This window comes from Lampetra fluviatilis, chromosome 48 (assembly GCF_964198595.1).
Source record: "Lampetra fluviatilis chromosome 48, kcLamFluv1.1, whole genome shotgun sequence".
In the NCBI taxonomy this organism is placed as follows: Eukaryota; Metazoa; Chordata; class Hyperoartia; order Petromyzontiformes; family Petromyzontidae; genus Lampetra; species Lampetra fluviatilis.
In genome coordinates, this window is record NC_136322.1 from 6,813,914 (window position 1) to 6,886,002 (window position 72,089).

At 49.9% G+C, this 72,089-nt stretch overlaps 1 protein-coding gene and 1 long non-coding RNA gene across 2 annotated transcripts; both read left to right on the plus strand.

Annotated features, from left to right (window-relative positions):
- Positions 1–26,969: 26,969 nt before the first annotated feature.
- LOC144948142 (BMP-binding endothelial regulator protein-like) lies at positions 26,970–29,620 on the plus strand. The gene is made up of 5 exons (XM_078877570.1): positions 26,970–26,993; positions 27,167–27,440; positions 28,362–28,603; positions 29,301–29,468; positions 29,609–29,620. The coding sequence occupies exons 1-5, from the start codon at positions 26,970–26,972 to the stop codon at positions 29,618–29,620; spliced, it is 720 nt and encodes a 239-aa protein (XP_078733696.1).
- A 1,524-nt stretch (positions 29,621–31,144) lies between these two features.
- Positions 31,145–32,783, plus strand: LOC144948291 (uncharacterized). Its single transcript, XR_013640131.1, has 3 exons — positions 31,145–31,228; positions 31,831–32,036; positions 32,688–32,783. It is a non-coding gene; the product is annotated as an uncharacterized LOC144948291 (long non-coding RNA).
- The last annotated feature ends 39,306 nt before the right edge of the window (positions 32,784–72,089 follow it).

Sequence of the window (72,089 nt, forward strand, 5' to 3'; positions counted from 1 at the left end):
GCTGGGTGGGGAGGGAGGGGCTGGGTGGGGAGGGGAGGGTGGGGAGGGGCTGGGTGGGGAGGGAAGGGTGGGAAGGGGAGGGAGAGGCTTGGTGGGGAGGGTGGGGCTGGGTGGGGGGTGGGAGGGGTGGGGCTGGGTGGGGAGGGGCTGGTCACCCCGTGATGCCCTTATAAAACTCAACGTTTAACGTACTCACGCCGGCTTGTGCCCGTCCTCACAGTCGGGCATATTTGCGGAATACAACACGCCGCCGTTGACCCTGGCCATTGACCGAGCAACCCAACGTTCCTACCATCTCCCTCCGCCGGAATGTGTTATTGTTACCAGTTGTAATGCCCCCACCACTGAGCTACTGCGTAGCTCTTTTTTCAGAAGCGACCCTGGCTATCACAAATGATAGCAGCTGCAACGAAGTGGCAGCTGATCATCATCATCATCACGTGGAAGTTTACAGCAACAGCCACATAATCTAAACGCGTGGTAATGTTGATTCTAAATGTGGGGAAAACCGGAGGACCCGGAGAAAAATCCACGGTGACCACCACGCGGAGAGAGAGAAACGCAAATACCAGATAGACAGCAACAGGTGTGAGGGTCAGGATTGCACTCACGACCTCCTGTATACCAGGCGAGGTAGTTGATATCTCCTAGCCACCGTGATGGTGATGAGAGAGAGAGAGATGCAAACTCAAAATAGACAGCAGCAGACATCGTCATGGTCGGGAATGAAACCACGACCTCCTGTATACCAGGCAAGGTGGTTAACTTAACACGCAGCAGGCTTTCGCGACCAATATTATCCATAACAGAGTTTTTTTGGGTTAGATCGCGTAATATGAATTTGCGTCGTTGAACCCGCCACCACCCGACACAGCCAATCAGTAAATGGGTTTGTCACCTTAACAAGATGTGCCACTTCGTTACTTGCTCAGCACAAAACGTACTCGAATTTTAAATGTTGCAGTGGGTTTCCTCTCCAACACACAACCGGTGAGTGCTGAACTTGCAACGAATTGGCCACGTTTTCTTTACGTGACAAACCTTGACCGATTGGCTGTGTGTCGGGTGGTGGTGGCGTCGGGTTTAACGACGACACACATTCACATTTACGCAATATAACCCAACAAAAACGTTAATACGCTTAACGATACATACGGAAAAAACACCCTCTATCATTGGGTCAGTTAACATCTTCCTAGCCACCACGGCAACCACACTAATCGGAGGTGCGGGGTGGGAACAAGAGACTGAACACAACAACAAAACGCATCAGTTCTTAAGAAATTAATTTGTCAGTCTACATGATTTTAAAGCATCTTCCTATATCGTTGCGTGTTTATGTAATTGAAGTGTTTCGCAAGCGATGTTATTCCCCTTTGTGAACTGCTCGTGCACGTGTGCCTAATCAGCATTCAAATTAACGGGCAAATCATGCACTCCATACCAAACATATTTTTACACCCTTCGCTCATTCGCCACCACTTCCTTCTCCCCTTAACCCCGAAAAGTAAACTAATAAAAAAAACTAGTTTTTTTACCAGGTGTAAAGCACAAATATGCATAGAGACCCATAGAGACACAATGAAACAGAGAAATACATACTCACCCACAGAATCCCATAGAGGCACATAGAGACACATAGAGATACATATAATCCCATCGGGACATATAGAGACACAATGAAACACATATAAATACATAGACACACATAGAATCCCATAGAGGCACATAGAGACACATAGAGACACATAGAGATACATAGAGATACATAGACATACATAGACACCCATAAAGACCAATAGAGACAGAATGAAACTCATAGAAATACATAGACACCCATAGCATCCCATAGAGGCACGTAGAGACACATAGAGACACATAGAAATACATAGAGATACATAGACACCCATAAAAACCCATAGAGACAAATAGACTAGTCTAAACTAATGTTATACTGGTAGGAATCTCCTAGTTCACCAGCCCACAGGGGATTATTGTGTCCGTCCGTCGTGCAGGGAGGGGCTGGGTGGGGAGGGAGGGAGGGGCTGGGTGGGGAGGGGAGGGTGGGGAGGGGCTGGGTGGGGAGGGGAGGGTGGGGAGGGGAGGGATGGGCTGGGTGAGGAGGGTGGGGCTGGGTGGGGAGGGGCTGGTCACCCCGTGGTACCCTTATAAAACTCAACGTTTAACCTACTCACGCCGGCTTGTGCCCACCCTCACAGTCGGGCATATTTGCGGAATACACCACGCCGCCGTTGACCCTGGCCATTGACCGAGCAACCCAACGTTCCTACCATCTCCCTCCGCCGGAATGTGTTATTGTTACCAGGTGTAATGCCCCCACCACTGAGCTACTGCGTAGCTCTTTTTTCAGAAGCGACCCTGGCTATCACAAATGAAAGCAGCTGCAACGAAGTGGCAGCTGATCATCATCATCATCACGTGGAAGTTTACAGCAGCAGCCACATAATCTAAACGCGTGGTGATGTTGATTCTAAATGTGGGGAAAACCGGAGAACCCGGAGAAAAATCCACGGTGATCACCACGCGGAGAGAGAGAGAGAGACACAAACACCAGATAGACAGCAACAGGTGTGAGTGTCAGGATCGAACTCACGACTTCCTGTATACCAGGCGAGGTAGTTAACATCTCCTAGCCACCGTGATGGTGATGAGAGAGAGAGAGATGCAAACTCCAAATAGACAGCAGCAGACATCGTCATGGTCGGTAACGAAACCACAACCTCCTGTATACCAGGCAAGGTGGTTAACTTAACACGCAGCAGGCTTTCGCGACCAATATTATCCATAACAGAGGTTATTTGGGTTAGATCGCGTAAATATACATTTGTGTCGTTAAACCCGCCACAACCCGACACGGCCAATCAGTAAATGGGTTTGTCACCTTAACAAGGACGTGCCACTTCGTTACTTGCTCAGCACAATACGTCACAGTACTCGAATTTTAAATGTTGCAGTGGGTTTCCTCTCCAACACACAACCGGTGAGTGCTGAACTTGCAACGAATTGGCCACGTTTTCTTTACGTGACAAACCTTGACCGATTGGCTGTGTGTCGGGTGGTGGTGGCGTCGGGTTTAACGACGACACACATTCACATTTACGCGATATAACCCAACAAAAACGTTATTACGATTATCGATACATACGGAAAAAAACACCCTCTATTATTAGGTCAGTTAACATCTTCCTAGCCACCACGGCAACCCGTACCACCTCGACACACCGATACCATCCTCCCCCCACCCCTCATACCTATGCAAATCTCACAAATGACTTGGTTCCCCATTTATCAGGACCGCCGCGGGCAATCTTCGCGAGGAAGTTCGCAGAGTTATTTTTTAATTCAGTACCGTCACGGAAGGGTGATTCCCCCCCCTATCCCCCCCCCACCAACAATGATGATGATGTTGACGGATTATGTTGATGAGGATGGTGGTGAGTCTGTTGGTATAAATATGGGGCAGAAGATCGAGTGGAGGAGCAGCGAGGTAGGCGAGAGGGTTCGCTGTGCCCTCTGTTCTGCGTCTGTCTGAAGGCAAGAGAGCTCCCGGCTCAGCTATCAGCCTGCGATCATCACAAGGCTCGGTGTTGCACGCATCACAACACGCACACGCACACGTGCCCACATATATAGTTATATATACACACATACAGTTCTACACATCTATATACACACATTTATTCTCACGCACATATATGTATTATCCTATGTATACAGAGTCTTATACAGGGTGCTTCAAAAAATGTTTAACACTTCTGAGACTTTGCAACAATGCCACGAGAAATGCGCTGCCTCCGGGCTCTGGAGACCACCTGGAGAAGATTCCAGGCCACGCGTTGACAATCATAGCGGACAAGTGGAGACTCTTTGACTTTTTGAAGCTATTAACATAAATGTGTTATCATGTTACAGTGTATTATCCGTTATTTTTCCATTAAAAACGATAATGCCATATAAGTGTTAAAACATGTTTGAAGCCTCCTGTATAGTATCCATAATGAAGGTTGTTTTGGGCTAGATCGGGTAAATATAGACGTGTCGTTAAACCCACCCCACACAGACAATTAGTAAGGTTTTGATTTAAAGCTTTCGTGACTGCAGGAATTCATATTCTTGATTCTTTCGGTGAAGTCACGTAGAAGGGAAATAATAAAATAATAAATATATATAACAATAAAAATTCTCACGACGTTTCGACTGCAACACAAGCAATCATCATTGCTGTGGATGTCACACCTGATGATGATTGCTTGTGTTGCAGTCGAAACGTCGTGAGAATTTTTATAGTTTTATATTTTTATTATTTTATTATTTCCCTTCTACGTGACTTTACCGAAATAACCAAGAATATAGTAAGGTTTTGTCACGTAAACAGAACATGCCAATTCGTTACTTATACAGCACACCGGTGTGTTGGAGAGCAAATCCACAACATTTACAATCTGAGAATTGGTCGCGAAAGCCTACGTGTTAAACTCATATATCGTCATATGCACACGTCTCCATATATATAGTTATATATACACACACAGTTATAAATAGCTATATACACACATTAATTCTCACAAACATATGTATTATGCTATACATCCGGAGTCAAAGTAATATGCACACGCCCATATATATATAGTTATACATACACACAGTTATAAGTATCTATATACAAACATTCATTTTTTTGCATAAATGTACATTCATATACATACTCATATATGTATCCTTCTTCATAATAACCTTTTTTTAGGTTAGATCACGTAAATATAAATGTGTGTCGTTAAACCCGCTACCACCCGACACAGACAATCAGAAGAGAGTTTGTCAAGCAAACACGATATTGCCAATTAGTTAACTAGTTCAGCACTCATCGGCTGCACCACTATACTAAATTGAAAACGTATTTCTTTAGAACTGCCTGTTGTCCTTTTGTTTAGTTTGTTACCCTTCCCCCCGCACCTCCGATTCGCACGATAGGCTACGTACGGTGCGAAAGAAGTTCAACATACAAGCTGTACTCTACACTATTAAACACTAAACTGCGATACACTCCACTACAATATACTATGCACTACACTATACGCTCTACACACTACACTGCTATATTCTACACTATACACTGCACTATATGCACTACTATACACTACACTATACACTACTACCCACTACACTACTATACACTGCAATAATATACTAAATCGAAAACTCATTCTATAGAAGTGCTGCTTGTTGTTGTTCTTTAGTTTGTTGTCCTTCCCTCCGCACCTCCCATACCCATCAAACTATACGGTTTACCCCTCATTCTTATACAGGGAAATGACTTTTCTGGTCCATACGGCATCCAGCCGTTTAGTGAGTGAGGGTGAGTGGGTGGGTGAGTGAGGGTGAGTGAGTGGGTGGATGGGTGAGGGTGAGTGAGAGTGAGTGGATGGGTGAGTGAGTGAGGGTGAGTGAGTGGGTGGGTGAGTGACTGAGGGTGAGTGAGTGGGTGAGTGAGTGCGTGAGGGTGAGTGAGTGTGGGTGGGTGGGTGAGTGGGTGAGTGAGTGAGTGAGTGAACGAGGGTGAGTGAGTGGGTGGGTGGGTGGGTGAGTGGGTGAGTGAGTGGTTGGGTGGGTGAGTCGGTGAGTTTGTGAGGGTGAGTGAGTGGGTGAATGGGTGAGGGTGAGTGAGAGTGAGTGGATGGGTGAGTGAGTGAGGGTGAGTGAGTGGGTGGGTGAGTGACTGAGGGTGAGTGAGTGGGTGAGTGAGTGCGTGAGGGTGAGTGAGTGTGGGTGGGTGGGTGAGTGGGTGAGTGAGTGAGTGAACGAGGGTGAGTGAGTGGGTGGGTGAGTGGGTGAGTGAGTGGTTGGGTGGGTGAGTGGGTGAGTGAGGGTGAGTGAGTGGGTGAATGGGTGAGGGTGAGTGAGAGTGAGTGGATGGGTGAGTGAGTGAGGGTGAGTGAGTGGGTGGGTGAGTGACTGAGGGTGAGGTGAGTGGGTGAGTGAGTGCGTGAGGGTGAGTGAGTGTGGGTGGGTGGGTGAGTGGGTGAGTGAGTGAGTGAACGAGGGTGAGTGAGTGGGTGGGTGAGTGGGTGAGTGAGTGGTTGGGTGGGTGAGTGGGTGAGTGAGTGAGGGTGGGTGAGTGAGTGAGTCTGTTAAAGGCTACACTGGGGATGATTGTCTTGGAGGGCTCCATAACTGCCACAGCATTTGAAATGTTCAAGCGAGCACCCGTGGACCGGTGCTGTCGATGAGACGCCGAGAGCGTCGACCGTGAGTGTTGCTGACGGGATGTGTAAACAAAAATATGATGTTGGTTTATGTTGTTGTTGGTGTTGTGTGCCGAGGGATAGATGTGGGGATGGAAACGCGATGTCTCATTGCAAATTTGATGTCCACAAGAAGTGACCCGCGAGGCATTATGGATTTATGAATCGGGATTAGTCAGACGTTGTCCACCCCGTGTTGATTGTCCACCCCGCCCCCTGCAGGAGTCCACCATGAGGCTGTGTCTGGCTCTGGCTGTACTTGTCCTGGCCCTGGGCACGACGAGTGGCTCCCATTTCCGCGGGGGAACCATCTCCTGGATTCCTCAAGACGGCAACCAGGTGCGTGTGCGTGTGCCTGTGGGTGTGCGTGTGTGGGTGTCCGTGTGTGCGTGTGGGTGTGCGTGTGTGAGTGTCCGTGTGTGTGTATGGGGAGCGGTGGCATAGCGGTTAGCAGGTTGCGCTACGAAACCGGCCAAATGAGTTCGATTCCCACTCACGGCCAACACCAGTGACGATTATTTGAAACGGTCCTGGGCGTCCCCGAGGTGGACTCAGCCTCAATAAGGTTTGAACTGTGTGGTGTCTAAACATCGCCACTAGGGAGACAAAGGCGGTCTGGCGTGATGCTGGCCACATACCCCCTCGTGTATCCTTCCGGCATTAATAGGCGCTCGCTAACAGCACTTGCCCTAAAAGTCTGTTAAAGGCTATACGGGGGGATCTTTGTCTGTGTCTGTGTGAGGTGCTAGCTAACAGCACTTGCCCCAACAGTCTGTTACAGGCTATACGGGGGAACTTTGTCGTTGTGTGTGCCGTGCCTCACCCATCAGATGTAATATTTTACCCATTTTTTGGCTTAAGTTTCAAAAAAGTGGGGGAAATATGCAAAATCACCAAATGCTTTTTGCGAACTATGCAAACACACACGCACACACACGTCTATTTAATAAGTACTTCTTGTGCGTTGCGGTCCTGTTGCTCTATCTATGCTCGCAATCAAAATAAATTCACTGACTGTAAGCGGCTGACAGATTATGAACGTCTCAGCAAGGGGACCGGTTCTACTGTTAACCTCTTGGTCGTTACAATCTGCGTCACGGCTGTTTGCTGCTGCTGACAAGTCAGTGAATTCATTTTGATGGCGAGCATAGATAAGCAAATGCCACCACAATGCGCTTCCCCAGGAACTGACTGATCATACACACGCATATCTTGCATAATTCACGAAGGCTGTGGTGCTATTGACGGCGATCAATCAGAATCAGAATATATATTTTGACTGCAGGAGTGCAGAGTACAGGAAAGGTGAATGCATTACCCAAACAAATACAACACTAAACCATCCCCATCTCATCAGGCAAAGCCCGCCGAGCAGTGCCGGATTAAGCTGTTGCAGGGGCCTGCAGCTTATGTTATAAATGGGCCCTAAATATAAAAAAACACATAAATATGAAACACATTATTTTTTTTACTTGCATAGTAAAGTAATTTGATATTTTCAGTTGCTATACCGCCAGATAATACGACAAATCGCTAACCTTAAACACCCAGCCGTTCGTAAAAGTTGAAGGCAGTATAGTACTATAGTAATAGAGCAAGTGCAGAATCACTGAACCGGAATTGATAGACGGAGTTGATAAACGCACTCGCAGCGCTCCCGTCCCCCTCCCCCACACCCCCCCCCCCCTCTTTATCTCTCCCCCCCCCCCTTAGTCCTCTCCCCTCTCTTACCTTTATAGCCTCTTGTCACGGCAGCCCCCCATTTTGCCCACTTCAGCAATTGTTTCTTGCTGTGGTTGTCCCACCTGATGACGGACGCTTGTGTTGCGCCCGAAACGTCGTGATTTAATTTATTTTATTTTATACCTACGTGACTTTTACCGAACGAACCAAAGAGTATGGATCCCTGCAGTCACGAAAACTTGAAATCAAATCTAGACAGAATTGATAGCTTGAAAGCATTTAGCGCGGGGCCCTTGAACGTGCGGGGCCCCTAGCATGTGTAGCTACTTTTGTTACTTAGGATAATCCTGGACTGCCGCTGAGGTATGGGGCCGTCCATAAATGACGTCACGCACCTGGGGGGGGGGGGGATCAGACATTTATGACGATGTGTGACGAGAGGGAGGGGCGAGGGTTTGAGAAATGTGACGTCACATCAAAATGCGCAACTTTAAATAAATATAGTCAACACCTTCTGCTTAATTAAATAGACATTTTAATAAATGCGTTCTCCTACAACATCAGAGTGCAGCGCCACATTAAATACACGGTACAATGACAATAGTTTAAGGCGATTTGAAGCGTGTTTTATTTTTTTGGGGGGGCGGGGTGGGCAGAGCTTTGTGACGTCATATTTGAGGGGGGGTCTGACTTTTTGTGACGCTGTGTGACGAAGGGGAGGGGGGGTCAAAAATCGTCCAAAATCGCGTGACGTCATTTATGGACGCCCCCTATGAGCTTATTTTGCAGAAGCAACCTGGCAATCACAAATGAGTCCTTGCCCCCGTTCGCAGGCAATATTGTTAAATAAAACATATATTCACTCGCAGAAGACCATGGGGCCGATAGGTTTGTGTAAAGAACTACAGCGCAACCCCAATGTACGTCTTCCCCCTGTTACGTAGTTTCGCAAATCCGTCGTCACGTCGTTGTTAACACCGCCGCGTGATTAGCGGTTACCTAAAACCCACGCTCACTCAAATCGCCGACATCGTTGTCCATCCTGTCTCGTTATCCGTCGCCAACTCTCAGCCTCCTACTCCACCTCCTACTACTACTATGACTACCCCTGCACGTCACTTCGATTGACGTTGTTTCGATATCCGTCGTTACACGTTATTACTAACACCGCCACCTGAATAGCGGTCGCCTCAACCCCACGCTCACTCACATCGTCCACAGCAGCGTCGTTCGTCCATCCTATCTCGTTATCCGTCACCTAATCTCAGCCTCCTCCACCACCACCACTGACTACGACTACCCCTCGTCGTCGTTTCAATATACGTCGTCGTCGCACATTGCAGGAACGCAACCCCTCACCTCGACGTAAACCGGGGTGGTATCGTTCTACTATCATTTGTTACGCGCAAGGCCAGATGACGTGACGGATGCCCGTAGTCCGAGTTGTGCATTGTGTGAATTATTTTCATCGAACTAGGTACAATATCTTTAAAAGAGAGGGCCCTTGCCTGTGTAGTGGTGTTATTTAACACGGACAACTTATTTTTCTCCTGTGTCACTTTATTCGAGCAGAACTCCTCGCGTTCAACACCACGTATCTCCGCAGCAACTCTTCCGCTTGCGCTGCTCGCCTGCTACGCTCCGCTTGCATGCTCTCTCTCTGCTAGCCTCTCCGTTGCTAGCCTATTACTATACGCTCTGCTAGCTTCTCCACTTCTAGCCTATTACTATACACTCTGTGAGCTTCCCTACTGTTAGCCATATCACACTCACACTTAGGATTCCGCTAGCCTCTCTCTTGTCTTCACTCCAACCAACTCAACTCGCGTTTGCCCGCACATCTTCTTATATCCTCATAATAAACGTTTTTGGGTTAGATGTTTTATAAATGTGTCGCAACCCTCTACCACCCGATACGGTCAATCAGTAAAAAAGTGTCACGTTGACAAACGACAAATGGTTCACTACGTTAGCCCACCGGTGTGTTGAAGAGTGAATCCACAACATTTGCAATTTTTGAGTACGACGTTTCGCTGGTAATTACATCCAGCATCATCAGGCAATTTGTCAGAATGGTTAAGCCCTCACTTGTTCCCGGGTCTTAAATAGAGCAGCAGGGTGACGTAATCATTTAACTCATTCAGGTGCAGTGATTTGAGGCAGAGGGGGGGGTATTGTAATTATATAATAGATTAGTAATCAGTCAATTGTTATAATTAATAATGAGTTGTAGATTCGTAATTAGTTTAAATGTGTATTATTTTTAACTGAACCCAATTACTATAACCACTCAAGTGCAGAAATTGAAGGTGAGGGGGAGGTGATATAATGGATTAGTAATCAATTCATTATTATGATTAGTAATAAGTTGTAGATTAGTAATTAGTTATAATGTGTGTTATTGCATTCTTGGTTCTTTCGGTAAAGTCACGTAGAAGGGAAATAATAAAATAATAATAAAACATAATAAAATTCTCACGTTTCGGCCACAACGCAAGCAGCCGTCCTCAGGTGAAGAAACAGAGCTGTCGGAAAGACAGCATCCTAATGATGCTGCTATGTTTTATTTTAATTATTTTATTATTTCCCTTCTATGTGACTTTACCGAAAGAACCAATAATATTGTAATAAAAGACTCGGACGCTTCTCTCTGTCCTGTGTCCTTTATTTGGGTTCGGTCTCTTTTCCCTCACGGCACTCCCCTATATACTCTCTGCTCTGCAGCCCCAGGCTGCTGTCGCTCACATAGCCCAACTCCCTCCTAGCAGACCCGCTGCTGTCTCGTCGTGCAGACCCCTGCTGCCCGACTCCTCCCTTGCAGACCCGCTGCTGTCTGCAGCCTCCTCGCTGCTCCTGCTGCCCGGGGGTCGGTCACCGTTGGCCGACGGTGCCGATCCTCGTGGCCCGGGTGTGTGGCGATCTCGCCACTCTCTCTCTCACCCTTCGCCCTGCGTGGCCTCACACTTTCCCAGTCTCCGATCACTCCCGACTGCTTCCGGTTACCCCCCTTATAGACCTCTACCCTCTCCCTCACGTGACGTAACTCCTCCCCCCATTACGTCACTTCCGGGAGGTCGTTTACGCCCGCATTACAATATGAATCCCTGCAGTCACGAAAACTTTAAATTTAAATGTGTTTTTGTAATTATATATTTCGTTAGTAATCAGTTAATTAGTATGTGTTTCCCCTATAAGGAATTGTAATATGTATTATTTAATAATACGCTTCCAAGCCGCGTATATCCTCTCACTCATTAATTGCCCTCAGATGTGTCTCATTAAAGTGCGTCATCTCGACGCCTCCCGCACGTGGTCTCCCCACTTATCGCCTACTTCCCGTCTGCATTTGCAGCCAGGCAATCACTGGCGTCTCTCTGTCTGCTGTCACCCAGGCCACCCGCCTGCACATGCTTATCCTCAGCTGACCTCACCGTCTGCACCCCCGCACATAATGCAACTGCCGTTTGCAAACCCCGCGCGCGTTACGCCACTACACCTGGGTAGTTTCACCAGCATTCGTTCAAGCAGAGCGTGACTCGTGTTGCTGATGCGACACTGAGAGTCGAAACCGGTCCTTGCCTACATGTAAATATCTGGGCACTTCACCAGTCTTGGTTCAAGCAGAGCGTGACTCTTGCTGCTGATAAGGAGACACTGAGTCTTCGCTCGTGAAAGAAGACTCTGGCCTTTTCTTTGTCCACAAGGTTTAAGGTCTAAATTTCATGACAACGGTCCACACCTCCGTTCTCGCTCCCTCTCTCTCTCTCTCTAGTTTTTCGGTTTGCCATGTTTGTTTGTTGTAGTACAGAGTTAGACTGATGGCCTTAATCTAAGTTGTCTTGTGGTTATTGTTGTTTGACTTGCATCCCACTGGGATATTTGCACAGGGTTGGTGTACGGTGATTTTTTCTGCAATATTTTGCTGTCTTTTCTTGGATTTTCTGTTTGCACATAGTCACTTTAAGATGTTTTCTTGTTCATGTTTTATTTTTTTTGTTTGTTGCGGTTGCACCCGATTCAAGAGCCGAATGGCTCACAGGGCGACACCTAATACATGAAACTTGAAACTCTACGACCTCCGCCTCCCGCTCCCTCTTTTAACCCCTTCCTGGCCACGTACCTCGTCGCAAGTCCGTCTCCACCAATCATCGCCTGTCTTTCACCCTCGCCTGACGCTCAGCCAACCCCTCCAGCTTTTCTCCTTTTGAACGTCTCCGGGGACAACCCTCTTGGCTCCCCCGTACCCTTAACCAATCGGAGGGTGGAGTGTTTGCTCTCCAGCCTTATTGGCGACTCTAGTTCCCAGGGATCGTGTGGGACAATCACTGCACTTGTACTGAACCAACGCTGCTGCAAACTTCCTCACTCACAAGCGGGTCGTGGGGGGGGCGATGGGTCGTGTAAATGAATACTCACATTCGTTACGTGGAGAGGCGGATGTATTGAAGGAGGCATTGCGTTCCTATGTGTCGACTGTGATATGAATTGAAAGGTAGCAGGGGAAGCCCCCTTCCCCCATCACAACAGAAAAAAGTACCGTGCCGGAAAAAAGCACGAACTTGAGGATATGACAAAATATTTTTTTGTAAAAATCATCGCATTATTTGTGCACTATGCAACAAAAATAATCAAATTAGCAGTTCCTGGAGAAGCGCATTGTGCGTCCGCTTGTATAGAAATGAAAGAAGTACATTTAAACTGACAGCACACACGGTCGAAAAGTTAAGAGCTATTTTAAGCGAGATGTGTTAGTATTTTTTACACGAAGTAGGTAGGCTTTCGGAACCAATATTATTAATAATAAACGTTTTTTGTTGGGTTAAATTGGGTGAATATAAATGCCGTGTCGATAAACCCCCCATCACCACCTGTTTCGTCCAATCACTAAAGGAGGTTGCCACGTAAACAAAACGTGGCCAATTCGCTACTAGCTCAGCACTAACCGGTTGTGTGCTGGAGAGTAAAACCCACAACTACAACATTAAACGAGACATTTATATTTACGCGATCTAACCCAACAAAAACGTCACGTGTGATTATTCTGCATGTCTACTCCCACCTCTTTGGTGTTGCTATATATTACTATAATTATTAAACGTCTTCCCCAAACTTCCCCACGCCTGTTCAAATCAATGCAATCTTTAATACTGGTAGGAACCCACTGGTTTCACCAGCCCACAGGGGATTATTGTGTGCGTCCGTCCGTCCGTCGTGAAGGGAGGGGCTGGGTGGGGAGGGAGGGGCTGGGTGGGGAGGGGAGGGGAGGGGCTGAGTGGGGAGGGGAGGAGCTGGATGGAGAGGGTGGGGCTGGGTGGGGAGGGTGGGGCTGGGTGGGGAGGGGCTGGTCACCCCGTGGTGCCCTTATAAAACTCAACGTTTAACCTACTCACACCGGCTTGTGCCCACTCTCACAGTCGCCCATATTTGCGGAATACACCACGCCGCCATTGACCCTGGCCATTGACCGAGCAACCCAACGTTCCTACCAGCTCCCTCCGCAGGAATGTGTGTTACCTGGAAAATCCCGTGTAGCCAGTTACCCAGCTATTTTCGGTGGCAATGGCCCCGCAGCAGCCACTACCACCAGCAACAGAGTTTGTGTTTGGGGAGGAGAGGAGGCCAACCAGCAGCAAGCCAGGAAACTCTCGTCGTCATCTTTATTATGAATTATATTTGATAGCCGTATGATTAGAGGTGCACTTCTGCATTCAAACGTAGAGAAAATCCGCAAAGTTCTCTCCATAATAATAATGGTAATTTCTGTAATCTAGTTTGTATTTTACCAGGTAAAGCCTCACCGAACAACGTTGCTCTTTGTCAGAAGCCATCACAAATGGTATCAGCTCAACCAAGTGGCGGCTGATCATCCTCATCACGTGGTCATTTGCAGCAGCAGCTGAATACTGCGTGATGTCGATTCTAAATGTGGAGGGGAAAACCAGAGGACCCGGATAAAAAAAATCCACGCAACCACCACGGGGGGGTGGGGGGTGGGGGGTGGAGAGACACCGCAAACTCCAAAAATACAGCAGCAGGCATCGTCAGGGGTCGGCGATCGAACCCCATGCGCCCTCGTTGCCCGTCACCAGACGACAACCGCACTCGTGCCGCCCGCGTTGACTCGCTTCCGCCAGGTGAAGTTCAGCTACATGCTGGCCTGGCGCCGCTCCTCCATGACCCCCTGCACGGACAATGACATCGCGGCCGGAGCGTACTTCTCCACGGGCGACTGGTGGCAATGCACACAGGGCTGCAGTGAAAGCCGCACTATGAGCATCGCGTGTATCGAGCAGAACAGCAACTCTGACTGGATGGTGGGCACGGGGAGCTTCAACTTCACGGTCCCCACCACGCAGCAGAGCATTGTCAGGTGAGAGACACGTGGCCGATGATGATGATGATAATGACGACGTCAACGTATGTACGAAAGGCGCTACGGTGGCTAGGGTATGTTAACTACCTCGCCTCGTATACAAGAGGTCGTGGGTTTGATCCCGACCCTAACACCTGCTTGGAGGGTATGCCTTCTCCCCACGTGGTTGCGTGGATTTTTCTCCGGACCCTCCGGGTTTTCCCCCCACATTTATAAACACGCGTTTATAGTATTTGGATGCTATAAATTTCCGTATGATAAGCCACTTCTTTGAGCTATCATTGGTGATGGCCAGGTCGCTTCTGAAAAAGAGCTATATAGCTCAGTAGGCCCTGACCCAGTTAAAATAAAATAAAAATATAAATAGATGACCACCGTGACATGGATGGCGCCAGAGATGGTGATGTTGCCAATGATGATGATTGCGGTGGTGGCACGCCGCGCATGTTGGTCCGACTATAGCTTCGCGAGCTGCTGCTGGGTGAGCGCGAACGTGGTCACCGCTTACGGGACCCAGAGCATGGCAAGCTCGTGGTCCGTGATCGCCATACTCAACCCGGGGACCCGGAGCGACACCGGCAGCCCCAACATCTCCCCCATGACCACCTCCAAGCCGCTCATCAAGTACGTAGCTGCACCAAGCCTGGGGGGAGCCTGTGGCCCACGGGGCCAAGTACGACCCGTGACTTCACTTCACACGACCCATAACTTTGTTTCACATGACCCGTGATTCACGTAACCTGTTGCTTCACTTCACACGACCTGTGACTTAACTTCACATGACCCGTAACTTCACTTCACACGACTCACGACTTCGTTTTACATGACCCGTGACTTCACTGCACACGACCCATGACTTCGTTTTACATGACCCGTGATTCACATGACCTGTGACTTCACTTTACACGATTCGTGACTTCACATCACACAACCCGCGACTTCCCTTTACACCACCCGTGACTTCACTTCACACGACCCGTGACTTCGTTTCATATGACACATTTGATATGACACGTAGTCCTTCCCCTGCACCTCCGATTAGCGTGGATGGCTACGTGCGGTGCGAAAAAAGTTCAACATACATTTGTACAGGGTTGCCGCACCGCACTGGCCCAAAGTATATAACTGGCGGTGGCGTGATGTTAACTACCTCACTTGGTATACAGGAGGTCGTGGGTTCGATTCCGACCCTGACGCCTACTGTATATTTGAAGTTTGCGTGTCTCTCTCTGGTTGCGTGGATTTTTGTCCAGGTCTTCTGGTTTTTCTCTCCACATTTATAACAAACATCACGTGTTTAGAGTATTTGGCTGCTATAAATTTCCACTTGATGATAAGCCACTTTGTTGAGCTATCATTTATGATGGTCCCTGGTGCGATGTGTAAACATTGACCCTCGGGGGACAAAGGCGGCAGGGCACGGTGCTGGCCACCCACCCCCTCGTGTGCCGTGCTGGCCTTCATAGGGTCTCACTAATAGCACTTGCCCCGAAAGTCTGTTAAGGCTATACGGGGGATCTTTATCCTTTGACGAGTCTATAAAACTGTCACCATTGCTGCTATACATTCCACGTCATCAGCCAACATCTTTGGCTGAAAAATAGCTACACAGCACAGTGGGGCCTTACCTGCTAAAATACTTATTCATTTTTAGTTTAGTTTTCGTTCAACTCGCATCACCGGGGTCGTCACGTGTGCCCTCAGGCTCAAAGTGGGCTGCACCAAGGTGTGGGCCATCCCCGTGTTGGATGCTGATGGCGATGTGGTGAAGTGTCGATATGCCAACAACAGCGTGCACAACGAGTGTGGGGACATCTGCGGAGTCGCTCCTTTTGGGACGCTGAATCAGGTGAGTCCCTGTCACTTCCATCACGAGAGGAAGAGGAGGGAGGAGGAGGTGGAGGAGGTGGTGGTGGGTGGCCTGGCTGGCTTGGGAAATTTGATACACTGAGGCTGCACCACTGAACGTTCTAGCGCGCTAACCGTGGTGCCATTGCTCACAATTATTTTTTCTTGGCATCGTGCGGCCGTCTGAAAGGCTCTTCCTTCTGATATAAGGAAGTCATTGGGAGCTGTGCACTTATAAAATCCTCTAGATTGAAAAACTCATTTCTTTAGAGCTGTTCTTTGTATTTAGCTTGTTGTCCTTCCCCCATACCCCCAATTAGCATGGTTGGCTACATACGGCGTGAAAGAAGTTCAACATACATACATGGAACAAGATAAAGATCCCCCGTATAGCCTCCACAGACTGTAGCAGCGAGTGCTGTTAGCGAGCACTTATGAAGTTCGGCACGGCACACGAGGGGGTGCGTTGCCAGCACCATGCTTGGCCTGCTTTGTCTAACCATGTGGCGATGTTTACACACCGCACCAGGTATTCATTTGAGGCTGAGTCGACATAGGGTAGGTCCAGGACCGGTTCAGATAATCATCACTGGTACTAGCCGTGAGCAGGAATCAAACTCAGGTTCGAGCGCAGCATGCTTACTGCTACACTACCACTCCCCACGTACATACATTCAGAGACACAGAAACACTCGCTCACGCACATACTTATTCAACGCCCCAAAGGGCCGACGTCACTCGGACGCCATTTTGTTTAGCTTCTTCTTCAAGCGTGATAACGTCACAACTCAATGTACGTGTCATTAGCTCCGCCCCCAGGCCCTGCCTGTCCTCAAGCTAGATTTAGACGTCTTCTTGCGAGACCAGCAGCGCATCACAGGTTGGTTCAGGCTCGGCACTATACTTAGCCAGTGGGAAAAAATAAAACACCCGCACAGTGGTGGCCCCGCATTTGGCTCGGCTTCGACGTACCATTGTATGATAGCTAACAGAGCCCGACCTCGAAAGTCTATGCGGCAAACGGATAACTACGTGGACAGATGAATGAATGTGCCCCATGTTGTGTGGCTGTTGCTGCTGTGTGTGTGGCAGGACACGTGCACCATCACGTTCACGGTGCCCGTGACCGCCTCCGGCCTCTGGGCCCTGGCGCTGATGATCGAGGACTTTCCGCGCAATAGCATAACCATGGACTCTGCTTCGTACTCCCCCAGCAGCCCACTCTCCAGCATCCCACTGCAGGTCCTCTTCGAGAGTGAGTCGCAGCACGCCTGTTAGGCGCGCGCGTCGCAAAGCCACTCTCTATGATAATAAAAGAGGTGTTAAGATGTTCAAACGCCAAATAGATAATTTACGCTTTTCAACGCAACTAAAGATCCTTTCATGCAAAGACAAAAAGACAGAGAATAATAACTGCTGATAGTCGTCACATTCGGGGTGGTGGGAGAGGGGTGCATTGACATCGGATCGTTTTGTGAAAAACTATTTCGTGGCAACTCCACGCAGTTTGTCCCCCGTCCCCCGAGCAGAGTGCAACTCGATATAAATACACCAATTCACAGCAACGTTGATTTGGGGAAAACAAATTAAACAACGCAGTGGTTTGGGCAAAGCACGTGATGATGTACGACGTCACGGTGCCCCCACCAAGCCAATGCTACACCCCGGTGGCTAGTAAATGTTAACTACCTCGCCTGGTATGCAGGAGGTCGGAGGTTCGATCCCGAACCTGACGTCTGCTGTATAATTGGAGTCTGCGGGTCTCTCTCTCTCCCCGTGGTGGTCGCGTACATTTTTTTCTCTGGGTCCTCCGGGTTTTCCCTCCGTATTTAGAAACATGCATCTATATTATTTAGATGATTTTTCTGCTATGAATTTCCACGTGAAATGCCACTTTGTTGAGCTATTATTTGTGGCCAGGTCGCTTCTGAAAAATGATCTACATAGCTCAGTGGGCTTTACCTGGTAAGATAAAAATAGCTCAGTTTAACTTGTATTTCTTTATGTATTTGCTCACCTTTTTATACTTTGTACTCCTATCGTTGTTGCGCATTGTTTATTGTCGTAACTTACTGACCCCCGTGCCCCTAACTGGACATCTGTTAGAAAAAAGCTTCACAGCTCATCGGATTCCTCCTGCAGTCGAAATAAAGATTCTAACATTCTGATCTGAATCGCTCGAGTAAAACGTCTACCCGCACCCCCCGCCGTCTTTTTGCTTTGGCAGTCGAGACAGGAAGCTCGTGCTCGGGTCCCCTGTTCACGGGAGCAACCCCCCTTGCCGGACAAACGTTCCAGGCCACGCAGGGGCTCCCCTTCAATCTGCAGGTGGACATCACCCTGCCCAGCGACGCGGCACCAGGGTGAGTGAGTGAACGAGCGGCAGTGACATCGTCAACCGGGAGAGACGCTCATTGAACTTGCTGCTCACTAAAGATGTCTCACTGCCCCCTAGAAATGTCTCACTTCCCCCTAGAGATGTTTCACCACCCCCTAGAGATGACTAACTACCCCCTAGATATGTCTCACTACCCCGTAAAGATGTCTCACTACCCCCAAAAGATGTCTCGCTACCCTCTAGAGATTTCTCTCTACCCCCTAGAGATGTCAATCTACCCCCTAAAAATGTCGCACTACCCCCTAGAGATTTCTCTCTACCCTCGAGAGATGTCTCACCACCTCCTAGAGATGACGATCAGTAAGTGTGGTGACCTCAGTGGTACCCGCCTTGGTGACCGCTTGATACATTCAGATACATGTGTCCGTATGTATCGGGAAAAAACAACCCCCTACCTCCTCATGGTGCCGGACGGCAATGCTGTGGTGGGCAGTGCCGTGGGGGGCGGGCCCAATTTAGATTGGTTATTCCCCTAATGGCGTTTGTAACCACCACAGTGGCCAAATGGGGGCTCTGGACAGGTGCGAGGGGCTGGTAACCCCTCCATCTTCAATTAATTACCACAAACCCACATTTAAATATCTAATGAATAAGCTTGTGCCGGAGGCCACAGGGGGAGAGGTATCTATGCCGTCTCCTGGCCAAACCCCATTTGGCGGAGCCAGTAGATTGAATCTTTACCCTCGGAGCTCCTCCAGAAACAACAAAAAACCACTGAGGGTGGCCACGTGGAATGTTCGAATGCTCACTGCGGAGGAGAGGCTGCCGCTCCTCTGTCGGGAGCTGGACCAGTACAGCCTGGATCTCAGTGGCATTCAGGAGGTTCGGTGAACCGGCTCTGGCTCCTGCCACCATGAAGGGTGAACTGTCCTCTACTCGGGGCAGGAGACCACCAAACAACAGGGAGTGGCTCTTCTTCTGAACAAAAAAATTAAGGGGGTGTGGGAGCGTGGCAATGAGGTGTGGGAAGCAGTAAGCCCACGACTACATTGGGCTCGCCTTCCCGTCAACCGGAGGCGAGGAATAGTGGTCGTGGTTACTTATGCCCCCACCAAAGATGAACATCCGTGGAGGGATGCAGGCAAGGCCGATGAGTCAGATGGCTTCTATGACCTGCTGTCACAGGTGCTAGCTAAAGTGGCCCCTCGGGATAGAGTCATCCTGTTGAGCGACTTCAATGCCCGAGTTGGTCGTGATGCTGGCACCTGGTCTGGAGTGATTGGAAGACATGGGCCAGATCAGCTCAATAACAACGGTAGGAGGCTGCTAGATATTTGTGCAGCCCATGGGCTTGTAATTACCAACACGCTGTTCCGGGCATCGGCGCATCCACACAATATTATGGATGCATGCCAGGTCCAAGGAAGAACATCTGCTGGACTACGTATAGACGGAACAGTGGATGCTGGCCCATGTCCTTGACACGAGGACCTACCGTGAAGCTGATCTGCCCACTGACCATCGATTTGCCATCTGTAAGATGTGCCTGCCATTCTTCCACTCTGGTGGTGGGTGTACACCCAGGACCCCATTCAAACACAAGGTGGCCTGGTATCAGCTAGCTGATGAAAGTTGCAAGCGAGAATGTTATCATCGCTTGGGGCTGGGGTTGGCATCGTCCCCCCCTCCTCCTGATGTTGGGGGGAAGTGCGCGAGGTTTAGTACTGTGGCTCATTCAGCTGCAATGGCTGATTTTGGTACACGGTCAAGACCTCCTCAGAGACCCTGGCTGACAGAGGAGGTGTTCAGGCTAGCTGGGAAAAAGCGACAGGCCCACTCTAATCGTCTACAGCATTCCACGTCAGAGAATGAGGAGGCTTACCGCAGCCTTCGCTCGGAGGTTTGGAGAGCCATGAGGCACTGCAAGGACGGGTGGTGGTCACGGGTTGCTGAGGAGATGGAGTCTGCCTCAATGCCCCTCGATCACAAATTGCTATTTAACTCCATCAAAAAAGTAACCTGCAGCACCACACCTATTACCATCATTAGGAGAAAAAACGGTGATCCAATCTCCGACCCCCAGGAACAGGTTTGCAGATTTGCTGAGCATTTCTTTGAAGTCATGGGGGTGGGGAAATCCCTCGGCAGAAAACATTGTGGGACAAAGTGGGGATGACCCTGCTGAGGCTACGGTGTCTCAAATATTGGAAGAAGAAGTCACCCCCTGTGAGTGGCTGGCTGAGGTGAAATCTGTTGAGGAAGTACTAAAGGCGATCCAGAGTCTGAGGCCAGGAAAGGCACCTGGCAGATGATCTCCCAAGCAAAATGCTGAGGTAGGGTGGCGTTTGTGCAGAGACTGCCCTACAAGACATCATAACAACAGTCTGGATCACTGAACAGGTTCCGCAGGATTGGAAGGATGCCCTGGTAGTCCCCCTCTTTAAGAAGGGGGACCGCACAGACTGTAACAACTACAGGGGCATCTCACTCCTCAATGTGCCTTAAAAGGTCCTGGCAAGGATTATTCAACATCACCTTGCCAGGCACACTAAGGAGAGGCTGGCAGAGCCCCAATGCAGTTTCAGGAAAGGGCGGTCCTGAACAGATGCCATATTTTCTGTCCGTCTGCTACAGCAGAGGTGTAGGGATTTCAACAATACCTACATCTCTGCGTTTTTGACCTGGTCAAGGCCTATGATACAATCAGTTGACCTGGGCTCTGGGTTATTCTTCATGCTTTCGGAGTCCCTGACCCTCTGCTCACGATCATTAAGGACCTTCATGATGGTGAGCGGGCCCAGGTAAAACTCCATGGCTAAAAGTCAGAGCCTTTCCCTATTCACCTTGGGATGCGACAGGGATGTCTTCTGGCTCCCACATTGTTTAACATATTTTTTGACCACGTAGTTCATGAAGCCTTCTATGGCTCTAGCGGAGGAATTTCTATCTGGTACAGATACAATGGGAGGCTGATTGATGCCCGGGTACGGTCAAAGGATGGCTCCCTATTGGTCAACCACGTTATGTATGCTGGTGATCTGGTAATTGCCGCTCACTTAGAGGAAAAGTTGGAGGTGCTGCTGCTGAATTTGGAGCGTGTCACTAAGAGGTGGGGCCTCACCATCAGCCCCACCGAAACTAAGCACCTGCCTGGGTATTGTGTACCATCGGACACTCCACCCCCACAACTCCCAATTGGTGATTGCGCAGTTGTGAAGAGAGTGGAGAGTTTCCCTTACCTGGGCAGTATGCTCATGACCGGCTCCGATTTGATAGCAGAGGTCTCGCTCCGAATCAGTCCAGTGGCATTATCTTTTCATCGGTTGCATAACGCTGTGTGGAAGCTACCTGGTCTGTCGCTCCGCTTGAAGGTTTAGGTCTTCTCGGCTATGGTCATTCTCTCCCTTCGCTACGCTTGCGATAGGTGGACCCCCTTAATTGAACATCTACTCCAGTTAGAAACATTTAGACTGGCTTGCCTACGATCCATCCTGCGTATAACCAGGCTGGATTGTGTGAGGAGCTCACATATTCTTGAAATATCTGGACAAAGTCCCATCGGTGAGCTCCTCCAGCAGGCAAGGCTGCGTTGGCTGGGTCATGTAGCCCGCATGCCCAGTCACCGCATTCCTAAACAGCTTTAGTTCAGCCGGAAAGAGGGGGCTTAATGGGCGCGGCACGGTCTATTGAAGAGATGGAATGATGTGGTACGGAAGGATGTGGAGCTGAGTGGACTTACCGATGACTGGTACCAGCAGTGTCAGGATCGGCCTCTGTGGAGGAGGCTCGTGAAGGACGCTACTCGGCAGCTGGAGGCAATCGCCCTCCAACAATAACAGAGGGCGGAGGAGCGATGCTCACAACAACGAGTGGAGCGCCGGGTGGCTAAAGCACAGCAAGTTGGCACAGTAGGGGGCACAGGTGGTACATCAGCCAGTCATCACAGTCAGTCGATCCGTGGCACCTGGGTCTGCCCCGTGACCTCCTGCCAACGGGCGTACGACACATCACGTGGCTTCTACGTGCACATAGCCTGGCACAAGCGTCGTGGTGACGTCACTGCCAGTTGTTGTTGTGCCGCGCGTATCCGTGTGTGTCTTTCACGTGTGTCCCTGTGTTTGTGTGTCCATGCATGTCTGTGCGTGTCTGTCCGCACAGTGTGACGATCGTGCGGCTCGGAACCATCGCGCCTGTCGGGGTGCAGAAGGGTGCCCTGGAGGCCGACGCCGGAAACTCGAAGCTCTTCCACACGACGCTGAGCTGGACACCGGGACGGAAAGACGTGCAGAGCCACCAGATCTGCTTCTACGCCTCCGACAGCAACGCGTCAGTAGAGCCGGCAGACAAGGAGTGGGGGGGGCATTTGAATGACTTTCTTGGCACACGTGTTTTCTTCAACTGCCGAGTTGTATCTGGGACTATTTCGTATGCCTATGGTGTTCTTTTACTCTCATGCTGAACATTCGTCCCGTCTGACCAACGTAGCATTTTCCACAGGAGCAATTAATCCGGTACACACCTTCTGTTGATAGCTTTGGTAATACATCTTTAGTACCAGATATTTTTATTTTATGTACCATGCCAAATCTCACTCGGACGTTTTGTTTTTTCAAAAATTCTGGCTAGTTTTCCAGTTACTCCCGAAATTTACGGTATTTTAATAGTTTTAATTGCTTAGTCAATTTCAACACTTGTGCTATTTGATTTGGTGCTGGCATTCAGTGCCCTGTTGATTTGTGCATCATTGTAACCATTCAATTGCAGCGCTTCTTTAACATCTTTAATCTCACTCCTCAGACTTTTACCATCTGACACATTCCCAGCCCGATGTATGAGCGACTTGATGAGAGATAATTTCTGTGTGGGGTGATGGTGTGACTCCACATTCAGATAGGCGTCAGGGTGCATTTTTTTTCGACAAATGCTGTGTTATTTTACTGTTTCGGCCGCGCCTGAGCAGAATATCCAGAAATGGAAGATTGTTATCCACCTCCACTTCCATGGTGGACTGGATGGATTTTGCGAGTTGAGATGATTTAAAAATGCATTGTGTATCTTTACCATGTGACCAGACCACCAATGTGTCATCCACATTTCCAGGGTGTTTGAAAAATATGAACCCAATTTCAAAGCAGTATATTTCACGATGGCAACATGTTACAATTACACTAAAAGTTACAAACGGTTTATTGAGTTATAAAGATTTACTAACCATTTTATAAATGCTCTGTGTGCCCTCTACCTGCTATACGGACAACATCGAGACGATAGTTAAATTTGTCCCAAACGCCTCTCAAAGTGTCTTCTTCTACTGAAGTCACCGTTGTCGTGATTCTGTTTTTGAGATCATCCAGATTAGTCGCTAATGGTGGCACAAAAACACGGTCTTTTGTGCCACCATACTCTTTGACATTGGCGGATCAATGCCAAAACGCCGTTGAACGCACGCTGCACCTGAACTATGGATTCAGTCTTGCTGAACTGCAAAACGCAAAACGCCTTATGTTGCATGGTCACCATCTTGCAAATGACTGAGGCTAGGGGCTATTTGTGCGGTAATCATTTGAAACTCTATGCCCCGCCCTTTCACGTGGTAAGAGTTTCATTTATGGGTAGTTCTAGCGATTTCAAATCGGGTCCAAGCTATTCCTTTTGCGTCAAAGTCTTCCATGTACAGATTCGCAATGGCATTAGACAAAGGAGAGCCCATTGCTGCTCCTTTCTTTCGTTATGAGAAATCACCTTTCCACAAAAAATAGATGTTCTTTAGACAGTTCTGAGCTAGTCGTGGAATACCGTTGGGTAAACCTGTGCTTGTTACCAGAGGATCGAGTAACTTAATTTACTCGTTCAGCGGAACCCTCATGAACAGAGAAGTCACATTGAAACTTACCAGAATATCATTAGGGTTAAGCTAAATATATTTAATTCTATTTTCAAGATATTCTGAGTTTTTAATGAGCGAAGAGGCCCTGTTGATGTAGGTCTGTATTTGTTTGTTACATATTGTGCTCATTTGAATGTGGCAGGGCCTATTGTACTATGGGACTTTATGGGACATCAGGTTTGTGAATTATTGGCAATCCATGAGGTCTTGATGGTTTTGACGCCCTTAATTTGATCAGGTATTGCTCTTCCTTGGGAATTGACGACGTGGCAATGATTGCAGTAGTCTTACAATCAAAGGCATTGGTTGGGTCTCATTTAATTTTAAGGTAGTTACCTTCATTGAATAAATATCTGATTTTATTATCATAATCCTCATGAGACATCGGCCCTTATCATTATCAAGAGTTTGGACATGTTTATTTGCTCTCAATTCTCTTTCAATATTAGGAAGCCACTGAAGCTATGCAATTTTAAATCATCTATCTTGATAAATGTATTTCTTTAGAACTGCTTGTTGTTAAGTTTAGTTTGTTGTACTTCCCCCGCACCTCCGATTAGCGCGGTTGGCTACATACAGTGACAAATAAATTTAACATAGGTACATGAAGCAGGTCAAGAGGTGTGTTGCTTTAGGTCGGTGTTTTTTTGTTTGTTTATGAGATTGCAAGTCCTGGGACGAGGAAAAAGGAAGGTTGAGATGGTAGTGTGGGCCGCATTACTCACCCGTGCGCGTTACTTACTCGGGCATCACTCGCCTGCACGCGTCACTCACCCGTGCGTTATTCGCCCATGTGTGCCGTGCGCGAGCAGCCAGGAGACCGAGCTGCGCTGCGTCAATGTCGTCGTTGAAGGTGAGCCAATCACATTGCTCAGCCCTGCACGCACGTTCATTCACATTCATATTACATCATGAATATGCGTAAATAGGGAGGCCTCGTTTAACGCGAGAGATGCTCTCCTTGAAAGTGCCTGGAAAGTTTGACGAGATACGAGGTACTATCAATACGCAATGCCACGTAGTAAGATGGCGGGTCAAATAACAGAGGGTATGCAACGGTGTTACTGTGGAATGATACAGTAACTATCTCGGCTGGTATACAGGAGATCGTGGGTTCAATACCAACCTGTGACGCCTGCTGTATATTTGGAGATTGCATGTTCTCCACGTGGTCACGTGGATTTTTCTCCCGGTCCTCTGGTTTTTTCTTCCACATTTAGAATCATGCGTTTAAGAGTATTTGGCTGCTACTTTACTGAGCTATGATTTGTGATGGTACCTGGTGGGGTGTGTGAACATCGCGACTCCAGCACGGTGGCACACGAGTCTATGGGTCTCTGAGTAATGAGTCTATGGGCCTCTGTGTGACGAGTCTGTGGGTCTCTATGTGATGTGTACTGTATATAGGTCTCTGTGTGATGAGTCTATGGGTCTCTGTGTGACGATTCTGTGGGTCTCTGTGTGATCAGTCACTGCGTCTCTGTGTGACGAGTCTATGGGGACCACTAATGTCGTGGTGTGTCGCGTGTCGCGTGTACCATGTCCACTCTAGGCACCGGCGGACCCATCGCATTCTCCTACGACAGCATCACCACCAGCGACTTCCCCATCGAGTGGACGATCACCTTCAGCGACGAGGTGGCCAATTTCTTCTTCTTTATCACACGCGTTTGTCCCACTCAGTTCAAGGTCCACTCTGCATAAACCATAGCATACTTGAAGATGCACAAATGGAAAATGTTTAACTCTCCGGTAGTCGTGGTGCGACCGTGATCATCCAGAACAGAGACCATACAACGTGTGATGGCCCAATGCCCTGATCCACGAATTCAAAGAAGGAGACATCACAGTGGTGATGATGATGATACAACTGTAATAAAAGACGTTGACGACACACAGCTTGGTCTCCGTCTCTGTCTTTAGTCTTGTTATGCCGCTCACACTCCGCCGGTCCCGACTGTGGACCGGCTGTTCCACTGGCACGCCCTGCGTGCTCTTTCCATCAGTTGCACTTCCGCACACCATTGGCTGACAGTGTGCTTGGAGCCGTCTCCAGCCACGTGGCCGATGGCTCGACGTGGTCCCACTTCGAGTCTATGCCAACTGCCCCGAGCCTCTTCCAGATCCCCCTTTTATTCCCCTCACTCGTCATCCCGTCTCCACCTTCCACCACGCCCTTTCCGAACCTTCCAGATCACGCCCTTCACTTAGCGCCTCCCCCGGCTCCGCCCCTAGGCTCCGCCCCTAATCATCCGGGCATCCGATTGGACCAGAGGTGGGCGGCGGACCTTCCCATATGCCCACCTTACTGGGCCCCGCCCCCAATACTCCGGGCCGTCCGATTGGCCCAGAACTGAGCGGCGAACCCTCGCTTACGCTCGCATTAGACAACTATTCCGCTACTGCTCCTGATGTGGTTGTCTGTCGCTTGACCACCTGGATGTGACATTGTAGTTGTAGCTTTACATCTAAATCAGCAGCTCGTATGGAAGAAGAAAACTATCACTATCCCTATCACGACCCCATCACTCCTCCTATCACTACCCCAGAACAGACCGTACAACATATAACGACGCAATGCCCCGATCCACAAATACGAAGGTAGACATCACAGCAATGCCACTCCAATGCTCCAGACGTGGTTGTTATCCATCGCTTGTCCACCCGAATGTGAAATTTAAGTCTCTGTGTTTACATTAGCAGCCATATGACAAGAAGACGATGACGCCCTGCTCACTCAGCTCCACCCTCTCCCTTGGCCACACCCCCACCAGATCGTCCTGCCTACCATCTCAAGGTACTTCCGCTTCTGGGAGCTGCGCAGTGGGCGGGAGGTGTACCGCGTGGACGGCACCACGGTCACACTGCTGCCCAACGGCACGGCGGTCCGCTTCACCACGCCGCCCTACATATTCGCCGGCGGTGTTCCGCTCTACGTCACCGTGGATGAGGGCGCCGCCATGATGGTCGTCAATGGCTCCATCGTCACGAAAAGCAACGCACATGGCCGCAAGGACTGGGTGTTCACGCTGCGCAAAAAGGTCTACGGTGAGCGTCGCCGCGCCCAATCGCTCAAGTTGCAGTGGTGTCAATCGGCCCAATCGCTCAAGTGGCAGTGGTGTCAAACGGCAGAATGTACAAGTCCAAGTCGAGTCGCAAGTCATCAAATTCATGACTCGAGTCTGACTCGAGTCCAAGTCACATGACTCGAGTCCACATCTCATAGGTGGGACAAAGTCATTGTTATGCAAGTCCAAGTCGAGTCGCAAGTCATCAAATTCATGACTCGAGTCTGACTCGAGTCCAAGTCACATGACTCGAGTCCACATCTCATAGGTGGGACAAAGTCATTGTTATGCAAGTCCAAGTCGAGTCGCAAGTCATCAAATTCATGACTCGAGTCTGACTCGAGTCCAAGTCACATGACTCGAGTCCACACCTCTGATTAACAGGGACCTTTTCCCCCATAGGAATACTACTCTATGTTCATGGGGGGGAGATAGGGACCTACGAGTGTAAACATTGCCTGTGCAACGCAATAAACAATGGAGCAAGGTAGGGATAGGGACCGTAACTTAGGAGAATGTTGCCTAGCCAAAAAAATACGTATTTTTCATGTACATAAAACTAGGTATATTTACAGTACCTGTAATAGACTGTACAACACAACTAACACATTTATAATAAATTATGAGTTCAATAACCTTTAAGCAGAATTTACACTTGTCAAATATTTCATTGAAAACCATTTTATGAGCATTTCACAGCAGCCCTGTACACTTTAAAACGTCTTCCTTTTTTTAATTGAAAACTTTTCGTGACATTTTAGGCACAGAATCTTAAACATTATTTTAAAAGATTTTACCTGAACCTGTATTTTGTATGATCGTTCTTTGAGGAGTGGATGAGTCGTGTTGAAGGGTTGCGACGATGTTTTGCAAAAAAGTCTCTGGCACTCCCTCCCCACAGCCGAGTGCTACGCCGTCGGCGACCCCCACTACAGCTCGTTTGACGGGCGGCTCTTCAACTACATGGGCACCCACACCTTCGTGTTGGCGTCCAACTGCCTGGGCGGGCAGCAGCAGCCAACGCCGTGGCGAGTGCTCGCCAAGAACGAGCACCGGGGCCGCGCGGACGTGGCGTGGACGCGGGAGGTGCACACCGAGATCTACGGCTACACCATCTCCTTCCTGAAGAGCGGCGCCGTCTGGGTGAGTGCGAGGAAGTGAAAGCTCATTTCAACCGTGCTAATCGGCGGTGCCCCGAGCTGATACCCTCATGGCACTTGCAGCTGCCACATTGGCCACCGGGAGGGCTCTGGGTAGGTACCATGAACTGGCGGCTACTGCACTTATTTACAAACAAAAACGATTTGTAAAGATCAATACCAATTTGTATCGGAGGCCTCGGGGGGACAGGTGCTAATGACATCTCACAGCCAAACCCCATTTGGCAGAGCCAGGAGATTAAACCCCCCACCCCCTCTTCGAGGTTCCTCCAGCAATAGCAGGAAAGCACTGCGTGTGGCCACGTGGACTGTTCGATTGCTCACCGCAAATTAGAGGTTTCTATTCCACTGTCGTGCCAGCCAGGGCCCATCTGGCCACGCTGTCATTCGTTGGCCCTGAATAGGGGCTACTGGCATGGCCTCGTGTTGCTGCTGTTGTTGTTGTTGCTCTGGAGACCTGAGAGGGAGATTGATGGTCAGCATTCAGTCGCCGCATTGAAGGCATTTTTCGCCGTGATTCCTCGCTTGATGACAGGGTGGGTCTGCGTGAAGACTGCCACCCTTCCGCTCAACCTTGAGATGCTGAGGCTGCTTAAAGCGAGCACCGACTGTGCTTCCATAAACACTGCTGCTGCATTTTCACTGATCCTCACTCCTGTGCCACCATGTTCACGTCACAGCTGGACGGGCAAGCCATCAACCTGCCGTACTACGAGCCCGGGGAGAGGTTCCGCATCACTGGCTCCGGGGGCTACGCGCGTCTCACCACCGACGTCTTCTTCAGCGTCGAATACGATGGTGAGGGGAAGGTGAACGGGATGAGGGAGGGAGGAGGGGGGGAGGAGGAGGTATGGGCCATGGTCGTGTCTACTGCAGGGAGAGTCCTCGTCCCGACATCGGTTTTGATCAACGTCGTTTCGCGAGACCGGGAATGGACAGGCGGTCGCCGGGTTTACCATGATCCAACTTACGATGATCCGTGTTTTAGACGTTTGTATGATGCCACCATGGATCGATTTACGATGCAGAAACTTTATTTTTATGACGCAACTTCCGACATGACCCCGCATTTGAACGGAGTCGGTCTGGTTTCCGGGTGTGACTTGGTGCGTGAGCTTTTGTTATTCGGAAGGATTTTTATGGAAAATTAAAACCCCTGTGAAATATGGCATGACGCGGTTTGTCCCTCTGTCTCCCCCCCCACCACCACCCATAGGTTGGAGCAGGGTGGTGGTGTCTCTGCTGAATTACGATGTGTACAGGAACGGCACGTGTGGCGTGTGCGGGGTGTGGAACGGTGACCAGAGCGACGACTTCGCAATGCCCGATCACTCCCAGGCTCCTGACGCGGCCACGTTCGGCAACAGTTGGGAGGTTCCCGAGAGGAAGAACGCAGAGAGGTGCCGAGTAGAGGCTCACAAAGAGAATGGTCTCCTTAACTGGCTACATAGCCCAAACGGGCTGTATAGCTTTAACAGACTGCATAGTCTAAATGGGCTGTGTAGCTTAAACAGCTGTATAGTCTTAATGGGCTGTATAGCCGAAACGGGGCTATGTAGCTTTAATGGGCTGGATAGCCTTAACAGGCTGTATAGCCTAAACGATGCTGTGTAGCCTTAACGGGCTGGATAACCTAAACGGGCTGCAGAGCCTAAACGGGCTGGAAAGCCTTAAGCGGCTGTATCCCGAGTGGCGATGTTTACACACTGCGCCAGGTACTCACTTGAGACTGAGTCGACCTAGCAGAGGCCCAGGACCAGGAAAGGTCATCGTTACCCGTGTTGGTGGTCGACGCGAGTGGGAATGAATTGGAGCTCGGGTCTCTGCCGGGTTTGTAGCGGAGTGTGGTAACCTATGCGCCACCACTCCCCAAACACTACGACGCACACGCGCACATATGTGCACACACATATGTGCACACTGTGGTGGAGCTGGTGGATAGCAACTCGAAGGTTGGGATCAGTAGTGGCTTTTGGCTGGTTGTCGAACAAAATGGCCACCGCATCACACGGCGCTTTCAGATGCGCTTCTGCAGCTGTCTGGAACGCACTTCCCTTCCGATATTAGGAAACCACTGGGAGCTATGATGCACTTTTGACTCGTAATCAAGATTTAAAACTCATTAATTTATAACTGCTTCCCATGGTTATGTTAAGTTGGTTCCCCCCCCCCCACAACTCCGATTCGCGCAGTTGGCTGTGTACGGTGCCAAATAAGTTCAACGCACACACGTAGTATGTACAGTGAGCTGCGGTGGAATTTCAACAAGCGCCACGTGCCCACATTGCAATTCCTTCCTTTCGTGAACCGTGCCCCCACAGTGGGAGCAGTGACACGGGAGCCTCGTCCGGCATTATCCTGCACCCCGGCAAGTCGGCGATCGCATCCAGCCCCCAGAACTGTGGGCGGCTACAAGACGTAAATGGCACACTGGCCGCGTGCTTCGCGACCGTTGACCCCGCGCCATACTTCACCGACTGTGTCTTCGACATGGTGCTGTCGGGTCTGGACGTGTCAGTGCTGTGCCGGTCGCTGGAGGCGTACGTGGCGGCCTGCAATGCGGCCGGGTTCACCTTCGCCGACCCATGGAGGAACGGCACCGGCTGCGGTAACTTTGGCGGGTGGTGGTGGATGGACTTTCCGACTGCTATCTAAATCCCAACACTCATCTAACCCCCTTCTCCCATTCTAAAACGTCTCCATGCTGTGGCGCAGTGGGTGGGCTGTCACCGTTCACGGGACGCGCAAGCGGTTCAACGTTAATTTTATTTTGGAGAGGCGGAGTAATCGTAGTAGTAGTAGCGATATCAGTGCCGCTTGTTCTTAAAGACCTCGTGACTCACCGCAGAGAACCATAGTGACACGATCAAAGCCACTCCAAGATAGCCAGCACCACTAGTCTGAATGTTGACGAAATTTTTGAAATCACAGCCGCAGTTGCTATGAAAGTAAAATGAGCACACGTAACTGGTCATGTTAATTATGCGCTGCTTCTCGCGTAACCGATGCATCCTTTCATTCACGATCCACTTCGGGAACGTGGGAGATCTTTGTTAAAAGGCCTACTACACCATGGAGGTAGCGGCGAGCCGTGGGGCTGACCATCCACCCCCACGTGCGCCAAGATGGCCGGCCTTCAAAGGCACCACTCACAGCACTTGCCCCAACAGAATGTTAAGGGTATGCGGGGGATCTTTGTCTCTTTCGCAGCAACGAGCTGTGGCGCGGGCACGCGGTTCAGCTCGTGCGCCGCCGCGTGTCCGGCCACGTGCTACGACCCCACGGCCCCGGCTCAGTGTGCGGACCCCTGCGTGGAGGGCTGCGAGTGCGCTGACAGTGCCCAGCTATGGGATGGCGTCCAATGCGTGCAGTCGGGCCAGTGCGGGTGCCGGGACACAAATGGCCGCTACTACAAGGTGAGTGGTCGCTACCGACTCCACTTCCCTCCCACCCCGGACTGCCACACTCCTGCACTCACTGCCAAGACAAGCCACGTGTCTGGGAGGCTCAACTGGTACACGGACGGCCGCTACTACAAGGTGAGTGGTTGCCACCGCCGCCGCTTCACTCGCACTCGCCTCCAAGAGAGACCACGTGCCTGGGAGGCTCAACTACCAACCGCACTCGTCCGCCCCGACGATGGATTCTGCTTGTGGGTCTGTTTTTGAAGCGGCCAGCCTCATGTGATCATGGGCCACGTGAATGAGGTCACGGGCCCCCTAGGTTCCCTACCTCTGGTTCAGGGGTTAGGATTGAGGTTCATTGGTTAGCAATGAGGGTTAGGGGTTTATGGTGAGAGTTTTGAGGTGAGCATTAGGGATTATGGTTCATGGGTTAGTGTTTAAAGTTAGATTACTGGGGTTCGGGTTAAGAATTATGGTTTTGGATGTCTACTTAGGATTAGGGAATAAGATTCGACGTTAGTGCTCGGGATTAGGGTTCAGCAGTTAGAATTGAGTGTAGGGTTAGCCTTCGGGATGGTGGTATGTAGGACCGCTCTTTTTGCCCCACATGTGATGAGACCATCTACCCTCTCCGCTCCCCTCCGCCCACTCGCCCCTGCACAGCTGAACGAGGCGTTCTGGCAACCCGGGTGTGCCGTGCAGTGCACGTGTGCTTCCCCCGACAACATCCAGTGCCAGTCGAACTCCTGCGACCTCACCTTCAACTTCTGTGGCACAGACAGCAAGGGGGTGCACGGGTGCCACCGCAAGAGCCGTGAGTTCCTGCGTTGTCGCCGAAGACAATCATCGATGTGCCTATCCAACAGAGACACACCAAGTTGTCGTCCCCTCGCTGATGCAAGGGGGCAACACTATATCCCTGCACATATGGCAAACAGATGGCAATTAGTACATGAGAAGGGGGTATGGAGCAGGTGGAGATCAGCCCACACTCTGCTATGTCCGCCTTCTATCTGGCAGAGCAAGGGTAAGTCTCCTCCTCTGCACCCACGCACGGGGAGTGTACTGCCCTCTCCTGGGAGGCTTTGGGCGTGGCACCACCTCGATGCCCATGGGAAGGGAGTTTCACAACAATTGTGCGGTGATCCACCAGCCCTCACTGCTGCGGCTGCTGCCTCTACAGTGCTGGATCACAGGCGGCCATGTGTATAACCAAAGCCACCACTGCCACCCCCAGTTTTGTGCAAATAGATTGAACAACAGGAAAAGGTTTGCATTGCTTGTTGTTAGTGATGATGTTGTTAATGTGGTTGCTTCATTCGTATTAATCTTTCTGCTGCTGTTGTTTTTGCTGTTGTTGTTGCTGCTTCTGCTGCTATTGTTGTGGCTATAGTGGAGTGCACCGCCTGGGGCGACCCGCACTATGTCACGTTCGACGGCCGCACCTTCGACTTCATGGGCACCTACACCTATGCCCTCACACAGGTGCGCGAGCCTCACCCATGATCTATCCGCCATTGGATGAAGGAGCCTCTCCAAGCCGCCGCCGCCATCTCCCATTGGTCCTGCAGATAGCGCCCCGATTTTTACACAGCCCCGTCTCCGTAGTGGATGTGACCTCTCTCTCTCACTCCCGGGCGCGTTCTCCCCATCGTGCTCATCAACAACTCATTGCCTGTGATGTGCCCAGCCCAATCCCGTTGTCGACCACAGTCAACACGATTCCCCTTAACTTCTTCTTCCACACATTTGTCCCACTCATGTGGGGTGTTCCGTTGTTCTTGCCAACCTTCTCCATGCTGCCCTCTCCTGCGCCATCTCTCTTTCCGCTCCTTGGGCCACCATGGACCAATCGCACGACATCCCCTCCCCCCACCTCTTCTTCTGCCTTCCTCTTGATCTCTTTCCTTAGACTTGCATCACCTGCACCTTCTGACCCACAATGTTTCTGTTATCTTTCCACATGCCCAAATCACACTCGCCTTTTCTCTCTCATCTCTGTGATTTGTACCACCTTGATTCTTCCTCTCACTTCTTAATTTCTCACCCCTTAACTTTTTCTCTTTAATTGCGAGCCTGCACAGCATAGGTGGCAAAGCGATGTCCGAAGCGATGCTGGGCCTCCCCGAGCTAAACTTAGCCTTACATTAGTGTCTGCTGTGTGTGCACACGTATATATAAAAAAAACATCAGCACCGACTGTGGTGGCCGGGTATGCCTGATGCTTGGTTACATCATCCCCACTTGCCGACAGCGTTTGCCCCATTCTACAGAGAGCTCCCCCTCCCTATAGACCACGCAATGAGGGGAGGCGAGTCATAAACAGAAAGAGGCGGGGCCATAAAAAGGAAAGGCGGGGGCCAAAAGCGTATTCGACAATCTGGGACTAATCAGCAATGGGTGGGGCCTAAAGAGTGAGGGCCCAGGTCGTAAATTGGTTCAACTTCGCCATTCATTTCAGGTTATAAGAGCACGGAATTAAGTACATGCAGCGGGCAGCAGCGGGCAGCAGCGTGGCGTTAATGCCCGCAAATGCAGCCACAAGGCCAACGGGTAATATTTGACTGCCTCTAGTCGACTCAACTCCGACAATGACGAAGTGAAATACAAATAAATGCTTAACCAAAACTCCACAAGTCGGCTTCGACTAGACTAAGACTCCCAAATGCAATTAAAGACGAATGTTTACCAAATTAACACTGCCCTATGTGTTCGTGTGTGTGTGTGTGCACGCACGCGCACACATACAGCCATGCTCTGGAGCCGGCTGGAACGTGCTGGTGAAGAACGAGTTCATCTCCGGAAGCTGGTCCATCGCTTACACCCGTGACGTCTTCGTCAACATCTACGACCACAGCGTGCACTTCGGCCTCGGCTGGAGAGTCTACGTGAGTGCAGGGCCCCACCTACCAGTGCTGGTCAGGCCCCAGCCCCCTGCTTAGTTTACGAGCTGCGACGAGTTTTGAGCACGTTTGGGGGGGGGGGCGATCTGCGGCCAGAGTTACAGAAATGGCCGACGGTAGCCTAAGGCGGGGAAAAAAAGGCTTGTCGCCACTCCGAGTAATCAAAGGATTTACAACATCGGGAGTTCGTAATGTGAGGAGATATCTCTCGAGCATTTAAGACTTACATAGTTCACGACAAAATGAACAATGATAACATCACACCTGTCAACCCCTTATCAGTGCCCTCTCTTATTACAGACCAATTCAGACCTTATTGGTCACCAGGTGCCCCTTATAAATCTAAACGTTCATTCTAGATTTGAAGCTTTCGTGACTGCAAGTATTCATATTCTTAGGTTTTTTTCCGTAAAGTCACGTAGGTAAAAATTTTAAATTTAAATTAATAAAAGTAAAATAAAATAAAAACCACGACATTTCGGAGGCGACACAAGCTTCCGTCTTCAGGTTATTAATTTTAATTTTTTACCTAAACGTTCATGCTGCAAAGTCCCATCACAAGGGAGAAACACAAACAAATAGACAAAAAATGTGCCTGCATTGTAACGTCTATACACGGTATGGACCTGAAAACTCGATTTCCCTGTACAAGAATACGAGTTAAACCGTACAGGATGACAGGTACGTAACATCAACAATCAACGTTTTAACTTTTTAGCTTTCGTCCGTACATTTGTATAACCTTTGTTGTGTTTGTGTTGCGGGTTCAATAAAAAAAGACCATGAAAAATAAAACCAATCAGCATTAATAACATAAACATTCTGCCACTGCAGCACAGGGAGTGATAACATTATGTTGGCCACATTGCATGGTGGTTGTCGTCTTAGCAGCCGATTGGCTTTAGCAGTGGGAGTGATCAGCGAGAGTTAATGATCTTACTATTCATTTTCCACGTGACATTTAGGACCATACATACGCCATGGTAGGCTGCAAAACGTGTGATGAATCACGAGATAACGTTCTTTACTCTGGTCCCAGCTCTGCGTAGAGAACGGCTATAGACAGGGTAGAACATACCTGTCAGCAGCATTTGCTATATGTAGCAGCACCGATAAACAACCTCCTTCCCCCAACTTTACCACAGCTGGATGGAGTGGAGATCAACGTTCCGTACTACTACTCCAATGGGAGCGCGGAGTTCTCCGTGATTCGCTCAGGGAACTTCATGCGCCTGCGGAGTGACTTCGAGCTCGAGGTTCTGTATGACGGGCACCACCACGCCGTGGCGCGCCTCCCTGCCTCCTTCGCCGGGGCCCTGTGTGGCCTCTGCTCCAACATGAATGGAGACCCCAGCGACGATTTTGTGATGAGGGACGGCAACCGTGCTGCGTTGGCCACCGACTTCGGCAACAGCTGGAAGATTACGGAGCCCGGCTCTTCTGAGACGTAAGTGTGTGTATGTGGATGTTTGTGCGTCTGTAACTACAGGGGCTTCTCCCTCCTCAGTGTGCTCGGAAAGGTCCTGGCAAGGATTATTCCTCATCGTCTTGCCAGGCACGCTGAGGAGAGGCTTACGGAGCCCCAGTGTGGTTTCAGGACAGGGCGGTCCTGCACAGATGCCATACTTTCTGTCCATCTGCTACAGGAGAGGTTTGGGAAATTCCAACAGGACCTATATTTTTGCTTTATTGACCTAGTCCAGGCCTATGATACCATCAGTAGGCCTAGGCTCTGGGTTGTTTTTTGCTTTTCGTGGTGGTCCCTCTCAGAATCCCTGACTATCTGCTCACAATCATTAAGGACCTTCATGATGGTGGGGGGGCCCAGGTAAAGCTATGTGGTGGGGAGTTAGAGCCATTCCCTGTTCACCTTGGAGTGCAACAGGAATGTCCTCTGGCACCTATATTATTTAACATCTATTTCGACCGTGTAGTTCGAGAAACGTTCCATGGCTGTACTGGAGGAATCTCCATCTGGTACAGATACAATGGGAGGCTAATCAATGCTCGGGTGCGGTCGAGGGATGGCTCCCTATTGGTCAACCATGTTATGTATGCTGATCATCTGGTAATTGCTGCTCACTCTGATGAGTTGGAGGCGCTGCTGCTGAATCTGAAGCGTGTCACGAAGAAGTGGGACCTTACCATCAGCCCCACCAAAACTAAGCACCTGCCATGGGTATTTTGTGTCATCAAACACTCCACCCCTCAACTCCCAATAGGTGGGGTAGTTGTGGAGAGAGTGGAGAGGTTTCCCTACCTGGGCAGTGTGTTTTTGACCAGTTCGGATTTGACACCAGAGGTCTCACTCTGAATCAGTCGGCTGCATGTGGAAACTACCTGGTCTGTCGCTCCACACGAAGCTTTGGGTCTTCTCGGCCATGGTCATGCCCTCCCTTCTCCCCTAATGGAACATCTTTTCCGGTTTGAAACGTTGAGGCTGGCCTGCCGACGATCCATCCTGCATTTAACCAGGTTGGATTGCGTGAAGAGCTTACAAATCCTTGAAAAGTCTGGACACAGTCCCATCGGTGAGCTCCTCCGTCATGCAAGGCTGCATTGGCCTGGTCATGTTGCCCGCATGCCCAGCCACCGCAAGCCTAAACAGCTTTTGTTTGGCCAGATAGAAGGGGCTAAATGATCTCCAATGTCCGCCCACCCACCCACCACACCTACCAACCACACCCACCCACCACACCTACCCAATAATCCACCGACTAACCCACCCACCCACTAACCTGCCCACCAACTCACCCACCCATCTGCCCACCCACTAGCCACCCACTCCATCCACCCACCACACCCACTCACCCATCCACCAAATCGCCCACGCACCCACCCACCCACCAAACCACCCGCCGACCCCGACACACTTGCTTTTTTTTCTGCATGAAAACTACAGCGGCTCAGACGACACAGGCAACCACCCGACCCCGAACGCCAACGAGGTGGCCACGGCCTCGCAGAATGACAAGTGTGGCGCAATTAGCAACTCCGTGGGCCCCTTCGCCGCCTGCGCCCATGCCGTCGACCCTCAGCCCTACGTGGACGGCTGTGTGCTCGACCTGGTGCTGCAGGGCTTCGACGGTGCCGTGCTGTGCCGAGCCCTCTCTGCGTACTACGCCGCCTGCATCAAAGCCGGCATCGCCCTGAATGGCTGGAGGAACGAGACGCTCTGCCGTGAGTAGCTTCTTATTCAGAAGCAACACCCTGACTATCACAATTGATAGCAGCTCAACCAAGTGGCTCACCATGAGGGAGCCAAATACTCTAAACCCATAGAGATGCATAGATATACATAGACACCCATAGACTAAACTAAAAAATAACTATTTAGTATTGTTACCAAGTAAGGCCCCAACCACTGAGCTGCTATGTAGCTCTTTTTCAGGAGCGACCTGGCTATCACAAATAATAGCTCAACGCAGTGGAAATTTATAGCAGCAGCCAAATACTGTAAACGCGTGGTGATGTTGATTCTAAATGTGGAGGGTAAAACCGGAGGATTCCGAAAAAATCCGTGGGACCACGGGGAGAGAGACACGAAAACTACAAATATACAGCAGGCGTCAGGGTCGGGATCAAACCCACAACGTCCTGTACACCAGGCGAGGTAGTTAACATTTCCTAGCTACCGTGATGTTGATGAGAGAGAGATGCAGACTCCAAAACTACAGCAGCAGCAGCAGGCATAATCAGGGGTCAGGATCGAACCCACGACGTCCTGTACACCAGGTGAAGTAGTTAACATCTCCCTTGCCACCTAGGCGCACCGTGACCTTTACCCCCTCCCTCCCCCCCCTCTGCCCTCATCCGCGACCTCTCCACAGCCGCCCCGGCGTGCCCCGCCAATGGCTCGTACTCGCACTGCGCCTCCCCGTGCCCCATGACGTGCGCGCGGGGGCCGGGCGAGGGTCAGTGCGCGGGAGGCTGTGTGGAGGGCTGCGTTTGTGACGCCGGCTACCTGCTGGATCACGACCAGTGTGTGCGCGCCGACAAGTGCGGCTGCATCAGCAATGGCAAGTACTACAAGGTGAGTGGCGAGCGGTGAACGGCAGCGGTCTCTGGTAGACTGGTTTGGCTGGGATGGGAGGTGCACAGGTGACATGGGGCACCACGGTGGGTCAGATATGTTAACTACCTCGCCTGGTATACAGGAGGTCATGGGTTCCAACCCGACCCTCACGATATATCTGCTGCTGTAAATTTGGAGTCTCTCCCTGTGGTGGTCACTGCGTGGATGTTTCTCCGGGTCCTCCTCCGGTTCAGGTTCTTTCACGAGAGTGATAGCTGGAATTTCGCAAGCTTCACTCGTACTTAACCACACCTCGTCACTTCGTTCTGCGAGAAGCGACACCGGCCATCGGTGTTGGTGTTTGCTCCCTCGCGACGGCACCGCCAGCCGGAGCACGGCTGAAACCCAGCCTCGACCCAGACTGAACTCAGACTTCTGTGACTCTTAACGATCCCTCCTCGTCCCATCTTTCCTCGAGGCACGACCCATGGTTGGTGTCGGTGTCTGCCGGCAAGCCTCCGCCCCAACTCCCTTGCGGGCCTCCCTCGCAACGCTGCATCGCAAGCCGAGTCACAAGACTGAGCAAAACTCGAACCAGACAGAACTTAGACTCTCTCAGACTGACTGCGTGATGTGCATTTGTGCTTAAAACCAAAAACGTGCAACCCCCTCAACCCCCTCCTTGTGCATCTCTTGTGAGAGAAAAACAAACCGAAAAAAACAGACACCCTCCCGACCCCTCCTCGCGACCGCCCTCACACTCCACTCCCTCTGAGTGGGTCATCCCGAGGCCAGATCCCTCCATACAGATGTAATAACGTTCAGGAGGACTTGGACGCCGGGGTTGGAGGCACACTTATTTATTCCGTACAAGGCGCAAAACAGACCGGGACATACAACACTGGAAGGGGTGTCGGCCCCTTCACCCGTCTAACTGGGGAGACACACTCTAGGCTACCCCTAGCCTATCTCTCGGTCCTCCACTATCAGGCTAGGGGAGGCTAGCTAGCCCAGCACTGGCCAACTGGGCTTACGGCGCCCGGAGTCCCCAGACCAGCTCTGACAAGAGCACCGGCCCCTCCGTAACACCCCTACACAGATGTATGGCCGGCCTGTTTTCGTGCCGAACTGCTGGAAGAAAAAGGGTGGCCGGGGAGGTCCTGAGGTTTGCTGTTTAATGGCATTCCACGACCTCCAGACGCTTGGTGCGGTGAGGAGTAGCGGGTTGTTTTCATTATTTAATTAAACAACACAAATATTATTGGCAAAATTATTCTTAATATATTTTTTTGGAAAAAGGGGATAAATACAACATACTGCACTACTCAAATCACAGCCCCCCTGTTTTCATCCATGACCTTGCCACCATTGATAGCAATATTCCCTTGAGGCAGCTACCGTTCCCATTTCAAGTTAATCCTTCCCTCGAGAAAGCCGGTTTTGGCCTTGGAAATCTCATTAATTCCAGACCTGGTCCGGTGTGTAAACATCGCCACTGGGGAGACAAAAGCGGTAGGGCATGGTTCTGGCCACCCACCCCCATGTGTGCCGTGATGGCCTCAATAGGTGCTCGCAAAAAACACTTGCCGCAACAGTCTGTTCAGGTTATATGGGGGATCTTTGTATTTGTGTGTGTGCGTGTGTGTGTGTGGGCGTGTCCCAGCTGGGAGATGAGTTCATCTCAGACGACTGCAGGAGTCAGTGCGTGTGTGAGGCTGGTGGATTGGACTGCGACGCCTTCTTCTGCCCTGCACTGCACACGTGTGGACTCACGGACGACGGCAAGATCGGGTGCAATGCCCTGGAGGGTGAGATCATCGTCGTCATCATCATTGTCGTCGTCAGCATCGTCTTCATTGTCGTCACCATCATCATCATCATTATCGTCCCATTATCATCATCACACCATCATTGTCACCACCATCGTCAGTAACGTCGTTACCACCATCATTTAAATCGATGCATTCAGCACCGAGATGGCCCCGTGCTGAAAATCCGTTCTCCTGATGGCCACGGACAGCTGCAATGCATCCCCATGGCGTCTTTTTGAGCTCACCAACAGGGCGGTTGGACCACGCCGCAACTGCTGCAATATCTTGAGTGAAGATTTCGGCATCCATTGGGAAACTGCGCCATCGCGGTCCATTCCGTAACCTCTCGGGCAACGTTTACAGAGTCGCATCACCGCTGACAAGAAACTCTATTGACCTCCCTGGCTAGATCGCCACGATGATCTGTCCTTGGTCCCATAATTTCCATTATTTTGCACTACTATCCCCCGCCCCCCCCCATTTCCCCCTCCCGACCCCCACCGACCCCAGGTCACTGCCAGGCATCTGGCGACCCCCACTACGTGACGTTCGACGGCACCTACTTCGACTTCATGGGCACGTGCGCGTACACGCTGGCCGCTCCGTCCGCGCGCTATGCCGGCACATCACGTGACGGCGCTTGGCGAGTGCTTGTGGAGAACGAGGCGCTGGGGCCGTACGCCGCCGTGTCGTACACGCGCGCCGTCGAGGTGCAGCTCGGCAACCACACAAGGGTCAGGCTCCTGCCCGGGGGCGCCGTGAAGGTGAGTCACCTCAGGGTGCCTCGAAATGGAACCCGAATGGCGCGCGGCGTGAACGTGATGTGTCTGCCTGTCAGAAGTAATTACCAGTGATACGTTGTACTCAGATTTTAAATGTCGTGCCTTTGCTCTCCAACACACCAGTGTGGCCATACCAGTAACAAATTGGCACGTTCTGTTTACGTGACAAAACCTTACTAATTGGCTCTGTCGGGTAGTTTGACGACACAACATTTACATTTACACGATCTAGCCCAAAAAAACCTGTATTATGGGTGACGTATTAAATGTAAAGCGATGATGACGATGATGAATTGTTGTTGGCAACTTGCAGCTGAACGGCGAGACGGTGAGCCTGCCGGCGCTACTGCCCGGCGCCACGGTGGTGCAGCTGGGGAACCTGGCGGTGCTGTCGGCGCCGGCAGCCGGCCTCACCGTCAAGTACGACGGCTTCTCCTATGTGGACGTGGGGCTCAAGGCCGACTTTGCGGGCGCTGTTGAGGGGCTGTGTGGGAACTACAACGGAGACGTCAGCGACGACTTCACGGGGCCTGCCGGCGAGGACCACAGCACGCCGTACACATTCGGCAATGCCTGGAAGAGCGAAGAGTCTGCCTGGAGACCAACGTGAGCGCTCGTAGGCATACAAACACACAACAACAACAACAACCGCCATTCGCCACTAAGTGGCGGTGACGTCACCACGATGCTTGTGCCAGGCTATGTGCACCTTGAGGCCACGTGAAGTGTCGAACGCCCGCTGGCAGGACGTCACGGGGCAGACCCAGGTGCCACGGGTCGACTGACCGAGATGACCGAGATGACTGGCTGATGCACCACCTGTGCCCCCTACTGTGCCAACTTACTGTGCTTTAGCCACCCGGCGCTCCGCTCGTTGTTGTGAGCGTCGCTCCTCTGCCCTCCGTTGTTGTTGGAGGGCGACTGCCTCCAACTGCCCAGTAGCGTCCTTCACGAGCCTCCTCCACTGAGGCCGATCTTGACACCGCTGGTACCAGTCATCGGCAAGTCCACTCAGCTCCACGTCCTCCTGTACCACATCACTCCATCTCGTCTCTAGCCCGTGCCGCGCCCGTTTAGCCCCCTCGATCCGGCCGAACAAAAGTTGTTTAGGCATGCGGTGGCTGGGCATGCGGGCTACATGACCCAGCCAATGCAGCATTGCCTGCCGGAGGAGCTCACTGATGGGACTTTGAAGGAGTTGTGAGCTCCTCACACAATCCAGCCTGGTTAAACCCAGGATGGATCATAGGCAGGCCAGTCTAAATGTTTCCAACCGGCGAAGATGCTCCATTAGGGGGGTCCACGTTTCGCAAGCATAGAGAAGGGAGGGAATGACTGTGGCCGAGAAGACCTGATACTTCGTGCGGAGCGACAGACCAGGTAGCTTCCACACAGCGTTACGCAACCGATGAAAAGATATTGCCGCTCGACTGATTCGGAGAGAGACCTCTGCTGTTAAACTTGAGCCGGTCATAAGCACACTGTCCAAGTATGGGAAACTCTCCACTCTCTCCACTACTGCCCCATTGCCGATTGGGAGTTGTGAGGGTGGAGTGTCCGATGGTACAAAATACCCAGGCAGGTGCTTAGTTAGTGGCATGCTCCAGCCTCAGCAGCAGCGTCTCCAACTCCTCTTCTGAATGAGCAGCTATTACCAAATCATCGGCATACATAACGTGGTTGACCAATAGGGAGGAGCCATCCCTTGATCGCACCCGGGCGTCGATCAGCCTCCCATTATATCTGTACCAGATGGAAATTCCCCCGGTACAGCTATTGAAGGCTTCACGAACTACGCAGTCAAAATAGATGTTAAATAATGTGGGAGCCAGAGGACATCCTTGTCGCACCCCAAGGTGTACAGGGAAAGGCTCTGACTCCCGGCCACGTAGTTTTACCCGGGCCCGCTCACCATCATGAAGGTCCTTAATGATCGTGAACAGAGGGGCAGGGACTCCGAAAGCACGAAGAACAACCCAGAGCCCAGGCCTACTGATGGTATCATCGGCCGTGACCAGGTCAATAAAGCAGAGATGTAGGTATTGTTGAAATCCCTACACCTCTGCTGTAGCAGACGGACAGAAAATATGGCATCTGTGCAGGACCGCCCTTTCCTGAAACCGCATTGGGGCTCCGCAAGCCTCTCCTCAGCGTGCCTAGCAAGGCAATGTTGAATAATCCTTGCCAGGACCTTTCCCGGCACACTGAGGAGTGAGATGCCCCTGTAGTTGTTACAGTCTGTGCGGTCCCCCTTCTTAAAGAGGGGGACCACCAGGGCATCCTTCCAATCCTGCGGAACCCGTCCAGTGGTCCAGACTGTTGTTATGGTGTCATATAGGGCAGTCTGTGCACAAACGCCACCCTCCCTGAGCATTTCGCTTGGGAGATCATCTCTGCCCGGTGCCTTCCTGGTCTCAGACTCTGGATCGCCTTCAGTACTTCCTCAACAGATGGCACCTCAGCCAGCCACTCACAGGGGGTGACCTCTTCCAATATTTGAGGCACCGCAGCCCTATTAGAGTTATCCCCACTTTGGGCCATGATGTTTTCCTGGCTGAGGGATTTACCCTCCCACAGGACCTCACAGAAATGCTCAGAAAAAACGGCAAACCTGTTCCTGGGGGTCAGAGATTGGATCACCGTTCTTTCCCCTAATGATGGTAATAGGTGTGGCACTGCAGGTTACTTTTTTGATGGAGATAAATCGTGATTTGTGATCGCGGGCCACTGAGGCAGACTCCATCTCCTCGGCAACCCGCGACCACCACCCATCCTTGCAGCGCCTTATGCTCTCCGAACCTCCGAGCGAAGGTTGCGGTAAACCTCCTCATTCTCTGACGTGGGATGCTGTAGCCGATGAGAGTGGGCCTGTCGCTTTTTCTCAACTAACCTGAACACCTCCTCTGTCAGCCAGGGTTTCTGGGGAGGTCTGGACCGCGTACCCAAAGCAGCCATTGCAGCTGCATGAGTCACAGTCCTAAACCTCGCCCATTTACCCTCGACATCAGGAGGAGTGGGGGATGATGCCAACCCCAGCTGCAAGCGATGATGAAATTCTCGCTTGCAACTTTCATCAGCTAACTGAGACCAGGCCACTTTAGGTTGGAATGGGGTCCTGGGTGTACACCCACCACCGGAGTGGAAGAATGGCAGGCGCATCTTACAGATGACTAGTCGATGGTCAGAGGGCAGATCAGCTACACGGTAAGTCCTGGTGTCAAGGACATGGGCTCGCATCCTCTGGTCCGTCACTATGTAGTCCAGCAGATGTTCTTGCTTGGACCCGGCATGCATCCATGATGTTGTGTGGATGCGCCAATGCCGGAAGAGCGTGTTGGTAATTACAAGCCCATGGGCTGCACACAAATCTAGCAGCCTCCTACCGTTGTTATTGAGCTGATCTGGTCCATGCCTTCCAATCACTCCAGACCAGGTGCCAGTATCATGACCAACCCGGGCATTGAAGTCACCCAACAAGATGACTCTGTCCCCAGTGGCCACTTTAGCCAGCACCTGTGACAGGAGCTCATAGAAGTCATCTGACTCATCGGCTTTGCCTGCATCCCTCCACGGATGTTCGTCTTCGGTGGGGGCATACGTAACCACGACCACCACTCCTCGCCTCCGGTTGATGGGAAGGCGAGCCCAAAGTATCCTGGGGCATACAGCTTCCCACACCTCACCGCCACGCTCCCACGCCCCCTTCATTCTTTTGTTCAGAAGAAGAGCCACACCCTGTTGTTTGGCAGTCTCCTGCTCCGAGTGGAGGACTGTCCACCCCTCATGGTGACAGGAGACAGAACCGGTCCACCGGACCTCCTAATGCCACAGAGATCCAGGCGGTACTGGTCTAGCTCCCGACAAAGGAGTGGCAGCCTCTCCTCCGCAGTGAGCGTTCAAACATTCCACGTGGCCATCCACAGTGGTTTTTCGTTGTTTCTGGAGGAGCCCCAAGGGTGAAGATTCAATCTCCTGGCTCCGCCAATTGGGGTTTGGCCAGGAAACATCATAGAAGCCTGTCCCTCTGGGGCCTCCAGCACAATCTTAATTGTTACATTTTTATGTTTATATCGTAGTCTCGTGGTAATTAATTGAAGGTAGAGGGGTTACCAGCCCCTCGCACCCGTCCAGAGCCCCCGTTTAGCCACTGTGGTGGTCACAGACGCCATGAGGGGAGAGGCCAATGGGCATTGGCCCTCCCCCCACAGCAATGTCCACGACAGTGTTGCCCGTCCAGCACCGCGAGCAGGAAGGGGGTTGTTTTGCCGGACAAACACACGCACACACGCTACCTGCCATGCCGAGACAGAAACTAAACCACGATGCACTGCAGATCTCAGAAGAAGACGTCCGAATCTGGCTGAGGGAACAAATTGTAATAGCATTTTCAGTCCTCTTATCCCTGGGCTTCTATTCAAGCCAAAACCGCAGGCCACCGACTTTAATCAAAGGTCTGTAAACTCTTTCTGTCCTCCCATCCCCATGGCGATCATAGCTGTGGGCCGGACTACGGCCGCGTGGTGACGCCCAGCGACGCGGACAAGGCACTGGCGGAGGTGCCGTGCGACTTCCTGCGTGGCGCCCAGTCGCCCTTCGCCCCGTGCTTCACGACGGTGCCGCCCGGGCCGTACTTCACCAAATGCGTGTTCGACCTGGCCGTGACGGGCATGGACACGGCGCTGCGCTGCTCGCACCTCCAGGGATACTTCGACACATGCCTGACACACGGAGTGGTGCTTGCGGAGTGGAGGGCGGCCGCCAACTGCTGTAAGCGAGGGGAATTTCTTCATGCTCTCAACGAAAAATGAAATCTACCAAAGCCCCATTTTGGTTTGGCCTAGTATAGTCCCGGTAGTTTTAGAAAAACTGTGTGTGTGTCTCTCCGTGTTTGTGTATGTGCACAGTGCTGGCGTGCCCAGCTCACAGCACGTACAGCACGTGCACCCCTCCCTGCCCATCATCGTGCGGCCTACCTGCAGCCGCGTGCCCGCGGAGCCGCAGTTGCGCCGAGGGCTGCGTGTGCGACGCCGGCTTCTTCCTGCAGGGCGGCACGTGCGTGGCGGCGGCGGACTGCGGGTGCACGTACGACGGCGTCTACAGAGATGTGAGCTCAAGGCGAACACTGTCACACTGAGATAAATACTCACCCTATCACTCACCCTACCACTCACCTTACCACTACACCCTACATCATCGCAAGCACGGTCTTAACACCGACACTGCATGTACAACGGAGTCTTCAGAGACGTGACCTCAACACCAAGACAACAGCAACAACCACTATTTGCCGCTAAGTGACGTAGACGTCACCACGGCACCTTTGCCAGTCTAAGTGCACTTTGAGGCCACGCGAAGTGTCAAATGCCCGCTAGCAGGAGGTCACGGGACAAACCCAGGTGCCATGGGTTAACTGACAGAGATGACTGGCCGATGCACCACCTGTGCCCTCTATTGTGCCTATTACTGTGTTTTAGCCATCTGGCGCTCTGCTCATTGTTGTGCCTTCTGCCGGTGCTGGAGGGTGACTTCCTCCAACTGCCCAGTAGCATTCTTCACGAGCCTCCTCCACAGAGGCCGATCTTGATACAGCTAGTACCAGTCATCGGCAAGTCCACTCGGCTCCACATCCAATTGTACCATTTCTTTTCTAGCCCATTCTGCGTTCGTTTAGACCCCTCTATCCGATGGAACAAAATATATTTAGGCATGCAGTGGCTGGGCATGTGGGCTACATGACCCAGCCAATGCAGCAAAGCCTGCGGGAGGAGCTCACCAATGGGATACTATCCGGATCTTTCAAGCATGTGTGAGCTCCTCACAAATCCAGTCTGGTTAAAACGGTCCAGTGATCCAGACTGTTATTATGATGTCATATATGGCAGTCTGCACACAAATACCACCCTGCCTCAGCATTACGCTTGGGAGAGCATCTCTGCCCGGCGCTTTTCCTGGTCTCAGACTCTGAATCGCCTTCCATACTTCCTGAATAGATTGCACTTCAGCCATTCGCTCCATGACATTACTCACATCTGCCACAGCATTACCGTCCGGCACCACCGAGGAGGTAGGGGGTTGTCTTTGCCGGACACCAACACGGTCACACTGAGATAAAGACTGAGCCTCTCACTTGCTCTACATCACGACAAGCGCGGTCCTAACACCAACACCATACGGTGGTGAGAGTCTGCAGGTTTAAGCAGGGTGGCGTCTACAGAGATGTGAGCACAACAACATTCACACTACAAACTTTAAACCAGCACTGACACCACCGCCAGCACAATGTAAGCTCAACACTCACACTATGTCGTTATATGTATATACAACACGACAAGCAACCACATGAACTTTAACACCACCCCCGCATGATGCGTGCCCTGTGTGTGCGTGTGTGCATGTGTCGTGTGATTTCAGGTGGCCGAGTCGTGGTACACCCACGACTGCTCGCGTCGCTTCACATGCCGCTCCCAGGGGGTGGTCGTGGAGGAGGCAGGCGGGTGCCATGGGGGACAGGCGTGCTTCCTCAAGGAGGGCCGCTTCGGCTGCCACGCAGGTACCCACCACCCCCACCTCCACCACCCCCCCTCTTTTCTGCCAGGGCCACCCACGCCGGGGCACATTCACTTATAACCCCTTTTCCGCTGGAAAAACTGAGCCGAGCCAACGGCAGGATATCTCACGGTGTGGATTGTTTTATTTCGTCAGATTATAAGAAGTCATATACACATTTAAATTTAGATTCGATAACTTACTTCTTTAGAACTTATTTTTGTGCGTTGCTTTGTCCTGCCACCGCACCTCCGATCAGTGTGGTTGGCTATGTGCAATGCGAAATACGTTCAACGTACCTACAAATGGACAGTACGCCATGAGGACGCAGCATCACCATGTGACATACCCGCGTCACCGCGTCACCTGCATGCGCCCGCGCTCGTTCACCGCGTGCGAGGTCAAAAGCACGGCTCAGTTTCTACAGTGCAAACACTTCCTGGTGCCTCGTTCCTCCTCCTTCTCCCCCCGTAGCGGAGGTGGAGTTGTCATGTGAGGGAGAGCGCATGTCTGCACGAGTCCCGCGCACGCTGGTGCTGAACTACACGGCGAGTGACACGCGGCTCAATGACCCCGCGCTGCCCGGCTGCTCCCTTGTCGACGACGGAGACTTCATCACCTTCGACATCGGCATTGCTGACTGTGGCGCCGTCTGCCAGGTGACGCGTGCTAGGCATCAACGGCGTTCCCCCCTGACCGATTGCATTTCGACTCATCGGCATAGATCGGTCGGATGATCGACGGATCAACTGAGAGAGCGACCGATGAATAAATTCATTCATCGGCCGACTGGCTGATTAGCCGAGTAATTCATCAAGGAATAAATTCTTCAACTGACTGATTGACCGATTGACTGACTGATCAATTGACTGATCAAACAACCAACAAGTCCATCAACTGACCAATTGGCCAACTCAATAATCAATTAACCAGTCCAGAAGAAGACTAATCCACCAATCAACAGACTATTTGACTGTCTGGCACATCAGATGTCCATCTTCTTAGGTTTTTTCGGTAAAGTCACGTAGAAAGTAAAATAAAATAAAAAACAAAAATCACGACGTTTCGGAGGCAACACAAGTCTCCGTCATCAGGTGGGACCGTCACAGCCAGATTAGCTGTATCAAGTGAGGCAATGATTCAAGATGTAATCCCTAAAAAGCGAGTTGAGGGGGGAGGGAGAGGGAGGGGGGAGCTCATCAGACTATGGTAGCCAATGAAAGGAACGTATCGGGAGGGAGGTGGGGCGAGGCCAAAAGGGTGGGCGATGGACGTGGAAGCGCTTGTGCGCAAGCGGCCAATTACTGCACACGCCAACACAATGCTGATGATTCCTTGCAGTCACGAAAGCTTCAAATCTAGAATCAGATGTCCAACAAATAAATCCACCGACGAATTGATTTTTGCATTGGAGTAACCTCGAGAGATGAACACTTCCTGGGGATGCCTTATGTGATGTGTCGAGAAGCTATCTCCCTCGCCTGGTATGCAGCAGGTCGTGGGTTCGATCCCGACCCTGATGCCTGTATATTTGGAGTTTGCATTTCTCTTCTCTCCCTATTATCGCGAGGATTTTTCTCCGGGTATTCCTCCTTTTTTCCTCCTCTGCATTTAGAATCAACATCACCACGCATTCAGAGTATTTGGCTGCTGCTGTACATTTCCACGTGATGATGATGATGATGATGATAAGCCACTTTGTTGAGTTGCTATCTTTTGTGATTGCCAGGGTCACTTCTGAAAAAAGAGCTACATAGCAACTCAGTGGTGGGACCTTACTTGGTAACAATACAAAATAGTTTAGTTTTAGTATAGTCTATGGGTGGCTATCTGTATCTATGCATCTTTATCTCAGTCAGTCGACCCGTGGCACCTGGGTCTGCCCCGTGACCTCCTGCCAGCAGGCATTCGACACTTCACGTGGCCTCAAGGTGCACATGGCCTGGCACAAGCGTCGTGGTGATGTCACCATCACTTAGTGGCGAATGGCGGTTGTTGTTGATGCATCTCTATAGGTTTAGAGTATTTAGCTGCCATGTGACAAGCCACTTTGTTGAGTTGCTATCGTTTGTGATTGCCAGGGTCGCTTCTAACATATAAGCTAATATCTTAGCAGGCTTGACCTGGTGAAATAAAAAAGAGTTAACAGTTAAGTTAAACCAGTGGTGCACGGATCATGGCCGACGATGGCAGCATTGATGTGTGACCGTCTCTCTCCCCATTGGCTTCCCTCCCCGTACAGGAATCGAACACGTCGATGATTTTCTCCCAGACGCTGACACTCAAGGAGAACGAAGAAGGCCAAGTGATCACGCGCAACTTCAACGACATCGAGCTCCTCATCACGTACGTGCAGGCCTGTGCTGTGTGAAATATATAAATGGGTGCCCACTAAGTGCACTTGCCACGTACGGCCTGTGTCGGCTGTATTGCGCTACGAACCCGGCGACCTGAGTTCGATTCCCGCTATCGGCCAACACCAGTGACGATTATCTGAACCGGTCCTGGGCCTCCCCTAGGTCGACTCAACCTAAAATAAGTACTTGGTGCAGTGTGCAAACATTGCCACAGGGGAGACAAAGGCGGCTGGGCGTGGTGCTGACCACCCACCCCCTCGTGTGCCATCCCAGCCTTCATAGCTGCTACAAGCTAATGGCACTTGCCCCAACAGTCTCTTGAAGGCGAAATGGGGGATGTTTGTCTTTTGTGCATGTATGGGGTGAGGAGCGGTAGTATAGTGGTTAGTGCACTGCGCAACGAACCCGGCAGTCCAGGTTTGATTCCCGCTCGAGACTTACATCAGTGGCAACAATCCTGGGCCACCTATAGGTCGACTTAGCCATAACTTAGTACCCGGTGCAGTGTGCAAACATCATTAGCGTGGAGACAAAGGAGACCGGGTGTAGTCCTTTCCACACCACCCCTTTGTGTGCGGTGCCAGCTGTCATAGGTGCTTCTACTCGCTACTAACAGCACTTGCCCCAACAGTCTGTTAGAGGCTACACGGGTGAATCTCTGTCTTTGTGCATTGGTGTACACGGCTGGCCGTGTGTGCATGGAAAGGGTTGCTGCGATGCTACGATGCTACGATGTATCATACACCTCGCTGATCTCGTCTAGGATCATAAACCATCATCACACGCACTCCAGTTATCCTCGTAACAGCAGCGCTGGCTTTTGGCTGGCCATCGAACAAAGACGGTGCTCACCGCATCATCGAGTGGCGCTTTCAGATGCGCTGCTGTTTCTCCTGCTGTCTAAAACGCTCTTCCTTCCGATATTAGGAAGCTACTAGAAGCTATGATGCACTTTTAAATCATCATCATCATATAGATTGACAAACTAATTTCTATAGAACTTCTGCTTGTCGTTGTTGTTGTGTTAGTTTGTTGTCCCCCCCCACCCCCCCCACCTCCAATTAGTCACGGTCAGGCCATACACAGTGTGAAAGAAGCTAAAGGCGCACAAACCAAACACATACATCGCGTTGCGCAGCAAGCACATACATCGTATCCCTCCGTTTGCCCTCAGCTGTGTGTACGACAAGCGCAAGAAGCTGGCCGTGAGCTTCACTCCGGACACGGGCAGCATCTTCATCACGGAGAAGGGGCTTGGGGACTTCGTCTTCAACATCGACCTCTTCACCACGGACGCATTCGCACTCGCCTACAGGCAGGGATTTTTACCGCTCACCATCATCGGGGGGTGGGGGGAGGGGTGTGCGGAGGGCAGCCACGGTGGCTAGGAGATGCTAACTACCTCGCCCGGTGTACAGGAGGCCGTGGTTTCGATCCCGACCCTGACGATGCCTGCTGCTGTTATCTATGTGGAGGCTTCTTCTCTCTCTCTTCCCCTATCTCTCCCTATTCCCACTGTGGCTAGATGTTAACTCCCTCACCCGGTATACAGGAGGCCGTGGGTTCGATCCCAACCCTGACGATGCCTGCTGCCGTATATTTGGAGGTTGCGTGCCTCTCTCCCCATGGTGGTCGTGTTAATTTTTCTCCGGGTTATCCGGTATTTTCCCTCCACATTTAGAATTAACATCACCACGCGTTTAGAGTATTGCCTGCTACTATAACTTTCCACGTGATGATGATGATGATAAACCGCCACTTCATTGAGCCGCTAGCATTGTGATAACCAGGGTCGCTTCTGTAAAAGTGTGTAGCTCAGTGGTGGGCCTTACCTGTTAAAGTAAAAACTGTTTAATAGTTTATAGTTGATAATGCCTTCCCCACTGGTAGATTTGAGTGGAGGTGGGATGGGATGAGCCGCTTGATGCAGGTGATACGGATGTCGCGTGTTTCAAAACAATTCCCGGAACGTAATTTCTTGACCATTCCGACTGACGTCACACACACTTGCATGTACGTGTGTAGTCAATTCTCCTATAACTCCGCGTGTGGTTTTAATAATGCAAATTGGATGACAGAACGTGATGGTTGAATGTATGGTAGGGGGATCACGTTTTTCATAACGCTGATGCGCGATTGAGCGAATGGAGCTATGTCGCAGTCGGAACAAGCGACCGTATGTATGGCTGCCTCCGTGTAGCATCGTCGTCGCACGAGGCATCGGGATGCTGCTGGATGCTTCCAGACGCTACCTGACCGCGCCTCGGACTTTGCTCGGGCCTACGTTGCGTGTAATGTCGCGCGTTACCATGGACAGTGCTTTACCGCCCACCTATGTTAAATATTATTGATTTAGTACAACGTGATTTCTCCATAACGTGGTGTTCTCCAGCAGTGCAACTACCCATACAACGTTGTAGAGGAGAACGGAGACTGCACGTTGGACTTCTTACGCGACCGTACGTGGCCAACCGGAGGTCCTGTAATGCCACGGGCAAACCCTGTCTGAAGTGAGTCTCCTCCCCACGCCCCCCCCCCCCCCCCCCCCCCCGCCATGTCTACAGGAGGAACGACTTCCCTGTGCACTACAAGAAGGACCAGGAGGTTTACCTGCAGCTCGCTGTCAAGTCCACCCTGAGTATCACCCTCTTCGCAGAGAACTGCTACGCGACACCCAGCGGTGACCCCCGCGACTCCATCCGATATGACCTCCTCAAGGACGGGTGAGCGGGAGGGCGGGGGGCGTTGATCTTAGCGGGGGAGTGCGCGAGGCTCCAGCGGGACACTTGGTGGTGAGCTTCTGGTGGTGATAGAAATGCTGACGCTGCTACATGCAGGGGCTCCTCTACTTAGGAACATTCGACTTAAAACATTTCAGAGATACGAACAAACCTGTCCTGTATGTCCATTTGCCCGTTCGGACCGAGAGTCATAAGTTCAACCACCGTACATTAACTGGCGGCGGTGTCATTTACATCTGCAGAACGTGAAGAAACTAGTGTCATCTACATCGGAAGAACATGAAGAACCAATATCATCTACATCTGCAAAACGTGAAGAAACTACTGGAATCTACATCTGCAAAACGTGAAGAACCAGTGGCATCTACATCTGCAAAACGTGAAGGACCAGTGGCATCTACATCTGCAGAAAGGGAAGAACCAGTAGCATCTACATCTGCAGAACATGAAGAACCAGTGGCATCTACATCTCGAGAACGTGGAGAACCAGTGGCATCTACATCTGCAGAACGTGGAGAACCAGTGGCATCTACATCTGCAAAACGTGAAGAGCCAGTGGCATCTACATATACAGAACGTGGAGAACCAGTGGCATCTACATATACAGAACGTGGAGAACCAGTGGCATCTACATCTGCAGAACGTGGAGAACCAGTGGCATCTACATCTGCAAAACGTGAAGAGCCAGTGGCATCTACATATACAGAACGTGAAGAACCAGTGGCATCTACATCTGCAGAACGTGAAGAACCAGTGGCATCTACATCTGCAGGACATGAAAACCTAGTGGCATCTACATCTGCAAAACGTGAAGAACCAGTGGCATCTACATCTGCAGAACATAAAAACCTAGTGGCATCTACATCTGCAAAACGTGAAGAACCAGTGGCATCTACATCTGCAGAACACGAAGAACCAGTAGTATCTACATCTGCAGAACGTGAAGAACTAGTGGCATCTATATCTACAGAACGTGAAGAACCAGTGGCATCTACATCTGCAGAACATGAAAACCTAGTGGCATCTACATCTGCAAAACGTGAAGAACCAGTGGCATCTACATCTGCAGAACACGAAGAACCAGTAGTATCTACATCTGCAGAACGTGAAGAACTAGTGGCATCTATATCTACAGAACGTGAAGAACCAGTGGCATCTACATCTGCAGAACGGGAAGAACCAGTGGCATCTACATCTACAGAACGCGAAGAACCAGTGGCATCTACATCTACAGAACGTGAAGAACCAGTGGCATCTACATCTGAAGAACATGAATAACCAGTAGCATTTACATCTACAGAACGTAAAGAACCAGTGGCATCTACATCTACAGAACGTAAAGAACCAGTGGCATCTACATCTGCAGAACATGAAACCCTAGTGGCATCTACATCTGCAAAACGTGAAGAACCAGTGGCATCTACATCTGCAGAACATGAAAACCTAGTGGCATCTACATCTGCAAAACGTGAAGAACCAGTGGCATCTACATCTGCAGAACATGAAAACCTAGTGGCATCTACATCTGCAAAACGTGAAGAACCAGTGGCATCTACATCTGCAGAACACGAAGAACCAGTAGTATCTACATCTGCAGAACGTGAAGAACTAGTGGCATCTATATCTACAGAACGTGAAGAACCAGTGGCATCTACATCTGCAGAACATGAAAACCTAGTGGCATCTACATCTGCAAAACGTGAAGAATCAGTGGCATCTACATCTGCAGAACACGAAGAACCAGTAGTATCTACATCTGCAGAACGTGAAGAACTAGTGGCATCTATATCTACAGAACGTGAAGAACCAGTGGCATCTACATCTGCAGAACGGGAAGAACCAGTGGCATCTACATCTACAGAACGCGAAGAACCAGTGGCATCTACATCTACAGAACGTGAAGAACCAGTGGCATCTACATCTGAAGAACATGAATAACCAGTAGCATTTACATCTACAGAACGTAAAGAACCAGTGGCATCTACATCTACAGAACGTAAAGAACCAGTGGCATCTACATCTGCAGAACGTGAAGAACCAGTGGCATCACCATCTGCAGAACATGTAGAACCAGTGGCATCTACATCTGCAGAACGTGAAGAACCAGTGGCATCTACATCTGCAGAACATGAAGAACCAGTGGCATCTACATCAGCAGGACATGAAGAACCAGTGGAATCTACATCTGCAGGACATGAAGAACCAGTGGAATCTACATCTGCAGAACGTAAAGAACCAGTTACATCTACATCTGCAGAACATGAAGAACCGGTGGCATCTACATCTCGAGGAGTTTTTACAACTTTTAAAACCATTCCCCCGTGTTTGGAATCGACAGTAGTAAAGTTAACTTGGGACCCCGTGGATACGAGAAGGCCCACTTGGTTGAGCTGCTATCATTTGCGAGGGCCAGGTCGCTTCTGAAAAAGAAGCTACATATCTTAGTGGGGCTTTACCTGGTAAGAAGAAAAAAGATAGTTTTATTTATATATATGTTTGTTAAAGTGACGTGTTTACCTTTCCTATACCTTGCGCTCCTATCGTGTTTGTGAGTATTTTTGTTGTTTGCTGTTATTGTGGCCACGTTCTGACCCCGTGGCCCCCCTCTACTGGACATCTGTGAGAAAAGTAGTTTTACAGCTCATCGAGGGGCATCTGAAGGCCGCATCTATGCAGGGGTGGAGTGCTCACGTGACACGCAGGCCTGTGCTCAGCACCTGGCTTCGTCTTAGCAACTCGCCACACAAAATGCTAACGATGCTGATGGTGATGATACTGATGATGGTGATGCTGGTGATGGTGATGATAATGATGCTGCTGATGATGCTGATGTGACTGATGATGGAGATGTGACTGATGATGGTGATACTGATGATGGTGATGCTGATGCTGGTGATGATACTGACACTGCTGATGATGCTGATGTAACTGATGATGATGATAATGATGATGGTGATGATACTAATGCTGCTGATGATGCTCTTGTGACTGATGATGGCGATTATACTGATGATGGTAATGATACTGATGATGGTGATGTTGATGATGGTGATGTTGATGATGGTGATGATACTGATGATGCTACTGATCATGGTGATCCTACTGATGATGGTGATGCTGATGTTAATGCTGATAATTGTGATGCTGAGCCTGCTGATGATACTGATGATGGCGATGCTAATGATACTGATGATAATGATAACAGTGATGATGGTGATGATGGTGACGCTGCTGATTTTTATCCCCCTGGCAGCTGCCCCACTGACCCTACGTGGAGGAGCTTCAGCAGCTTCCTGAAGAAGAATCAGTTCAGCTTCACGGCGTTCAACTTTATCGGCAACTTCCACCAGGTCCGTCCGCCCAGACACGGCCATTACGATCCATCCGAGACCAGGAGGTCAGACACACAGACCCAGGGCTCGAACTTAGCCGCTCAGAAGTTTTCCTTGATGGGGCCTTATTGAGCCACCCGAAAGAGAATGAGGCTACTTGAAAAGCGACAATGGTGTAGCCTGCCCATCCGGCCTGTCTCTCGCTCTCTCTCCTGCCCTAATCGTGCCAAGATAACAGGCCGGCTGATGGGAGAGCATTGGGGGGCGGGGGGTGTGGACATCCGATCGCGTTTGAGTTGTGTTGCCGGTTCCCCCTCTCCGCGTCGCGCGGCTGGGTTGAGATGGCCGGAGAGACTTCACGAAGTGGGAACACAAAGAGCGGCGGGGAGGGGGGGGAGAGCATGGGATGGAGAGTTGACTTTTAAAAGTTGCTCTTTCGGGGAGGAGGGGGGGCATTGGAGTTTCTGCTAGTTGTAACGGGAGGATTTATCCACAAACTCTGGCTGTCCGCCTGATGATGGTTCCATAATATAGGATTTTTTGGGGGGTTAGATGGCATAAATATAACCGTGCCGTTAAACCCACCACCACCCGAAACAGCCAATTAGTAAGGTTTTGTCATGTAAACAAAACGCCAATTAGTTACTATTACAGCACTAGTGTATAGTAGTGTAGTGTGTAGTGTAGTATACTAGTACAGCACACCAGTGTGTTGGAGAGCAAATCCACATTTACAATCTGAGTACGACGGGGAGAGAGAGAAAGATGCAGACTCCAAATATACAGCAGCAGGCATTTTCAAGGGGTTGAACCCACGACCTCTTGTATACTAGGTAGAGGCCGACCGAAACTGAATTTCTGGTTTCGGCCGAAACTGAAACCAGACCGAAAGTAAAAAAAATACTTTCGCCCGAAACCAAAGCCGAAACCGAAAGTTTACGACACTTTCGACCGAGACCGAAACAGAAAGGTATATAACCGAAGTTACCGAACGCAAAGAAATGTAAAATATAGTAATAGTTTTTTACCCTTTCAACTGGTACAATAACTGACACCTTTATACAAGGGATCATGTTTGCAATAACCACAGCCCAAGCAGTCAAAATGCAAACAAAAATAAACAACTCTGATAATGATATGCACTGTCCTTGAAGTTGATTGGTCCACACCCGAGACAGCTTTTCTTAGAGCCTAGTCTCCATTGGTGTTGGACCAGATGACGCCAAAAGGCGTACAACTCAAAAACAGCTCACTATCAGAGTATTGATAGCTCGGGGTAAGCATTTACACTATGAGACCTCCTTTACCAGTGGCACAATATAGTAATAGGTTTTTACCCTTTCAACTGGTACAAAAACTGACACCTTTATACAGATATGAAATATGTCATGATGCAATGCTACTTTAATTAAAAATAAATCTAGAACTAATCATTCAGAGCCTGCAGTAAGAGTCGCTAAATATCAAATCTTTAGGTGTTACTTACTTAGTAATCATATCCAAACAAACGAATGTTGTAGTTAAGAAACAACAGTTTTTCCGCATTCAGCCAGACAGCCTGTTGTCTGTTGACCAGTCGTATATACATTAGCGGACTATGGTTGTGGCTGTAACCTCGCTCCCAAGCTGCTGACGTGTGTGTGTTTGCAACCTATCGCATAGGATTGCCTAGCGCCGACTGACCGGCCGATCGGCAGAGTGATAGACGTAGCACTAGCGTTATATTCTAAAAATAGATCTTCGGTTGACGAATGACGACTGAAAGTCAATATCATTTTCGGCCGAAACCAAAACCAGACCGAAAGTACAAAATTGACTTTCGGCCAAAACCAAAAGTAAACCGAAAGTAAAAAAAATACTTTCGGCCGAAACTGAAAGTATGCCGAAAGAGGCCATTTGCCAACTTTCGGTGCCGAAACCGAAACCGAATTTCGGTCGGCCTCTAATACCAGGCAAGGTAGTTTACATCTCGCCATTGGGAGAGAAAGACGCAGACTTTACATACACAACACGCATCGTCGGGGTCAGAATAAGTCCCATGACCTCCTGCATACCAGGCGAGGGAATTAACATCTCCTAGCCACAATGGGCATGCACGGTGGCTGAAAGATGTTATCTTGCTCGTCGGCGCTCACAGTGGCTAGGAGATGTTAACTCCCTCGTGGGCACCCATGGTGACTATGATATGTTAATTATCTCATAGGTGCCCACAGTGGCTAGGAGATGTTATCGAGGCGATTTAGAAATGTTTAGTTACATTTCTGTGTTTGTCTCTCCCTGGCCGGCAGGTGTTTGTCCACTGCGACGTGATCGTGTGCAAGGTGGGAGAGCCCAACACGCGGTGCCAGCAGGGCTGCCTGCCAGCCGGGGGGGGCTCGGCGAGGCGCAGGAGGAGCGCGGAGGAGGGCACAGTGCAGTCGGAAATTCACACCGTCTCACGGGGGCCGCTGGTCTACGGGGAATCGGCGGAGCGATCGACCGGAGGAGGTAACCCACCACCACCTTCCCCGCACAGACACACAACAAACTAAACTACAAGATGGGTTCGCGAGATGGAACGAGATGAGTGGATCGGATGTGTGTGTGTAAAATTAGGTGGTGGAGGGTGGTGGTGTAGTGGTTAGCGACCCGAGTTCGATTCCCACTCGCGGCCAACACCGGTGACGATCATCTGAACCGGTCCTAGGTCTCCGTTAGGTGGACTCAGCCTCAAATGAGTACCTGGTGCGGTATGTAAACATCGTCACTTGGGAGACAAAGGTGGCCAGGCACGCTGTTGGCCACCCACCCCCTCGTATGCCACAGTGCCGGCCTTCGTAGGTGCTGCTACTCGCTAACAGCACTCGCCCCAACAGTCTGTTAAGGCTACACGGGGGATGGATCTTTGTCTTTGGTGGTAGTGACGAAGCGTGGAATAAACGGAGATGGGAATGAGATGGTGGATTGACGGTGGGCGACCACGGGGAATCGGGGGGACAGGAAAGGTGGCGTTCGTGCGAGTCAGGGAGGACAACAAGGAGAGAAGGATGGGTTAGGCAAGAGAGAATAAATCTATAAACTACATAAGAGAGGGTTGTATCGGTTAGACCATGTCAATATGAATGTGTCGTTAAACCTGCCACCACCACCCGACAAAGCCAATTTAATCTGCGTTTGTCACGTAAACAAAACGTGGCCAATTCGTTACTAGTCCAACACTCACCGGTGGTGTGTTGGAGGGTAAACCCACTACTGCATCTACAATTCGAGTATTGGTCGCGAAAGCCTACTAGTTAAACAAAACTACAAACTATTTTGTAACCAGGTGTAAGGCGCCCACCACTGAGCTACGAAGTAGCTCTTTTTTCAGAAGCGACCTGGCTATCACAAATGACAGCAGCTCAGCCAAGTGGATTATCATCATCACGTGAAAATTTATAGCAACAGCCAAATAGTCTGAACGCCTGGTGACGTTGATTCTAAATGTGGAGGGGACAACCGGAGGACCCGGAGACATATCCACGCGACCACGGAGAGAGAGAGAGGCACGCAAACTCCAAATATACAGCAGACGTTAAGGTTGGAAACAAACCCACGACCTCCTGCATACCAAGTTCAAGTTCATTTATTAGGTATAGCCCTGTGAGCAATTTGGCTCTTGAATCGGGTGCAACCGCAACAAACAAACAACAAAACATGAACAAGAAAACATCTTAAAGTGAATATGTGACTAAGTGCAAACAGAACATTTAAGAAAAGACAGCAAAATATTGCAGAAAAAACACCGTACACCAACGCTGTGTGCAGAAATGCCAGTGGGATGCAAGTCAAACAACAACAACAACAACAACCACAAGACAACTTAGATTAAGGCCATCATTCTTACTCCATACTACAACAAACATGGCCAAACCAAAAAACTTTTCAAAATCACCAAAATAAAGCGAGGTGAGGTCGTTAACATCACAACAGAGCCGGCATGAAACCACCGCTAAAACCACAGCCTGCAACGTCTGTTGAGTTCCCATATCGTGGTGACTCGTTTATCGGCCTCCTATGTCCGTGGGCGCAGGGTCTCCCCAATGCTCTCCAGCGTTTAGCAGTTTTCATAAAAAATGTAATCTTACAAAATAAACGATCGGATAAATCGCCAAAAAACGAGGCATAACCGACGATTACTCTTTCGATTGAGAACAAACGCTCATGATCGACCGATCGATAATGACGACACTTTCCTGGCTCCCGCCCAGCAGAAGACTCGGCCCACTGAGTGGATAATAGCAGAGCCACAGCCAATCAACATCAATCAAACTGGGCCCATTGAGTGGATGATAACAGAGCCATAGCCAATCACTATCAATCAAACTCTGCCACCCACTGTTGTAAAGATATGGCAACTACTGTACTGTAGTGGCAATCACGTGGATTTCGGATTAACTGGAGAAACATATCTCTACGCTTTAAGCACCGTGTGACTTGGAGTACACATTTCCAAAAATAGCAACGTGTAACAGTTTTTTTATTATTAATTTGGGCTTAAGGGTAAATCAATGGGTTATTAATTCACGTCAAAATCTTAGTGCGCGCACGGTTCATCTGTGAATCTGATAAACCGCGCCGCGTATACATCGAGAGTCTACTGCACTCCTAGCACTGAATTGTACCTTTAAGTCTTGCGCAAGCCATTTGATCGCAAAAGGGTTGCCCCAAAACGTGTGCCCAGTTTTGAAGAGTTACGTTCCTCACAGCAACCACAAATCGATGCGGAATTGTATTCCTTAGAAGGCGACTTTCTTAAACCAAGCCCCCCCCCCACCCCCCTGTACATAAATGATTATCCTCGACATAGAGGATTAACAACAGCTCATGTGGGCCCGTTCTATTCAAATAAATCAATGCATCTATTAAAATGTGAAAATCACGCAATTAAAATTAGTCTAAAACCAATCATTGACTTAAAGCTTCCGTGACTGTAAGAGTTCATATTCTTGGGTCTTTTGTAAAGTCACGTAGAACAAATCTTTTCACAAAAAACTACTATGTACACTTTTTTGTTCTATGTGACTTTACCAAAAGACCCAAAGAATATGAAGTGTACATTTTGAAACACTAATTTTCATCTCAAAATTAACAGGTTCATCTTTTAAGTTCTGTTTTAAAACGACGGAGTATCAGGCCTCATCTGACAAGGAAAGGGAATTCCACAGTACGGAGGGAGCTGCGTGAACAAAGGCACAGGCCCCAGATCTTCGCAGTCGCACCCTGCGGATGTTTACCGATTCCCCCTCATCGGTCGATCTCAGCAGTCGACAGGGGCAGTTCGGTCACGTGGGGCTTCATAGAGACCGAGCTGGACGTGTGCGCGAGAAAGCACTTTACAGCTCATCGGATTCCTCCTGCGGTATAACGTAAAGATTCTGAAATGCGCCGTTGCACTGGGCCTGGCCACGTGTCAGGCGTATCGGATCACCTTGACAATTGGGTTATCTCACGCCCCCCCCATCCGTCACAGATGGACAGACCAGAAGAAGGACGGAGAGAGCAAATGCATTCGCTCTTTCAACATCAGTGGGAGGAGCGGAGGAGCGTTGATAGGGAATGTCTGTTGTCAGGGCGGCGCTCACACCGGCTTCGGATTCGCACGGGCAAAACCGCGATGGGGCGACGTCGTGATGCCATGCCGCATTCCTTTCTCCCCCCACCTCTGCCCCACAGTGAACCTGAGTCAGCTGCTCACCCCACTGGCCGTGGTGTTTGCGGCTCTCTTCGTGGGCGGCTCCCTGATCCACCACCGCAGACGGCGAGGGCACAGCGGCGGGTACAGCCTCCTGCCGCCCGAAGTCTCCGAGTGACCCCGGGGTTCAAGGGGAGCGGTGGAGACGAGGCGAGAGAGGAAGGATGGATGGGAGGAGTTTGGTCACTGTTAGTCCATGAGCCCAGATAGTATAATATATCTTCCAACGTCGCGTAACATGATTGGTTCAACTTTATTTACATGGCTACACAACAGCCATGCACTAGAACTCTCGATTGTCCGCGCTAATGACTGGGAGGACGTTCCATGGATAATTAAAAATTGCTTATAATCCAAAAATATTAACATTTTCCGCCGACCTCTCTGCCAATACCCACTAAGACAATTAAGTTAGTTAATTTACCAAAACAAAACGTGTGGTAAAGAATCGACCCATCGATGATGCGCATGCTTAGTGATAACGACACTTCCCTGGTTCCCACCCAGCAGAAGACTCTTGTCACTGAGTTAATGATTGCAGAGCCACAGCCAATCAACATCAATCAAACTGCATCACCCACTGTCGTAACGATTTGGCAACTACTGTCCTGTCGAGGCAATCACATTTGATTTCGGATGAAACGGGAGCAAACATATTTGTTTGGTATCAACACCGCGTTATTTAGAATGAACATTTCCGAGAAGAACGTCGCATAACCGTTTTCGGATTATTAATTTGAGTTCAGGGAAAATTCAGGAGTTATCAATTCTGTCAAAATCTCAGTGTGCGCGCAGTTCATCGACAAATCGGCATAAACCGCATGTGGATCAATCGAGAGCCGACTGTAGTTTAAGTCAATGAGTTATCAAATAAATGACATAACGTTTAAACACTGAGGTAGCTTTCGCGACCAATATTATCCATAACAGAAGTTTATTTTTTGGGTTAGATCGTGTAAATATAAATGTGTGTGTCGTTAAACCCTCCGCCACCACCACCCGACACAGCCAGGTTAGCGCACTGCTCTATGAACCCCATGCTTCCCGCTCACGGCCAACAGCAGTGACGATTATCTGAACCGGTCCTGGGCCCTCCCCTAGGTCGACTCGGCCTCAAATTAGTACCTGGGTGCGGTGTGTAAAAATCATCGCCACACCGGGCAGAGACAAAAGCGGCCGGGCATGGTGCTGGCCACCCACCCCCTCATGTGCCGTTCCTGGCCTACATAGGTGCTCGCTAACAGCACTTGCCCCATCAGTATGTTGAAGGCTATATGGGAGATCTTTGTCTTTGTTCGTGCGTGACCAGTTTAGTGTTACTCTAGACACCAGGGGGCACAGATGTTTATTTGGCAGAACATATGGCAATGTAGGTTTTATGATTCAATTCATGTACCTTATTTGTGTCGGTAATTGGATTGTGTTTTTGTTAACTAATCAATAAAATTATCGTTTGTCGTTAAAAGTTTCGTGGCAGTCTATGTACTCCCCTTACCCCACAATATACCCACTGTTCGTAAGTACACTGAACTTCCCTCGCGCCGTAGGCAGCCAACCATGCAATTTGAATTATGGGACCCATTTGTTCGCAAAACGAGCAAAATGTTTGATTAGCGATCAGAGACTGACCGATCGATACGTGGCTCCGTGGCGGTCGGGAGGTGGGGGTGGGAGCGCACGTCGGCCTGCAGCTGTTTGCTGGCTCTCTCCTCTTAAGAAAAAACATTAAGATAAAGTATTTTTTTTGCCAGGTAAGGGCCCAACTGAATTATTGTCAAAACGAGTGGAGAGAGAGAGATCTATGGAAGATCAGTGACAAACCAACATTTATAGAAGAGACGACCAGAAGTGACATCGGTAATGACTGAAGCCATCTATATATATAAACGCCTAGTCTTATATATAAACCTACTAGCAGAAGTACCCGGCGTTGCCCGGGTGAAAAATATATTTCTTAATAACCTTATATATATATACACAGATGGGCTGCTACCCCTGCCCCCCCCCCCCCAGCCACGATCTCCTCGGCCGCTGTGCAGTAATATGTACGGCCTATAGTGTGGTGGGGTGTCGAGGCCTAGTACCGTGCAGAGCCTCCGGCCTCGCCTAAATTGCCCATTCGGCTGAGGCTGGGTACTGGGGCCGTTACCCCCCCCACCCGCGCTACAATAATACTGTCTAATCGCTATAATTTTATTATCTACCGACCCTATAATAGTAATTACACACATTGGGGTGGGGGGGGGGGGAGTGAAGAGGACGTGAAACTTTGATGAATTTACCTCAGAGTCGCGTGTTAATGCGTGCGCATATTTTTAACGGGAATTAAAAATGGCGTCCACCCCGCAGCGAAGTTGTTGCTACCCGTTGCCAGGGGCAACCGCCGTGGAAAACCAAACGGACCAATCGTGTCTCGCAAATCCCTGACATTTCGTCCAATGAAACTGCGTATGGTCCGGCAACACACAGAGAGACAGACAGATTTGCGATTTTATATATATAGATAGCTCTGTGATGAACGCTGCACTTCCCATCGCTTTCATGCAGGGGGCGCGTAGGTTTGAACGACGGAGGCGCACGGACAGACGTTCGATTACATTGGGATTGATCTGCAGAACGAGGCGATTCTGTGTTGATTCCCAGAATCGATTGCCAGAAACGACTTGGCCCCCACCGACACGACTTTGCCATTTGTTTAGCGACAATTTTCCATTCTCCCCGCATACGCTAACACAATCAACAGGTCGCAGGAACAGACGTTCAATAACGTTAGTAAGCGCACACCTTTATCTGTCTATGATGAACATGATGAACGCTTGTGATAGAGAGATAAGAGCGAGGAGAGGCGGCCCACTCTTCTCTCTATATTTTCCTTCATAATGTTCCTTAAAGATGTTTTCACTTCCAGTGACAAATTATGGACGAGGACGAAGATTCCCTCGTAAAAAAGTGTCGAAAGGCTAATGAACGAAAGCAAAGATGGTTGGCCAAGCAAAGTCAGGAGTTGCTCGAGAGAATTCGTCCAGCACATTGTCAATCTCAATAATGTTACATCAATCGACAAAAACTGCTGAGCAATCCCAGTCGCGGCGTGAAGCAGATGCCACAGCCCATCGACATCGAATCGCGGCTGAAACTCATGAACAATCGCAGTCGCGGCGTGCAGCGGTCATTCAGACTTAGCGCTTAGTTACAGAGCGTCAGAGACAAGCGTTCCGCAATGAAGCCATACATTTCGACGACACTCGAGTAGAGGCGCACAATTGCAGTCCAATGAACATCATTTGCCAGTTCTGCGGCTCGAGGAACTTCATCTCAGAACGCCCTGTTGATCGGAAATTCACTTCGTGCTGCCGTAAGGGCAAATTTAAGTTGCCAAAGCAAAAGGACATCAACGGAGTTGAGCTGGAATATCCTGAGTTTCTCCACGCATTGCTGACTGACCCAACTCTTCCGAATCACGTTCACTTCCGCGATCACATACGATCCTACAACAGCTCGGTCTCCTTCGCGTCGATGGGAGCGAAGATCGTCGATTTGCCAGGACGAGGTCCACGGCCAGACATATCACCACAAATCTCACCTGCAGACGCTTGACAATCAAGCACTGCAAATAGGCGCAGCTGTACGTGCTTGACAGCACGCAAGCAACGGAGATCCGTTAACAGCACACCGCGAATGCTCAGTGTCGTCAACCTATCCTGGACGAAATTGATCGCTTTTTCCGCCGGCACAACAGATTCGCCAACAGCTTCCAGTTGATGTGCTTTTGTGAGGGGGCGGCCACAGGCGCCCGCGAACAACTAGTGGTTTCATAAACACGTTCCTTCGGAGTAGGCACGTAGGAACTTGGTTAGACAGCGCATTTGTGCGATCCGTGTCACGTGGTGCTGAGCCCGTCCGAAGCGCTCTATGAAATACAAATCGAGGGCGTGGCTATGCACGACAGACAGACAAATAATCCCTGGTGGGCAGTGTGGAACTGTTGTTCCTACCTGTATAATAATAATGTCAACAACCTGCAACACGCACAGCAGTCGCTCACTCTCGTAGAGAGAAGACGACTCAAAGAGAGAGAGGACGACTCGGAGAGAGAAGGGGCGACTCAGAGAGAGAGAGATGGCGACTCAGAGAGAGGGGATGACTCGGAGAGAGGGGACGACTCAGAGGGGACGACTCGGATAGGGGATGACTCGGATACATGTGTGTGTCTCTCTCTACGTGTGTGTCTATGTGTCTCTCCCCCATGTATCTCTCTCTCTCTGTCTCTCTCTGTGTATGTGTCTCTTCGTGTCTGTGTTTGTCTCTCTCTCTTTATATGTCTTTCTCCGAGCTTGCATTCATTCACACCTGATGACGGTTGCTTGTGTTGCAATCGAAACGTCGTATTCTATTATTTATTTTATTTAAACGTGACTTTACCGCAAGAACAAAAGAGCAGTTAAATAGTTAAAATAGTTTTCACGGCAATTCACAAACTTTTATTTGCACCCAAAATTAGAAAATACATTATTTTCACCCCAGAAATGTATCAAATTCGATGTGCTGATTGAAGTGGGTGGCTTCCTTTCGATATTTTTTATTTTATTTAAGCAAGCCACCCACTTTTGTTCAGCACATCACATTTTATTCATTTCTGGTGTGAAAATAATGTATTTTCTACTTTTGGTTGAAAAAAAAGTGTGTGCTTTGAAAAACTATTTTTTAAACTAATTTATTTGAGATATTACCTTGTCTGTTAATTGAATTTAATTGCTTAAGCTTGCAATTCGATCGTTTATGTTTTTTTCTAACCCTTTGGTAAGAATTTTATGAACACGTTTTCTTGCGTGAATAAATCATTTTTGAGGCACTAGTCTGTTTTGCAGTGGCGGCTCATTTCCACTAGATGGGGCTGTTGTGAGTGACCTCTGAAAAGATGGTGTTCTAATTAAGAAAAACCTCGTCGTGTTATTGGCCTTCCCGTGAAAGTTACGTAACTATTTTATCTACCAACTGTAGGCATTTATAAACAACTAGCGGAAAGTACCTGGCGTTATATTTCAAAACTTCTCTTAAAAACATAACATATACATACACAAATACAAAAAAAGAATCATGTATTTTAAAAGTAATTGTGTATGAATTTTTCGTGTTTAGGAGAATACAATATAAACTATAATACTAAATAAGCATTGCAACTGTGAACCGAAATGATGGGCCACATAATAAACCCGTGTAGTCTCCGTCTCTTCAATGGAAGATTAACAGTAATACATGAGCTCTCTCCTGAAGCTTTTTCGTTGCCAGCAGACCTCAACATTGACATTTAGCTCCCCAAAAAGGCCATACGCAAGAAGACAAACAGAACATTTTATTTAATTGTAGTTAATATTTATTTAGTGCCTTTAGCAAGGCACTTCCTAAAACACGGACGGTATATAAATGAGAATAGGAAAATAGAGGAAATGGGGAGAAGTGAGGTAGGGCAAGCAATGGCCGAAGCGAAAGAACAACAGCACGCAAACAACTGCTTGCAGCCAGATTGCCGACAGGACACTTGGTAGGCACAGAGGCAGGCAGGAGACTTGGGGATAGGGCGATGAGATGTGGGATGGTGAGGAAGCCGCACTGCATAATCTGGAGAATTGATTAATTTGCTAAGTTTTAGTTATATTAAATATATTATCAGCCGATTGTTGTGTTATAGTATCGATTATATTCCAATCATGTTCGGAAACACTTTAAAAACAAAAATGTAATGAAATTAACTATCACTGATTTAACCAGTGACATGATTTCTGTCCTTTTTAAAGGACTTAACTTTGCCGTTGCCCCACGCACATTTCCAGTACATGAGATAATTGCAGAGGTGGAATCAGCGGTAAGACATATTCCACATAACGAGGCAGAGAAGACGAGACACGAGGTTGCCAAAATAATTGAGAATATAAAAATACAAAAAAATGTATATTAGCTTTGGTGATGCAAAAGCCTGAAGAAAGCTTCGATTAAGTAAATAAATTCAAATTATGGAAGCTGATTAAGGCCGCACTACTGTAGTGATGTCCCAATCAGATTATGATAATAAAATTAAAGATTTACTGGAGGAAGATACCTATATTAATATCCAACCAATACTTTAGAATGCAAGACTTCCGCAATCATTACAAATTCATTAATCTCTAAGACTGAGCAATCCCAAATTAAGCCACGGGCCTCAAAACCACCAATATTGCATGGACTACTAATTTATTTTCGTAAAATCGGTATCCAGTTACGACCCATAGTAAGTGCAATAGGCTCTGCCACATAAATTAGCTAAATATGTAACTAAATACAAACACATCAACTTACAAACACACATGGAGTTACACACAACAACAACCACCATTCGCCACGAAGTGGCGTTGACGTCACCACGACACTTGTGCCAGGCTATGTGCACCTTGAGGCCACGTGAAGTGTCGAACGCCCGCTGGCAGGAGGTCACGGGGCAGACCCAGATGCCACGGGTCGATTGACTGGGACGACTGGCTGATGCACCACCTGTGCCCCCTACTGTGCCAACTTGCTGTGCTTTAGCCACCCGGTGCTCCGCTCGTTGTTATGAGCATCGCTCTACCGCCATCCGTTGTTGTTGGAGAGTGACTGCCTCCAACTTCCCAGTAGCGTCTTTCACGAGCCTCCTCCACAGAGGCTGATCATGACACCGCTGGTACCAGTCATCGGCAAGTCCACTTTATAAAGAGGGGGGGCCACCAGGGCATCCTACCAATCCTGCGGAACCCGTCCAGTGGCCCAGACTGTTGTTATGATGTCATGTAGGGCACACACGCCACCCTCCCTCAGCATTTCGCTTGGGAGATCATCTCTGCCCGGTGCCTTTCCTGGTCTCAGACTCTGGAACACCTTCTGTACTTCCTAAACAGATGGCACCTCAGCCAGCCACTCACAGGGGGTGACTGCTTCCAATATTTGAAGCACCGCAGCCTCGGCAGAGTCATCCCCACTTTGTCCCACGTTGTTATCCAGGCTGAGGGATGTCCCATCCCCCAGGACCTCACAGAAATGCTCAGCAAATCTGCAAACCTGTTCCTGGAGGTCGGAGATTGGATCACCGTTCTTTCACCCCTAATGATGGTAATAGGTGTGGCGCTGCAGGTTACTTTTCTGATGGAATTAAAGAGTAATTTGTGATCGCAGGCCATTGAGGCAGACTCCATCTCCTCAGCAACCCGCGACCACCACCCATTCTTGCAGCGCCTCACAGCTCTCCGAACCTCAGATTGAAGGCTACGGAAAGCCTCCTCATTCTCCAACGTGGGATGCTGTAGCCAATGAGAGTGGTCTTGTCGCTTTTTCTCAGCCAGCTTGAACACATCCTCTGTCAGCCAGGGTGGGTTCCTGGGGAGGTCCGGACCGTGAACCCAAAGCAGCCATTTCAGCTGCATGATCCACAGTCCTAAACCTCGCTCATTTCCCCTCGACATCAGGAGGAGTTCGGGACGATGTCAACACCAGCCGCAAACGATGATTACATTCTCGCTTGCAACTTTCATCAGCTAGCTGAGACCATGCCACTAAGGGTTTGAATGTGGTCCTGGGTGTACACCCACCACTGGAGTGGAAGCATGGCAGGCGCATCTTACAGATGACAAGTCGATGGTCAGTGGGCAGATCAGCTCCACTGTTCTGTCACTATGTAGTCCAGCAGATGTTCTTGCTTGGACCCGGCATGCATCCATGATTTTGGTGGATGCGCCGATGCCGGAACAGCGTGTTGGTAATTACAAGCCCATGGGTTGCACAAAAATCTAGCAGCCTCCTGCCGTTATTATTGAGCTGATCTGGCCCATACGTTCCAATCACTCCAGACCAGGTGCCAGCATCATGACCAACTCGGGCATTGAAGTCACCCAACAAGATGACTCTATCCCGAGGGGCCACTTTAGCTAGCACCTGTGACAGGAGGTCATAGAAGGTATCTGACTCATCGACCTTGCCTGCATCCCTCCTCGGGTGTTCATCTTCAGTGGGGAAATAAGCAACCACGACCACCACTCCTCGCCTCTGGTTGATGGGAAGGCGAGCCCAAAGTAGCCTGGGGCTTACAGCTTCCCACACCTCACCGACATGCTCCGATGCTCCCTTGATTATTTTGTATAGAATAAGAGCCACTCCTTGTTGTTTGGTAGTCTCCTGCCCCGAGAAGAGGACTGTCCACTCCTCATGGTGGCAGAAGCCATAGCCGGTCCTCCGGACCTCCTGAAAACCACAGAGATCCAGGCAGTACCAGTCCAGCTCCCAACAGAGGAGTGGCAGCTTCTTCTCCGCAGTGAGCGTTTGAACATTCCACGTGGCTACACATAGTGGTTTTTTGTTGTTTCTGGAGGAGCCCCGAGGGTAAGGATTCAGTCTCCTGGCTCCGTCAAATGGCGTTTTGCCAAGAGACGTCATAGACGCCTGTCCCCCTGGGGCCTCTGGCACAAGCTTATTAATGAAATTTTTCCTTCGTGATTTAGTGGTAATTAATTGAAGGTGGAGGGGTTACCAGCCCCTCGCACCCATCCAGAGCCCCCATTTGGCCACTGTGGTGGTCACAAACGCCATGAGGGGAAAGTCCAATCGGAATTGGCCCTCCCCCCACAGCACTGCCCACGACAGCGTTGCCCGTCCGGCACCACGAGGAGGTAGGGGGTTGTTGTTGCCATATACACCCGTCCTTGGATGGGGAAAAAAGCTAGTTATTAAGTAATACACAACACATATTGCAATTCCTTACAGGTGAGTCACATACTAAGTGGCTGATTACTGATCTATAATATAATTACATACACCCCCACCTCCTCCTCTCATCACGTGCTCCCCCAATAATCCGATCGAAATCCCTAATTGCGATCGGATCATTAGGGTTTATTCTAAATAAATCGGCATTTGGCGACCCCCACTGCCACTGTGTATCATATTATTTCGTGTCAGGGACTCTATGAGATGATAAGAAAATAGTCTGAGTCCATTATTGGCAATAAATAACGGCAAAGCAGTTATAAGTGACTCACAGATTTGTGCGCAGTTGCGTATACAGTACACGACTTCCCTGAAGGCAAACAACCTTCAGCGAGCGCGATGCCGATCACACACGGTTCGAATTCGACCCTCGATCGATGGTTGCGCCATCGCCGCGTCGAATAAAAAGCAAGAGACAAGTCCCTACTTACATACAACTCCTATCATTTTTTTTATTGCTGGAGGGGTTGCCACCCCCCACCTACCTGAAAATCCTGGCTCCGCCATTGTTTATAAATAACGCAATCTACCCCAAAAACCTTTATTATGAATAATACTGGTCGCGAAAGCCTACGTGTTAAACTGACGTGTTTTATAATCACGAAAATAACTATGAACACTAGTATTATGCTCAACCAGTATATATACAAGGACTGTTTTCTTGGAATTTCTCTCACTTGATACAGCTATCGTGCTGTGACGGTTCCACCTGAAGACGGAAGCTTGTGTTGCCTCCGAAACGTGATTTTTATTTTATTTTTAATTTACTTTTATTAATTTTAATTTTTTACCTACGTGACTTTACCGAAAAAACCTAAGAATATGAATCCTTGCAGTCACGAAAGCTTCAAATCTAGAATTAGTATTATGCTGTCATCACAAAAATAACTATTAATTGTTTACAGTATAACTACAGAAATAAGTACAGTATTCATAAAATATGAATAAACACAAATATAAGAAATGCTCACTGAACGACTTCTATTCAAAGACTGAACGAAAAAGATGGCGCGTGGCGCGAACGTTGTGGAAGGTTTGGGATGAAATCGGACGAAAGAGGAAAGCGTGTAGACGAAATTTGAAATGTGGTTATAAT

Coding starts and splice junctions, on each gene's coding strand:
- LOC144948142 (XM_078877570.1), top strand. CDS start 26,970: ATGCCCCGATCCACAAATACGAAG. Junction 26,994..27,166: donor CCCGATCCACAAATACGAAG/GTAGACATCACA, acceptor CACCCCCACCAG/ATCGTCCTGCCTACCATCTC. Junction 27,441..28,361: donor GCTGCGCAAAAAGGTCTACG/GTGAGCGTCGCC, acceptor CCCTCCCCACAG/CCGAGTGCTACGCCGTCGGC.